This window comes from Pezoporus occidentalis, unplaced genomic scaffold, assembly GCF_034315485.1.
Source record: "Pezoporus occidentalis ecotype Australia unplaced genomic scaffold, CSIRO_AGI_Poc_V1 ctg141, whole genome shotgun sequence".
NCBI lineage: Eukaryota > Metazoa > Chordata > Aves > Psittaciformes > Psittacidae > Pezoporus > Pezoporus occidentalis.
The window spans coordinates 1,212,324-1,284,412 of record NW_026913220.1 but is presented as its reverse complement, the minus strand read 5'-3'; the positions used below and the strand labels follow the sequence as shown (position 1 = coordinate 1,284,412).

The 72,089-nt window shown below is 40.8% G+C and overlaps 1 long non-coding RNA gene across 1 annotated transcript; it reads left to right on the top strand.

Moving 5' to 3' along the window:
* Positions 1–15,597: 15,597 nt before the first annotated feature.
* On the top strand, positions 15,598–42,736 carry LOC134159152 (uncharacterized). The gene is made up of 3 exons (XR_009963053.1): positions 15,598–15,696; positions 39,915–39,973; positions 42,487–42,736. It is a non-coding gene; the product is annotated as an uncharacterized LOC134159152 (long non-coding RNA).
* The last annotated feature ends 29,353 nt before the right edge of the window (positions 42,737–72,089 follow it).

Sequence of the window (72,089 nt, the reverse complement as noted above, 5' to 3'; positions counted from 1 at the left end):
GGACTTCCAAACAGGACACTACTCCAAATTATCATCTACTTATTTCTAGCTTTGCCTGCTGGGCAATGTGATGAGTATAAGAAATTAAAGTTATAGTCTGGCTTCATTAGGCGCTACTTAAAATCTCCCCACTGTCTCAGTAACGGTAGATGCTATACTCACCATTGATAAGACTTCAGTACAAAGGACATAAAAAAAGCTAGGAGGATTAGCCAGGTTAATAAATGGTTAAAAGGGTGGTGTCACAGTCAGGGGTTTGGGTATCTTGAACACAGGACCCAAGTTTGTAGGCCAGGTCTAGTGGAGGCTGGTGGAGCTGGTCTGTAAAGAAAGGAAAGAGCAGTTTAGGTAGGAGGCTTGCCAGACTGGTCAAGGAGGCTTTAAACTAGATGTGTTGGGCGAGGGGAGCATCATTCCATCCCAACACACCCGGTCAGTTGCCAGAACCTATAATAAATGCTCGGAGCAATGGAGAGATATCCCAGCCGCTCCAGCCAATGAGCCGGCTTCAGTTGGAGCTCGGCTCAGATGCCTCTATACAAATGCCTGTAGCATGGGGAACAAACAAGAGAAATTAGAGATGTGGGCACGTCTATGGGGGTATGATATAATAGGCATCACAGAAACACAGTGGGATGGCTCCTATGACTGGAGTGTTGGAATGGCAGGTTACAGGCTCTTTAGAAAAGACAGGCCTGGCAGGCAGGGAGGGGGAGTTGCCCTTTATATTTTAGGAATAGGCTGGAGAGTATGGAACTCTGTCTGGGGACAGGTGAGCAGTCCACAGAGAGTTTGTGGGTCAGGGTTAAAGGGAATATAGCTATGGGAGACATTACTGTGGGGATCTGTTACAGACTGTCTGATCAAGGAGAACCTGTGGATGAAGCACTCCATAGACAGATAGGAAAAGCCTCATGCTCACAGGCCCTTGTTCTCATGGGTGACTTCAGCCACCCTGATATCTGTTGGAATGACGGTACGGGCCGGCACAAGCAATCCAGGAGGTTCCTTGATTGTGTGGAAGACAACTTCCTTCTGCAAGTAATAGAGGAGCCAACAAGGAGAGGTGCCGTGCTTGACCTTGTGCTCACCGACAGGGAAGGGCTCGTTGGAAACGTGATGCTCCAGGGCAGCCTTGGATGCAGCGATCATGAGATGCTCGGATTTGAGATCCTCAGGACAGTGAGAAGAGCGTGCAGCAAGCTCACTGCCCTGGACTTCAAAAGAGCAGACTTTGGCCTCTTCAGGAACCTGCTTCGGAAGGTTCCATGAGATATAGCCCCAGAGGGCAGGGGGGCCCAAGACTGTTGGTTGATATCGAAGGATCACCTGCTGCAAGCTCAGGAGTGTTGCATCCCAACGAGAAGGAAGTGCAGCAGGAGGGCCAGGAGACCTCCTTGGATGGATAAGGAGCTCCTGAGGAAAATTCAAATGAAAAAAGAGGCTTACAATAAGTGGAAGCAAGGACAGGTGGCAGGGGAAGAGTACAGCGATGTTGTCCGAGAAGCTAGCGACCAGGTGAGGAAAGCTAAGGCCCAGTTAGAATTAAACTTAACTAGAGGTATTAAAGATAACAGGAAGGGATTCTACAAGTACATAGCAAATGAAAAACAGACTAGGGAGAATGTAGGCCCCCTCAGGAAGCTCTCAGGAGAACTGGCTACACGGGATTTGAAGAAGGCTGAGGTTCTGAATGACTTCTTTGCCTCGGTCTTCACTGGCAAATGCTCTGACCGCACCACCCAAGTCTTGGAAGGCAGATGCAGGAACTGTGAGAATGAAGACCTTGAGCCCACTGTAGGAGAGGAACTGGTGTGAGACCATCTTAAAAATCTGAGATCATCTTGAGAACCTGAACGTGCACAAGTCCATGAGTCCTGTGAGATCCATCTGAGGGTCCTGAAGGAGCTAGCAAATGAAGTTGCAAAGCCACTGGCCATCATATTTGAGAAATCATGGCAGTCAGGTGAAGTTCCCTATGACTGGAAAAAGGGAAATATAACCCCCATTTTCAAGAAGAGGAAAATGGATGAGCCGGGGAAATACAGACCAGTCAGTCTCACCTCTGTGCCTGGCAAAATCTTGGAGCAGATTCTCTTGGAAGGCAAGCTAAGGCACATGAAAAACAACAAGGTGCTTGGTGACAGCCAGCATGGCTTCACTAAGAGGAAATCCTGCCTGACCAATTTGGTGGCCTTCTATGATGGGGCTACAGAACTGACGAACAGGGGTAGAGCAGTTGATGTCATCTACCTGGACTTGTGTAAAGCTTTCAACACTGTCCCACACGACATCCTTGTCTCTAAATTGGAGAGACATCAATTTCATGGATGGACCACTCGGTGGATAAAGAATTGTCTGGATGGCAGCACAGAAAGTGTTGTGGTCAATGGCTCAATGTCCAGCTGGAGACCAGTAACGAGGGGTGTCCCTCAGGGATCGGTGTTGGGACCGGTCTTGTTGAACATCTTTGTCAGTGACATGGACAGTGGGATTGAGTGCGCCCTCAACAAGTTTGCCGATGACACCAAGCTCTGTGGTTCGGTTGATACGCTGAAGGGAAGGAATGCCATCCAGAGGGACCTTGACACGCTTGTGAAGTGGGCTGATGCCAACCTCATGAAGTTTAACCACGGCAAGTGCAACGTCCTACACCTGGGTCGGAGCAATCCCAGGCACAGCTACATGTTAGGCAGAGAAGAGATTCAGAGCAGCCCTGCGGAGCAGGAGTTGGGGGTGTTGGTTGATGATAAAATGAACATGAGCTGGCAGTGTGCGCTTGCAGCCCAGAAAGCCAACCGTATCCTGGGCTGCATCAAAAGGAGCGTGACCAGCAGGTCGAAGGAGGTGATCCTGCCCCTCTACTCTGCTCTTGTGAGACCTCACCCGCAGTATTGTGTGCAGTTCTGGTGTCCTCAACATAGAAAGGACATGGAACTGTTGGAACAAGTCCAGAGAAGAGCCACAAGGATGATCAGGGGACTGGAGCACCTCTCATATGAAGATAGGCTGAGAAAGCTGGGGCTGTTCAGCCTGGAGAAGAGAAGGATGCGTGGAGACCTCATAGCAGCCTTCCAGTATCTGAAGGGGGCCTGCAAGGATGTTGGAGAGGGACTCTTCATTAGGTACTGTAGTGATAGAACAAGGGGTAACGGGTTCAAACTTAAACAGGGGAAGTTTAGATTGGATGTAAGGAAGAAGTTCTTTCCTGTTAGGGTGGTGATGTACTGGAATGGGTTGCCCAGGGAGGCTGTGAATGCTCCATCCTTGGCAGTGTTCAAGGCCATGTTGGACGAGGCCTTGGGTGATCTGATTTAGCGTAAGGTGTCCCTGCCCACGGCAGGGAGCTTGGAACTAGATGACCTTAAGGTCCTTTCCAATCCTAACGATTCTATGATTCTATTCTATGACATCTCCATTTCAGACACATACAGTCTTCAGTCAATAAATTTCCTTGGGTTATCTTGAAAAATGTCCATGTTAGTATATTTTTGTCATTACTGCTTTCAAGAAAAAAAAAATCCTTCTGTTTCTTTCATGGTACAACTTATCTCTAAAGAAACATTGCTCTGGAAGGGAAATAATTTTCAACAGATAAGCACTCTCAAAAGTATTTATTAGCTATCAACTCGGATAAACCTACGTGTAAAGGGTCAGAAATCCCACTTCCCACCTTGTTTGTTTATGGGTTCCCCGGCATATTAATTATACTTCATTTGGCTTTGCCCCAGAGACTCCTGAATAACGGGGGCAGAGGCTGCAAGGCTAAATTGCAGTGGCTTATATTTTATTCTCCTGAGAGCATCTTTAATTAATGTGACGCTTATTCTCAGGCAAACATGTCAACTTCTCCATTTTGCAGATGAGAGAACTGATGGAGATACTGTTTGTTGACTTTATGTAAATAGACCCTTGTAGTTGTGAGGTTAGACATGGGATTTGTGTGGTTAAATATAAAGAGGCACTGGCAAAGTGGTGAGCTGCTAAACATGACCCAGTTCAGCTTCATTTATCTCTTTGCAAAGCCTCATCATGACAAAGTGGTTTTTGTGAATGCTGTGACAAAGGGAGCTGGAAAAATTGCTGAAGCTTGCCTGAGAGGAACAGTTTGAAATGACTTTTGAGATTTTTATATTAGATTTTGTCTTGTTTTTGATAAAACAGTTTGGGCACACGGATTTCCCACCCCCCACCCCTTCAGCCCTCCACCCATTTTTACATTTCTCAGAGTCAGAAAAATGTTTCACTGACCATCAGTGTTGATACAAGCTTGCAAACATAACATAATGGCATATCTTCAAGCTTGCAAACATAAAAAAATGGCGTATCTTCAAGACAAATGTATTTGAACAAAATATATACGAGTAATTGAAAAATGGAGAAAGAAGGGGGACAGTAGGTTTTCCAGGGAGCTTTTAGGAAGCCTGCTAAGAGAAATCTGTGGCAGAATTCCCTGACATGGGTGGCTTTTAAGAGTTCAGAGAAAGCTTTTGTTTAGTACTGCTTTCTGTAAAGCTAATACAAATTCATTACCCTTCTTTTGTTCTTCTTTTAGGCCAGGGGTTCAGAAACTCTCCCTAAAATTATGTTCTATGTTGTGTGGCTGATGCTTAACCTGATTTTCAAGTGATATCCAATGGACAATGCCGGCAGGAATACCTGTTGTGTGTTGTATGCCTGGAAAGTCGAATGCTCTGTTCTTGTATTTACAAATGGGGAGGGCTTTTTAATTGTAAAGGAAAATTTGAAAATTTGCCCTTAAGGACCCTATTCCAAAAGAGAATTTGAAATCTGAAAATTGGACTGGAAAAAGCTTTAGTGCAGCTGTTCAGCAAAAGCTAAGTGGACTGTGTTGTATGAATGGTAGAGACTTGAGGGCCTACTGAGAGAATAAATCTAAAACTATAGTCAGCACCATCCTCTAGAGGTGGGTAGAGGTAATGTAGAAGGTCAGATAGTTTAAACAGGTAACATTGCTTCTTAAACCTTCTCAAAAGTACTTTTTGGTTTATGCAGTGGCTGTGGCTTAGTTGCTTCATGGCAAGAAAGCAAGGACTGTGCATAATTACTGACTGAAGGTATAAGTGCTTACCACTCAGCCCTGCCAGCATGCAAGACCATTAGCAATTCCTTGCCTTCCTGTAACCGCCTACAGTACATAATGATACTCACTTTACACTCTTCTACATCTGAGGAACCAACCTGCTGCCAACTACGTGATTCTTCCATTACTTTTGTGAGAGAACCTAGAGTTTGGGAGCTGTCATCTTAAAAAACCCACTATGGGGATAGGATTAGTGTGGGATGCCAACTTTTAGTGTTATAATGCATTAATTTGTCTTGTGTTGTGACAACATAGGTCTCTCAAAAGCATGTCAAGATTTTGGCTGTGCCCTAATTGTGGATTTTGAAAACATCATCCTCATGTTTTGGACAACTTTAAGTATGTGGCAAAGGAGAAGGTAACTTGTTTTGTTCAGAGTTTTTTTTCTCTTGAGTGCAGGCATGCTTAGTGTACATGGCCTCTTGAAAAATGAAGCAGGTCTGGTAAAAAACCTCTCCTGGTAAAATAAAAGTAATATGACAAGAGTGAGGCACACAGTGGTGAAGAGCACAGGAGTGCAGAGCTTCCCATGCACCACTGTTCCCTGTCCCCCCCTGAGACCTCATCCCAAGCCCTGCTGTTGAGGTACCCTCTTGCCTGGCTCCATGGACAGCAAGAATGGCCATCTTTCTTTTTCATGGAAAACCACTCTCCTGGCTTTGCTGCCCAGCTTCTTTTCTTCCTGGGAGGAAGGAGGATTTGGAGTCTTTCAAGCTGCTGAACAGACATTGTCACTGCTGTTCAGAGAGATGACATGTGGGATGAGGCTGGGGGAAGGCAGAAAAGCTGTGCCATTGAACCTGGGATAGCCCTAACAGGCAAGACATGCATATGCTCTGTGGTGCCATTCAACAATGGTCTGATGCTGTTATTTAATGACATTACCACTGACTCACTACAATTGCCATTGCCTGATTGACTGTACTTTTTTTTTTTTTTTTAGATATTATTCTAAAATTATGTGCATTTTCTTCTTAGGTTTTTGCTCTATTCATACAAATGATTCCTCACATATGAATGCCACCGTACACAATACAGGGTACAGAGTGGTTATGTGCATTGTGCTCTGATAGTGCAGTAACCCAACACAGTCCGAGGGTTGGATCTCTCCAGGGGAGATTTAGACTTTACATTAGGAAAAAATTATTCATTGAAAGGGTAGTCAGTTGTAGGAACAGACTTCCCAAGGAAGTGGTGAAATCACTTTCCCTATTTCTGGTGGAAATGTTACATCCAGTGTATCCTGGTACTACCTTCAGTCTGTTTGTGCTTGTGTTACACCTGTGACTCCTCCCATGGGCTAAGACGTATACATGTCTTTCTGGATCACCTCCAACAAAAGGCCTTTACCTTGCAGCAAAATGCTGTCACTGATCCCATGTGCATGACTCTCCATTTTTAACTATCGCATTTCATCCTGTTTTATAATTTTCAGAGCTCTTTCTGTATGACATCCTGGTTATCACCTGCATTGGCAACACCTTCTGGATCTGCCACCATCCCAGCATACCTCACTGCATCAACTTATGACATCAACAGGTTGTCTCCACAGTCCTAAGTTTTGTAAAGGATCATTAAAGTTTCAAACAAGAGTGGTGCCAAGGTCCTTAAGGAATTCCAGCATTGTCATTCTCCTTCAAACCTTCTTCCTTGCCATGTCTCCTCAAACAGCTGCTTTTGCAGTAGTAATTTTGTAGTAATTTTGTTACAAAGTAACAAATGCAGTAGTTTTGTTACAAATTAACAAATTCATTTTAGTTAATTTTCAAAATCTCCAGCTTCAGTGTTTTCCTGCATAGATCTATCCTGCGTGCTGCGGCTGTCTAGAAGAGATTTTGCAACACACACACACACGGACACACACATATATATATAAATCAGAAAATTAATAACTTATCAAAATATGTGTCATATATGCCATAATTTGTCAGTAAGCAAATAAAAAAAGTAATAAAATCAGTAAACATTTATTACTTGCACAAAGCTGCTCTAGAGGAACACTGCCTTACTTTGGAGACCTGGCCAAATCACATCAGAAGTACAAGTAAACATGAGTTTTCTCCTGCTTCTTCCATATTGTATTACGGGCACACACAACCTGACTTGGCAGAAATAGTATGTGTGGATCTAGAAACGCTCCCAGAACTAAATAAAGGGGTTTTCATTAATATGGTAGAAAATTTCCAAGAATACTTGATCACATAAAAATAGACTTGACTTGTCTGTGTTTGTCTTTTCTTTGTGTAGTATCATTGCAAGTATTCTAACAAACAAATTTATTGGCAGCAGTGCTAATGGGAAGAATGCATTCTAAACAAATTTGAGAACATTCACATGTAACACATTTTGGATGTGTAAACATGTATTCTTGCCATGAGTCTGAATCCAGCCTTATTTTAGCAATGTGCCTGCGTGCAACATCCAAAATAATCTCTTTAAACTTATGCTCACTGTGATAGGAAAACAGTAACATGGGTTTTGTGCACTGAAAATTAACTTTTGTATTAATAATATTGATTACACAACAGGGAAGCCAACGTGTATGTGGCGAGCGCTGCTTGTCAAGAATTATTTATGTAGATTCATGGCTCTGCTCCAGAAGTATTCTAGAAAAATAATATAAAAAAAAAAATTGCATAATGACAGCCTGGGAAAAAATATGGTAATTATAATAAAATAGACTGTCCACTGTAATTCTAAGTTAAGATTGATACGTTCAGTAGAGGAAAATTGTCTTGGGAAGAGAGTTCAGAATATATTTATGTCTGCACAAGCCAACTTTACTCTCCCTTCGTGACAAAGTAAGTCCAGAATATACAAAGAAAGTAAGTCCTTTCTTGCAATTTCTGATACTCTGTTTCTTAGAAGGTATCTCTGGTAAGTTCAGGCTCACCACAGCGCCATCATCAGCAAATATCAACTCTGCTGTCAGAATGGTGTTGGCACGAGTAATTATGTTCTCTGGAAGTGTTTTTTAGCAACTTGTGTTATGGAGCCCACGGTGTATCATCAGAAATCACTGTTTTGGGCTAGCAGTCAGAATAGAATGCTGCAATGCTGTTTTGTGTAAATTAGACGTGGTTCATCTTTTCTGTGGGTGCCAGTTCTATTTCTTCAGTTTAAGAAGAAACCTTGTACAGATATTTACATAGAATTTATTAAGAAAATTGCATCAGTTCCATGCTTATATTTAAACTACATTGACTGTTTTCTGGTGTATCAAATTACTGATCACAACATTTGTACAAATACATTCTGCAAGTGGTCTGCTAAAAAAGGAAAACAGAAATGCCTCTTCAAAACATCTGAAATAGCTGGGTATTTGCTAAGTAACAACAGATACATGGCTTGAAATTCTTTCGGCATCATGGGTTTGCAAATTTTTGCCCCCACTCTGTAGGACATGTAAAGGGCTGGGGGGGAGGAGGGAACATGTCTCCATTAAGAAGAATTAAGGTGGATTCCCTCTTTTTATGTTTTGCTGTTTTGCCTGTTCAGATGAATAGACTAATATTTTCATCAGTGTTAGCGTAACCTTGTCAATAAAGCAACAATACACGGTATGTCTTTATGCCAGGTTTTCACTCTATTATACAGTAAATGTAAGCCTGTAGTGTAGTCTAAGAACAATGCTGGCCATTGTTTGAAGCCTAGTCACTGTTCCAGTGGCATGATCCTTTCAATGTCATGGAGAGATGTCCAGAGCACACCCACTCTTCCTTAGGTGTTGGGAAGCATTTCTGCATTCATTTCTTGGTGGTTTTCTCATCTTCTATGTCATGACGCCCCACTGGGAGACACAGGAGACTTCACTGACTGGACAGGTGCTCTGCCCCTCTGGAGAGGGAACAGAACAGGGTGCTTTTGGGGTCACAGCATGTACACCCAAGCGCATGACGCTAACTCTGTGTTGTTGTGAAGTACACACAGCCACGTTAAAAGCAGATAAACTCTTTCATAAGGGTGGTATATTCTAGCACTACTTCAAAAAGAAGATAACAGTTATAAAATTCAAGCAGCTGAAGACCAGAAAAGCTGACTGGAAACAAGTGTGTATTTTTCTAATTCCACTTTGGAAATGCTGTCATTGCACACTGCTTAACAAAATATTCACTTGCTTGGAAATCACATTTCTTAGGACTAGTTTTGTGCTTCCAGCATTTCTTCATAGTCTTGCAGGACTGGAGGAGGTATGTGTGACCTCATCATTGTTTTGTTCCTGAGCATGTCATGCACACAAGTGCGTTCCCTACATTTCCAGCTTTGCCATTCATAGGTGTGGTAGGGCACCTGTGGTCCATTCTGTAGCCAGCCGCCATGATCCCCAGGAACAGTGCATGTGCCTCTTAAGCATGGGAAGCCCTTCGTCAGAGATCCACTGCCTCTAGCTCCAATGCCAGGAAATGCAACCTGGGTTTTTTTTGCTTCTTTGTTTGTTTTGTTTTGGTTTGGTTTGGTTTGGTTTGGTTTGGTTTTTGTTTGGTTTGGTTTGGTTTTTGTTCTTTTTGATGTTGAAACATTCCTTTTGTAAGAACTCTTTCAAGGATGGGCTTGTTTAAAGTTAACCTGTCCTCACTATCAGATCTCCCTTATGCATCAGCATCCTCATGCCACTTTGCATTCTGCAGTGCCTTTCTTTAGTGGCAGAGACTGAGAAAGGCTGAGAAAGTTGGGGCTTAGGCTGAGAAAGTTGGGGCTGTTCAGCCTGCAGGAGAGAAGGCTGTGTGCAGACCTCATAGCAGCCTTCCAGTATCTGAAGGGGGCCTATAGGGATGCTGGGGAGGGACTCTTCATTAGGGACTGTAGCGATAGGACAAAGGGTAATGGGCTCAAACCTAAACAGGGGAAGTTTAGATCGGATATAAGGAGGAAATTCTTTCCTATTAGGGTGGTGAGTCACTGGAATGGGTTGCCCAGGGAGGTTGTGAATGCTCCATCCCTGGCAGTGCTCAAGACCAGGTTGGAAAAGGCCTTGGGAGAGACGGTTTAGTGTGAGGTGTCCCTGCCCATGGCAGGGGGGTTTGGAACTTGATGATCTTAAGGTCCTTTCCAACCCTAACTGTTCTATGATTCTATGACTCTGTTGCTCCCTAGGGCATCGAGACTTGCTGTGTTCGATGCATACAGGTCTTCTGCATCTCTGCTGTGTCCTCTGACAATTTTCTCATTATTCTCTTGACACTGCTTTCTCTGCAATAGGCTGGGTTTCTCCAGATGGGTGAAGTTTTGCAGTTCAGCTATCTGGGGATTTTCCTCCAGGACTGCTTTCTCCTGGCTACAGCCTCATGGCCCAGCCTTGTGATAATGCGTTTCTTTCTGAACTTCTCAGAGCAAATCAAATGTCCTGCTCCAAACTTGCTCAGAGGGCGCTTCCCCGCTGCACAGCACTGGATGCTGACCCGCACCCTGTGTGGTTTCCTCCTTTGCCTTCACAGGCCCCATTCCTTCCTCCTGCCTTCCTCACCTCTACAGAATCCCATCCTGAAGTTGGTGAAGGCTGGTGGTAGGTGGCCCCTCTGCAGAAACCCCATCCCCACTGCTGCTTCCTGGTCTGCAGGATCTCCTTACTGTAAAGTCAACCTGGGAAACCCTGAGGGGCTCCTGGGGCAGAAGGTTTCCCACCAGTTCCCCCCTGGGTGGCTCCCATGACTGTCTGCACCAGCATGACAGGGAGTAGGCAGCTGACAGACCCCATGGGATGCTGGCCAGAGGGGGATCCCACAGGCAGCAGTTCTTCTGGTGTACAGAGCGTATAGCTCCACAGAAGGGAGTACCTACCCCCCAGAAATGGAGTGTCTTAAATTGCCAAGATGTTACAGATAACACCTGCAAGAGCAGATATTTGATTTTTATTCTTTGCTTGAGCTCAGTTTGGAGATGTTTGCTGTTGTTGCAGGGTGATTATCTTAACGATTTTGGTCACAATGTTCTGTTCTCCTTTTTCTCCCCTGCCTTTGAATGACATTCCTGAGCAAAATGAATTTCCTTTGTGCTGCTAGTGGTGACTGCATGTGCTTACATATTATTTACACCACTTTTACACCATTGCAAGACCCTTTATTTTGATGGGTTGTTGCCATTTAAGTCAGTTTAAGGTAGAGAAGAACTGAGCTGCTTTCTCTTCCTCCACCAAATCTCCAGATAATTACCAATCATAGTAAAATATCCCCTTGTGCTGATGTAAGTTATTGGTATAATAATTGATCGTAAAGAACATTTTAAATGACAGTGTAGGTCTGTTCATCCAGATGGTCTGCAAAGACAAAATTACTATGTTTGTACATATCTACTAAAAAGTACTCTTCAGTCAAACTAAAGGCATTTGAGAATAAACTACACATTAGGTCTGGGCTCTTTTAGTTACTCTGAGATCCAGCCCTGTTCAGCCATCCACCTCCCATTTTCCTGAGAACACATTTTTCCCTGCAAGCAGACTATAATGGCACATCAGTAAGCTTCTGAAACTTTGAGTTTTTAGGGAACTGGTTATTCAATAACAACATAATACCATAGATCTATATGAATTATCAAAAATAATTTCATGGATATATATTTTCTGTCCCCACCCTTTCTTTCTTGTGTCTTGTTATATATGCCTGGCATACAGACTATTCAGGGAAGAAGTACATCATTGCAGTTATGAGTAATGAATGTTACAGATATCCACCACTTGTTTAATTTGTGTCAAGAGTCAAGTATTCTTTATCTGTAGGTTTTGGTTTATCTGCACCTTTTGGGAGGTGCTTTATAATTTATTCATTAGGTTTATTTTTGGTTTATTGTACTGAAGTGCTTAAGGGTTTGTCTTTGAAAGTGTATCTTGTCAATGTTAGCTGCATTATTTAGACATACTCTGTTCATAGCTGAACTGAGCTGGTAGTGTCCATATGATAATCATGGAGTTAAATATTCTAGCTCCATAGAGTTAAATATTCTGTCTTGCACTAGCCCCTCAGTCAATATTTAAAGAGCCATTAATTCAAGCATTGGAATTGAAAGCCAGCTGGCATAGCAAACTTGACCCAGGGTTGTACCACGTTAGGCAATGATTGTCCTACATAACAAAACAAAGTAATATACATCCTGGAACATGCTTGTACAAAACAATATAGAAGAAAGAGAAGCACATCAGCAAAGCCTGGTGCTGTTCTGCATACGTACAGAGAGATAACCTGCTCTGAAAGAACTTCACCACAAGGTGAAGTGCAAGCTTCATTGCAAAGAGCTCAATTCACAGTTCTCCTTTCTCCCATTAACTGTCTGAGGCCACCATAGCAAAAGAGACACTGGGTGTACATCACACCCAAAGAACTGTCTCACAACAGTCTTTGCTTCTCTCAGCTCCAGTGTTTGAGGGTGAAGGAAGTCTTCCTTAATCTGTGCATTTCAGAATGCATAGCATTTGAAATAATTCAGTAATCAAGAGAGAAATAAAGAATACATGGTTTTAAAAAAAGCTTGTTAAGATAGCTATACTCTTGGATAAACATACATAAATTTGAGGAAATGGATATTTAACCTCACAAATGCATCAAAATACCTCTGACTTCATCTAACAGCTGCATTTAAAACCAGTTTTATACATTAAGCAAGGCAGTTTTATAAATTTAAGGGTTACGTATTCAGTTTAGGACAACTAATGCTGTTACTCATTTTTCAGACAAATTTGTGCACAGGAATTAGAGTTTCTCTGTTTCTGTGTACTCTATTTGCTGCACATAAACATGGGACAATTGCTCATGCATCTTGGTAGAGAGGACCAAAAAAACCACATGCAACTCATCAATCCCTGTCCCTGTCATGTGTTTTTTAGATGGTTTATTTCCAAATATAAAGATTCAGGTTTTATGCACACTGATAATTTCCTGTATTCATAATATAGACTTTCATACCTTGTATTTAGTAACTTTTACAAGAGTATCATCCTGAAAGGTCATAGTGGTTTTCATTCATTCAACAGAAACAGATCTGTTTAAAAGACTATTCCATTGAAGAAGGCTAAAGGAAAGCAAAAAACAATCCTATTTTATGTAATAGTAAGTGAAAACTCCGAACTCATTTTCAATCCATAGCTTCTTGGTTGCAATGGAAAGGTCAGGGCACTGACTGACTGTGTCGTAGCAGACTGGCTGAAAGCAGCATGCTTGCTTGATGCATGAGAGTGAGGAGTAGAAACCAGACATGTGGCAAAAGCAGCAGCGGATGGAGAGTGTGAGCAGAGAGATAAGCCAGCTCTAGTCACTTTGGGCTGCTCAGGTGGTAAACTTGGAAACTGTGAGCAAGGAAATAACTTGCTATTTCTTTCTGTGCACTGGATTCTTAAAGGATCACACCAGATAATTATCAGGTTTGTGTATGCTGTTTTCTGAGCAAATCACTGCCACCTGCTTCATCACTCAGACCAATACACATGCAGTGCATTTCAGAATAACTGATGTCCAAATAACTCTTTAAACCATGTGAAGATTTGCATGTGTAAGATACACAATAAAAAGCCTCTGAATGCTGAATCTAGGGTTTTGTAGAATAACAGGCTTCTTTTGTAGCTTTTATTTGGGATAATGAGTACCATTACAATCTAGTATTTATCTATATAGGATGCTGCCTATACACCTTTCATGAAACTTTATTCCCTATGGTTTTGCCAAGCCTTGGATTGGAATTTTAGGGCCTGCTAAATTCCCAATTGAAAGGATTGCCTTTTCCAAAGCAGAAGCCTTGCTGAATTTGGCTTCCTTTTGAGATAATTTCTAACTCAAAATGTTATTGCTGTTTCCAAGAATAAGATGGGGAAGTTTGTTTTTCCACCTAGATACTTAAATCAAAATATTACCAGTGTAGACAAGACCTTGCTTTGGAGGGGAGATCTGTTCCGTGAAAGAGAGGACCCCCTTCATGTCTGGAAACATATGGTGAAGTCTCCTCTAATTTTTTCCCAAGCTGAGCCACATGGTGAAGATAAGTTCAGATGATGGGTTTTTGAAAGAATTGCACTGGCTCTCCTGAAGCGTCATGGTGTGATTCTTACTACGGTTGGAAGGTATGGCCAGAGCAGGAAGGGTTTTTCTCTGCATGCTCTAAATGCTCCCTCTGGGGGTGCTGCCTTGGAGTAAGAGGAGGAAATTTCCTGATGGGGTAGTTGGGGTATGAGTCCTAGGAAATGAGGGAGATGGGAGTCAGCAGGAGTGGGGATGGCTTGTGTAATACGTTGCTCATAATGGAAGTTGATGAGCCTTGGTGAATCTTGATAAGACTACTAGAAAATTTTCCATTAACAGTATTTTGCCTGAGGATCTGGGTTTGGATAGTGATGTACCTGAAGATTATCAACCTTCAGTGAAAAATTCTTGATGTTTTTAGAGACAATCATCTGAACAGTGAAAAGTTATTCCAGCAAAGCCTGAAGAAGTTCAGTTAGGAAATATTATCCAGTGGTAACCATTCTAACTCTGTAATCTCTGTAATGCAGCTTTTGAAATATAATACATATCTAAACTTCTTTAAAAAAAACACCTTCGGGGACTGCTATGTAGGGTTCTTCACTTGGATGTTTGAAGGCAAGGAAGTATCAGTGTTCTGGGGATTCTTACCCAGATTTATCTCAAAATTTTGTTTTATTTTTCTCTCTATTCATTTCCCTGGGGAAAAAAGAAGAATTTAAGTGACTGAATATCACTTACCTCAAATGCACAGGGCCTTTAATGTGCATGTGTGCCTAACCTCAACAATAATATTTCATAACTCTGGGGTACTCTGTGTTTTACTGAATGTTGCACAAAACAACTATTTCCTAGGATGTTTTAAGATAACATGATTTTTCCCTTTTCCTCCTCAACAATAAACCCTGCAGCTCTACACGAAAGGCAGGGTCCCAAGGCTGAACCACAGCTGGTGCCTTACTTTCCCTATTCCTGCCCCATTGTCTTGGTGCTCTGGCACTCTGTCAGTGATGCCTGAGACAAACGATGCTCTTACCATATCCCAGCAACTTCATATAGATGGTGATGTCTGCCCAAGTGAAGATTAGATTTTTCTGCAGGCTTTTAAGAGTGAGAACAACTGTTTCCCAAGACTCCTACTGCAGTGGGATTACGCTGGAAGAAAGAAAAAGCACCAGCATACACAGATGGGTGTCAAATTGAGTTGTATTTCCTCTGGACCTGCAATGAGTGTACCAGTATCTGGCAGGATCCACACTTGCTGATGCTCCTGCCTGAATGTGTGTATTTGGGAGGACAGGCAGGAGTCAGCAATTAGGTGAGTTGAATGTGCCAGCCCTGAAACTTTGGCTACACTCAGGGAGCATGTTAAGTTGAAAGAAGATAGGAGAGTGTTTGAAAATAAACAACATGAGCCAGCAATCAATAACTGCCTGAAACATAAACCAACCATTAGTTCAGTCAGAATCAAGGTTCTTGGCTAATCTAGTACATGTAACTGGTCTCAAAATACGTAAAAGACTGCTGTAAGAACCCCAAGAGAACAGTCTGTTTTCACTGTCCAGGACAGTGCAGTACTGGAATGACTTGCTTGGGGAGTCTGTGGTGTCTTCATCATGGGAGGTTTTTTCAGAACAAGTTGGACAAACAACAGTGAGGAATACTCTATGTATATTTTGAACAGAGGGAGGGGAGGAATGGTGGTATGACCTTATCAGCACATTTCCAATGCCTTTTTTCTTTGACACTGTGATACTGTTATTGTGCTCTTATTCTTATTTGTTCTTCTCTTGCTACACTCCCATATGTGCCTTGCTTTTGTGTAAGGTCTGTTCAGCAGGGTTATTTATGCTGAGTGGGATATTTGCACTTTACTGCAACAATAGGACTAACATTTGGGCAGGTGCTTTCTGAACACCAAAACCCTCTTGAAATGTCAGTGAGCTGTTTCATATAATTTCAGGAGTATAATGCATGTATTGAATAACTTGTTCCTAGGTAGGGTAGTTCTGCCTAACGACAGACTGCAGGGAAAGGTTGAACAGCATAGCCATTTCTGTCTGTTCTAGTTTTGTCCTCTGGATCTGGTTGTTTGGAGGAAAGCAAATGCAGGTCCTGTGCCATGAACACAGCAGTGATAATGTATGTGCATGTGTGTTTAAAATTTCTATCCAGCACACAGTGAAATTCAGAGATTGTATAGCAACTGCCATGTTCACCTTAGAAGTAAGGTACCCTCTTTTTCCTGCAGACACTTGATTTCTGATTTATGATATATTGTCAGTGATATAGTTGCCATGATTTGTCCATCTCTGGTATGGCCAGAATGACCACACACCTCATTTAAGTGTTTTACTAATTCTTCTAGATTTTGCAGTTGTTCGGTGGTGAAATTCCAAAGTACTGGACGGGCCCACTGACCTAGATACTTGCCCATACTATCCCACACACCCTGCCACTCATGGCTGTCCAGCCTCGGGGAAAACCTCTTGGTCCTCCTACATCATCGTTTGACCCCAGACAAGACCCAAACCTGACTCTCCTTAACTTTTTAAATCAGATGACATGGTCGTGGGCAAAACACACTCTGTATGCGTGCCAATATGGTGATCCCCATCACAATCAGCAAACAAGTCTCAACGGCATTAAAAGCCCATTCAAAAACTTCAAAACTCTCAAATGACGCCGTAAACGTTCGGGGGGTGGGGGGGTGGGGGGAGAGAGACTGGAAGGATAAAAGAATGTTTCCTTCACAGGCTGACCACTCAAGAAGGCGAAAAAAGATGTGCAATTGCTAAGCTCTTCTATTATATGCCTCCCAAAGTATAAAGGTAGTGACCACACTGGGAACATAAGCCAGATCAGTTTCATGATCAATGATTCTATTGTATTACAAGTCATTACCATAAAGTACAATGAGACAAGAACCTTAGCCCAAGCCCCACACTTGAAAAACACTAATACAGCAAATACCGGATGGGAGTAAGATACGATATACTGAAACTGTGAGATTAAGAGGAACAACTTTGAGAGCCAATAAATCAGCATTGTGATGAGTGACTATTAATCCGGACAGATCTGTTGTTGTGTCAACCCTTCGTGCCCCACGTGGGGCGCCAAAAAGAACTGTCATGGTTTAAACCCAGTCAGGAAGCTCGTTCACTCATTCCCCCTTCCAAGCACTGACTGATAAGAGAAAATAATAAGGGAAGGGAATACAATACCACTCGCCAAAAAACAAGTCCGACCCAGAAAACCCTGTGTCTTTCTGGGCTTCCCCTCCTCCCTGGCAGAGCATGAGGCTCGGAAAAGTCCTTGGCCAGACCAAACATTTGAGCACTATCAGCTCTGTTCCCAGGCCAAAAGGCACTGCACTAGCTACTAAGAAGGAGAAAAATGACTGCTACTGCTGAACCCACCACAGACACATAGCAGTATCATAACAAGCTACAGAACGGGTCCATAAAGTTCCTCAAGAGCAGTGAGCAGCTCCTTTTATTCCAATCAGTGAGAGTATTCACATGATTATAGTTAGACATATGCCTAAGTGTTTTACTGGAGGTAGGCACAGGTAAAAATAATTGTACAATATTTTCAACTTGACAACAACTTGAATCAGCACCAGTTTACTTAATAAAAATGCTTAATAAAAAATAAGTGTGGAGCAAAGTAGCTTTGGTAGCACGCATCACAGCAGTACTTGTGTTGCAATTCTGCTATTGCAACAGGTGTTCTAGTTTGTTAAGACCAAGGGATCAATAACTAAATTTACAGAAAAGCCAGCTGCTTAGTGGTTAGTGGTTGTTTTAATACGTCGAGTACTACTGCTTTTGCCAAAACCGATCCTCTGAAACAGTATCTTCTAAAGCATACCAGTAACAGCCGCCTTCTTCTGCAGTCTCAAACTAAAAGATAAAATTAAGCTGCAAAGAGTATTCTGACACATTGATCTCACTGAAACATCTCTTACTCCCAAGGAATAGTAAGCCACTAAGCTCTGTAGAATCAAATATTTTCCTATTAGCTCATCCACTGCAAGTTATTCAGTCAATACATGCATGGAAAATCAGCAATTGTCCAGGATGCTCTCTATCCCATTTTTAATTCCTCTATAATTTAAAACACATGACATATACAACACATGCACAACATCTTTGACAGCAGTTATCGACCTTGCTGACAGCAGGCTGGTTTTGCAATTCATACCATAGTGCCAGTCCAGAGCACAGAACAGATTAACAATAATGTTCTTCAGAGGTAGTTAAGGAATTCTTAGGACTGCGTCAATGTAAGTATGTGTAGATGTATTTCTGCCTATATTTGAAGAAAACCATGCTGTGGATTACCTATATTTTTTAAATTTACAATGAATGAATATTTGTTTTTTAAATTATATGGCAACTGTAAGAGGAACACATGGTAAGAGTTATCCAGGAATTTCATTTAGAAAATAAATAGATGCAATACATATCAGAGATGAATTCTGTGATATTTTGGTAAACAAAAGTGTAGCTATATTTAATTGCGTAGACAGCCCATTCACAATGCTTGTCTCAAAGGGGACCTGCACTCTGCTGCCACGTAGCTCCAGTGGGGAAGCAGACAGGCAGTAAACCCAATTCTTTGCTGCTTTTATCTGCCTGAATAGCCTGAGCTCAGCTGGGGCAGAGCCGCGCTGGGGCTACCTGGTGCTCCTGCAGAGCCCCAGCAGCCTTTCCAGGGTGTTATGTTTGCAGCATGTGAACTCCACAATGTGCCCAACAACAACAGCTTGAGTTGAATGAAATGCAAAAGTGGGCAAGGGTGGAATTGGTGAAAAATGAATTTTAAAATTTCTTCCAATAAAAGCTATTAAATGGCCTTAAAAACCCCTATAGTGTGGCAAGTGTCACTTTTGGACTTGAATGTAAGGCACAGTTGCACTGCTACTTGAGTTACCATTATGAAAAGACAACTAGGATGTGACCCATGCATAGTACAGTTGAGTTCAGATTCTGAAAAGTTTATATTTTTGCCTGACAAATTCCTTCACAGGTATTTAAAGGTTCTTTTACTGAGTATTAAGAACAGACCTGTAGCTGTTTTCTGAGAAAAAACTCTTAGAGAAGAAAAATTCTGTCTGAAATACCTTCTCTTTGATTCCTTCATGCAGTTCAGCTACGTACTACTGTTAGATTGCAGTTCCATAGAGTTCTCAGCAGTAAAATAATGACCTTTACTTGCTCCAGTCACAGTGACATTTTGCACTCAATAACATAGTCATCATCTTGATGTGTCATTGAATTCAATGAGTGCATGCTCAGAAATAGATTATTTTTTTTTTTTATTACCAAAGATGAATAAACCTGTCTTATTTGAAAAGCAGTTATATACTTTTTTTTTTTTTCCCCACAGTAATGTGCTACAGACATTTCTGTGTGATTTACTCATTTCACTGCAGGGAAGATAAATTACATGCACTTTGGCTGCATTTCACCAAACGTTAGATTATGAAAGATGCTGTTATAGGAGCAATTTAAAGGTTGAATGACAATTGGACAATAAAGAATTGTTTGATATTTAAATTTCCAGCAAGAGGCTCAGGTGAATGCAGAGACTGGAACCATCTTAATATATTTGCATTCCCAACAGTCAGTTCTTAAGTTCAGGGTTATTCTATTCCATTTCAGTGTCTGATGTCAAACACGTAAGCTAAGCCCAGGTGCACTACCCTGAACTCCTTTCCCTTTTGTGAGATGAGCATGCTATTGGCAGAAGCTGTAATGGAACAAAAGCACTCCGAACATGGCAAGCATCAAGTCAAAGTGAAGAACAACAAAACTGACAGTTAAAGGAGACCTTGAGCAGTTTAGGTTGTCTATGGAAGTCATTCAGGACTAGACACAATCCACCTCCTCCAAACATAAAATAAAAAACATTGCTTCAACTGTCCTACTTCATGTTTTCTCCGTTAACTATTCCCTCTCTTGAAGCCTCTTCCATGTGCAAGGGCAGTGCAGCTTTACACCTCCTGCTCAGACCAATTCTGTTTGAGAACAGCACATCATGGGTGCTCCATGCTGGAGTCACCTGGGGAGCCAAAGCTTTATACTATCCACCCATCTCCTCCCAGCAACCTATGGCCAACCTTGTATTTTTCCAATGTCACTCTCCTTTTAATACAGCTGTAAGACTATATTAATGTTCTGTAGCCAGGAGGAAGAAAACATTATTCCTGAATATTCCTGAAGTCCTTTGTAACAACTGGTAAAGCTGTAAACAGGTTACAGTGTTTGTTTCCCCTTGCTATCCTGCTTCAGTCAGAGCCAAGACTGCCCCCTTTCCTGCTGCTGGCTCTGTGATGAGGATGGCTTCCTTGCAAGTAGCATTCCCTCTTTGCTAATTATTAGCCTGAAAGGCCTTCTCTTCAAGAGCATTTACCATAGCCTGTTTAAATTTTCTGCTGCTGTTTTTGTCCACTGTATGTGTTCCTCTGATATTATTTTGAACTGGAGAAGACTCCTCAATTAGCCTGCCTGAGAAGGGAGCCATGACCAGCTATGGCAGCTGTCATGCAACACTTTTCAGACTGGGATTTCCCCTTCCCTTCAGTGACTGTAAGGTGAAATGACTATTGCAAAGAGCTGAGAGCATCTTTGTGGGGTGGCAAGCTCAAAAGGCATTCTCTGGCAGGGGGACCAGTCCTAGTGGAAACTTGATGACCTGAATTCCCAAAGACATCCTTTTCCTTGGGAATACGGTAAGGAAAATTAACTCAGACAAGTGCTCAGTTATAAGTCAAAAGACAAATTGAGAAACCCCTAGGACTGGGCATATGAGATGACTCACTGTGAGAGGGTGTACCCTCTATCTAGATGACTCAGCCCTTGGAGTGCCGGAAGACCCTAGAACTAGTTTCATCTGAATATCTTTGGAGCAGCAGTCATGATGGTGATGATACACTGATGACATCTGTCAGTTTGGAAGTGCAGCTCCTGCAGAGGTGCCCAGCTGACGCATGTCACTCATGCTCTGCAGTGTCAGAACTGGTGTGTCATTTCTTCCTGCCCTCATGCTGTGCCCCCTCTCAAATTATCCTTGTTCCTCTGTACGGTTCTTCCTGTATACAATGACTTCTGCTTTTGTCTCCTGTTTTAGACAATCAAGCCAAAGCAGCATGAGCAGCAGGCTTAGCTAACTGCTTGTGAAAAGTTGCCACAATTCATGCTTGGGCCATGAAGGAAATTTCTGGACATCTCTATGAACTTTATCCATTCATTTATGGATTTTATGACTGGAATGTTTGTCAGGAATGAGGAGGCTGTGTGCTTAGAAACACCAGCCCTGCTTAAGGGAATGTAGCACTCCTTCTTGCATTTCTGCTGGTAACAATGCCAGCTCTACCTAGTGCTCACAGGCATCAGCAGTCTTGGCAGATGAGGGACATCCGCAATGCAGAAATGCTTATCCTGGGGTACAGCTGTGTCATCATGAAGCTGGAATGTACAGTATATGCTTTCCATGAGCATAGCTCTGAGCGCAGAAATGTGTGTACTATCAACAGCACCTGCCCCTCTATGGAGTGGTTCAGCTGTTGTGATAACTGATGAGTTAAATTTAAGGTTTGCACATGCTTGATTCTATTTAATACCTACCAAGGGGACTTTACAGCGAAGAAAACAAACAAACACACAAACAAACAAACAAAAAAAAAACCCCACCAAAACAAACAAAAAAACACAAGGCAAAAACCAGCTTTGGGATCTACATGTATGCATAATTTTAAAATATTTTTTCCTCTTTTTTGTTTATACTTAGCTGGCTCTGAAGTCACAGTCTTTAAAGTAAAAATCCTGGTGTATTATGTATGGTTCCCTTTATTATAATACATAATGTGGACAAAAATAAAACTGTGAGTTTTACACAATGCTATTAGTAGTATTCCCCTTAGCATTTCCTGCCTTGTTATCAGACCTATTACCATAATCACATTTTTCAAGATATTCAAAATTGCTAGGGAGCAGGTTCAATCTTGTTGAAAGTTAAGGAATCCAATACAACAGTTTTTACTAGATTAATTTCTTCATTATTTCCTAAGAGTATAAAAATTGTTACGACCACATCTTTGGAAAGATATTCAAAACATCAGAAGCATATGCTAAATGTGGTTTGTTAATCATTCAGGGAATTGAGATACTGCATATAAGAAACATGCTTTTATCTTGAATCTGTGCCAAAAAGCCTTCTTCAGATTCTTCTCCTGCTCTGGCAAAGCATAGCAAATCATCCCACTGCAGACATTTTGGGAGTATTTGAGTACTGGCAGCAAAACCAGAAGACTTGAAGAAACCTTAGAGGCACAGTACCATTATTATTTTATAAATTACAATCTCCTTAGTTGAGTATACGACTGTGTGTAATGCTACTGCTTGCCAGTAAGATATACCTGGGCATTAGTAATGCAGTATAGTCATCTTTTGTACTAAAATTAAACATAAAGTCATGGTGTTATATTTTCATGCATCCCTCTGTATAGTGTTATTGGAAGTGAGATTCTTTTTCATGTGTCTGTAGGTTCATTCAGGTCCACTGATATATTCCAGGAGTCTTTTTACGCACAGACAAATTTTGCATTATAATCTATCCTTATATCTAATGAGATGTAAAGCCCAGAAAATTAGTAACTGAAATAGACCAATTTCGCAAGTCAAGCTAGAAAAACTCTTGGTCTCTCGTAAATTGAATTTCTAGGGAGGGAATATTTAATTCCAAAAGCTAAAACAGGGAAGGATACAGACAGGCAGACATACCTGTCTGCTATCTTATGAAAACAAATGTTCACAAGGACCTAAACACTGCCTCAGGTCTGTAGTAAATAAGCAATGATAAGGATGGTACCATTCTGCCTAGCTAGTGTACCAGAGCAGGTATTGTATATCAACAGCCTGGCAGGGTCAAAGGCAAGTCAGAGTAGCAGGAATTTAGCACTTCAAAAAGCTCACGGCTCCAAAAGGCCATGGTGTGTGTCAGGAGTGTGTTATGATGGATTCTGAGCAAGGAGGGGGACGGTGGCATCCTCCCATGTATGTTAGGACCATTCTCTGCTTGGTGTGATGTGATGTGATACTATTTGTACTGTGATAATACTCGCCTGGTTCACAGACCTTTTCCTTTTTGAGCTGACTAACCAAATGTCTTATTTTTTGCTTGGTTTAGGGAGATTTAAGATGTCCTATTATTTCAATGCTTTGTAAATCTCACATTTTCTAATGAATTTAGATGTTTACAGATGATGTCGTTTGGTTTGCTGTAATTAAATATCTACATTGTTTTATGGTTTGTACAAACTGACTGCCCTCCCAGCATAATTGCTTAGCACTCAGTAGAGCAATTTATGTCTTAACACAAGATACACAGTATGTTACAGTAGTATTTCCATTAATGCGCAGGGGAATTCTTGCTGGCATGAGTGCAGCTGGGTGGTTATCAGAATTCGTGGGTATAGCTGTGGCTCTGCACATTATACTCTGGATTTCTGAAAGTGAGGCTTTGGTAGGAAATTTTAAGTTACCTGCTTTGTTGTTTAGATTCTTTGAATTACTTAGATGTATTACAATTGCATTTGAAAGAGAGAGAGAGGCTTTATATAAGTTTGATGGCTGGTGGGTACTTGACAACAGGCTATGGTATATCAGGGTTCAGTGTGAGGTTTCCAAAGAACTGTTTTCAGCCATGTATTACTAATGCTTTTGTAGCCATCATAAGGAAATGATTTAAGACAGACAAGTGTGAATGGAAGGAGAGCTGAGCGCCAGCTACTCAGTTACACTAAACCCAATCTTGTTGCTATAAAACCTTTTTTGCTTTTAAAAATCTTGTTTGCAATCACAAGTTTCATGAATTTGATTTTACTAATATTGCACAGGATCTAAAACCAGGTTAAGTAATTTAAATAATGTTAATATTGATGCTTAAATGAGATATTGACAAGTTTCTCAGCTCAGTTATTTTTATGTATTTTACTGCTCGAAATGACATGAAAGTACTATGCTTGTCTTCAGCAGTTAAAGACAATGGTCGTTAAAGGTGTTAGCTGTCAGCTAGAATTCAGCGCTTGGTGTCAGATAAATGTTGATAGCGAAGTTTCCGTTTCTGTTGCCTTTTTTGCTTCCTCTCTCTCCCGGAGCATGGTGTTCCCACATACCACTCTCATTTTTCTCTTTCACAGTCTTCAGAATTGTACTGCACGTACCAGACACTACAGATATAGAAAACTAAACCTTTGATCAGTCACATTAACCCATGCAATTTCATGCATCTTCATATGAGAAAGTAAACAGGTCCCTGGACACAGCTGAGAACTTCCACAGGAGCTCTGCTGAAAATGCAAAGCAAGGAAAACATGGCTTAGCATTAAATAGCAATGCCTCTAGACTGTTGACTGCAGCATAACCTCTTGTTTGGTTCTGCCGTGTGTCTGGGCCAGCAAGTGAGGGAACACACTTGGCACTTTTCTTGGGAAAGAGGATCTCAGTTCCTGGCAGGGGAGGAGGCACAATGCTCCCCCTGAGTCATTTCGGAAAAGTGCCAGCAAGCACAGCCTATTCCCTAGGGGTAGGTACTACCATCCCTACTAGGCCTCCCCTCTGCAGCATGTAAGCAACTAGCCACAGTGAAATACACTCTACCCTAAAGCTATACATCTGGAAGAAGACAGACAAGAGCAGGACTAAAAAAGCCCACTGCAAATTTATTACTGTGTAAATGTCAGGATTCAGGATTTCCTGGAATCTTCATCCAAGTACAGCTCTGTTTTAGTAGAAAAAGTGGTCTGAACTGTGCAGCTTGGTTACTGTATTGCTATGCTACAGGGTGTTATACTGTAGAAGAAAAAGATAGTAATAGAATGGAAAAAAGGAAGAAGATGAAACCCCCCTCCAGACAAATAAACTGTAAAGCCCCTAGGAAACTTAAATCGGACAAGAACTCTCACTGGATTCAATATAAATCTTCTCTCAGCTAGAAAGCAGGCAAAAAATATCAGAGAGCAGTGAAGCAAAAAGAAATTCCCCCAGTAAAATTTAACTACATAAGAAATCAGTACCACATTTTTCCTTTTTATCTATAAAAGGCAATTTTTCATGTTGTCAGGTTTTAATTCCTAATGTATTTTTTGCTTAATGATGCTGAGGTTGGGATTCTTTGCCCCAAAATGCAGAGAGTGTGAGAGACGGGTGTTTAGTCAAGGCAACATTAACTCAGTCTTGTCAAAAAGAGGTATATTGAATTTCAGTTTATTGTTTCACTTGGGATGTGGAGCTTGACAGAGGAAACCTTTCACCTCATGCGACCTAGATAGGATGTGGATAGTCCTTGCATTGTCACCCATTTAGAGAAACAGTTTTTATAAAAGCAGTCCAGAGACCATATTTACCTGCTGTAGCTGCTCTGAGAATTTTGCTGTTCCTTGTGAATAGAAGTTAATGTTATTTGTCCTTATAATATCTCTCAGGTGACTCTTAATTCATGTGGATGAGGCTTTCCTTTGGTTAGCAAAGTAAATTTGGCTTAAAATAGGAGCACAGAACTATTACTATGGAAAAAAGAAAAAAAAAAACAAACTCAAAACAGCAGTTCTAAAAAAGGTTCTCTAACTGAAGAAAGATTATGCTGGCGGCTGTATAATTGCAAAAGTAAACTTGGTCTGTGCCTGAAAAAGAAATAATTAACAATTAAGCCAGTATCTGTAATATAAACAAAAATAGCAAGACTGCTTTGAAGAACTCTATCTTTTGCAAGAGTTATAAACATCCCCTATTGGTGAACAGTCTAACACTGTAAAATTGCAACTAGTTTTCCATAAACTTTTTACTGATTGTCTTGAAGGATTTGCATATTTAATATCTATAGCTGTAAGAGCCAATCTGAAAGTATTCTATACAAACTGAAGGCTAGACTTCCAGATAATTTTTTTTCTGAAAGGCAGTGGTAAAAATAATAGCACAATATAAGATAGCATGAAATTACAAAATTATGACCTGTAATCAGGCTTGTGCACTTGTGAGAACTGATAGCCATGACAGGCTTTAGTACAGGTTTTGACACCGTCTCACACAACATCCCAAAGGCAAGCTAAAGAGTTATGACCGACACAGAACTTCAGATAAGTGCAGAAGTACTTGAGCAATCATAACCAAACTTTTTTTTGGAGGGAGAGAAAACAACTGCTGAATTTAAGGAAGGATTACAAGGGATTTCAGAGATCCGTGTCAGCTCTGCTTCTGCTAAGGATTTCATGTATGATTTAGTGATGAAGTGGGGTATTCATTCAGTAGTTTTTATGGGGTTGCAATCTGGGAGGTCCGCACATGCATACTCTCTAGTTTTGTACTCTGAATATCAAGAACTTATGAACTAATGCAGAAATCTAATCAAGAGAAACACAAATAATTTTAAAAGTATGAAAACCAGAAAATGAATGACATGTTTGTATTAGTTTAGTCTGGACAGGAGATTGATATTAAACTTCAAATACGCAGGGGATATTTAGGTTAGAAAAAAACTTTTAAGTGGAAGGTTAAAATATGAAAGATGAAACCTTTCGTATTCAGTGAAGACCCATTGTAGGTCTTTGAGGAACATGTCAGATAAACACCAATCTGGAATAACTTTAATATAGCTGGTGTTGCTGTAAGCAAAAGACTTCTGATGTTCCATTTCTTATAATTTTTTGAAAACAATGATTTTATTTTTTTAATAATTTTTATGAAGAGTGATCTTCAGGAAGGAAACCTTTATTTTTTTGGTATTTTGTAGACGTGTTTGCATTCTTGTTTGCAGTGACTGGGACTTGACTCAGACAAATGCATAGACCCCTAAGTACTGTGAGTAGCTGGTGAAAGTTGTGTGCAAAAACAGGAGGCCCACTGGAGTCGGTGGTCCCTCCTGTAACATCAGGGCTGGAAAGCTGATGCACTCCCATCTCATGTAATGGTATCATTGCTGACAATTTAATTTTTTTGGTCCCTTCTGAAAACTGCAATTAAGCCATAGGACCTAACTAGGCATGAATCCTACTGGGCCAACAACAATGACTTGCATGTTAGTATAAGATAACAGATGCAGGCATGATGACACAGCCAGCTAGAAGAGATTAGAGAGCACATGAGATCCTGTATGTGTGTTTAAACTTTTCCAGGACCAGATGTACCCCGCATGTGTGTAAATAAAAGTGTCCTTAGCCGTTTTATGCTTAGTTTTCGAAGTACGTGCAGTGAGGTAACAGTAACTGTAAGTGATGGCTATCTCTTACTTTCTGTAAGAAAAGTGCGTATGTATACATGTCTATAAAAAAATCTATCATGCATCAGCCTATGCACAGTACCCATCATCAGCATGACTGCTGCAGACTTCAGAGTTCTGAAGTCTCTGCCTACACATCACTTCATGGACATCTCTAAAAAATCACCTTATTCTCAGCAGCAATGTGTAACTCTACAGAAATATGCTATATATTAACAACCTTCTCAATTTTCAGAGCCACCTACATTTCAATTAAGAACTCATAAAAGACTACATTAAAGCCCTTTCTTGTCCATGATAGTCAACATATTTTGACCAGATTTACTTTTCATCTTTTAAGAAGATTACTCTGTAGTCACAAGTATAACAAATTTACAGTTAAGTACATGACAGTTTCAGTTTTTATGTCTGTCACTGTGGCTAACACAGCAGATCATTGTATTTGATTTAAAATGCTTAAAACTCTAAATACAGCAAGTAAAGCTAGTACATAAGTACAGATTGCTTCTAGTAAGTATTAAACAAGGTGTTAGAACATTTTTAAATGCTTAAATAACATTTGGAATGCTATATTTAGATAACAGCATAGTTGAAAAGCGCAAAGAGAACATGATCTTTACTTCAGCTTTCCTCCTGTGCTTATTTTTCACAGACTGCAGTACACAGAAACCACACGCATAGTATTTGCATGGAGAATGGCACAGGCTGCCCAGTGACAAATACAGAAGAGCAGCGTTGTCTGAGTGGCACTACATTTGGCCCAGTATACTCACCCAGGGGATAAGCGAAGCGTTTTTTGAGGCAGAGAAGTCCCCAGCTGGCTTCCAGGCCTGGGCAGATATGAAGCGATGCTGAAAGCACCCTCACAAAACAATGTCCCTCTTTTTCTCCCCAGGTCTCTGCCATCCTTTATCCTGTCCCAGATGTCCTTTCACAGCTGCCCAGTCCCACCTGATTCACGTTTGTAATACCCTCAATTTAAAAAATAGTAATTAAAATGAAGCCCCTTTTACCCATATTACCCTCAGCCTTTACACTGCTCCATCTGCCCATTCCCGGACCCCTTCTTGTTTTTAAAAGACTCATTAGCATGTGATCTTGCCTTTGCCAGGATTCCCCAGTGCCATCTGCTTCCCTCCTAGATGATCAGTCCCACCCAGATCACTGTTTACCATACTCAAAAATCCAATACATTTTCTAAGCATTGATTCTCAAGGATTCTTTTGTGATTCTCTACCAAAGTCAACTCCTATCAGCCTCTTCCCATATTGCCATGGCCATAGAAATAACACTGGTCCTTAGACAGTCTAATGTATTCCCAGATCTCCGGTGCCTTTGTGGCAACAGCATATCAGTGTCCCTCAGGCTGTGCAACCACATGCTGTACAATCATTTGTGTAAGGCATTTAGCTTCCCTTGCAGTGACCAATGACTAAAGCAACACTGTCCCAAACTCAACATTCTCTTTGTGGAAAAAATGTGTTCCAACATAAAAGTACTAAGTTCATGTTATGTTGCTTGGAAGAGTTTTCAAAACTTACATTTTCCCTGTTGGTCTCCCCAGTAGCTTTCATGCATGTTATATTTATAAAAAGGAGCAGTAAGCAGTGTAATGCTGAAAATTCCATTTCAGAAAATAACAGTAGTATTTCCACTTTATTGAGAATGCTACCTGAACCACTTTGTCTGCAAGCAGTTATATATATATATCTTCTTTAAGGTTCGTAAAGAATTAGTGTAACAACAGGAAGTACCTAAAGTTGCCCCACTTGCTCAAAAACCTCAACAAATTTCTATCATAAAGAAAAACAAAACAAAAAGAAGAAGAAGAACAACAACAATAAAATTATCAGTGTTTTGCACTGGTTTGGACAGCAGATTTTTCAAAATAAGTAAGACTGCAATGTTTCAAAAGTAAAGAATCAGATAAAAAAAGAGCCCATCCTCATCGCACAGCTTCTCCAATGTACTTTGAACACATACATTCCATGGATAACCAGATTATAGGCACAAATAACATAGGCACATATTAAAAATTTTGATTCCAGTTTTCAAACTGAATATAAACTTAAAAGAGTTATTTTAGCAGTAAGAGAAATAAATACTAAAGTAGAATCATAGAATCATAGAATAGTTAGGGTCGGAAAAGACCTTAAGATCATCTGCTTCCAAACCCCATGCCATGGGCAGGGACATCTCACGCAAAACCATCTCACTCAAGGCTCTGTCCAACCTGGCCTTGAACACTGCCAAGGATGGAGCATTCACAGCCTCCCTGGGCAACCCATTCCAGTACATCACCACACACAGTAAAGAACCTCTTCCTTATATACAATCTAAACTTCCCCTGTTTAAGTTTGAACCCATTACCCTTGTCCTACCACTACAGTACTTAATGAAGAGTCCCTCTCCAGCATCCCTATAGGCCCCCTTCAGATACTGGAAGGCTGCTATGAGGTCTCCACGCAGCCTTCTCTTCTCCAGGCTGAACAGCCCCAACTTTCTCAGCCTGTCTTCATACGGAAGGTGCTCCAGTCCCCTGATCATCCTCGTGGCTCTTCTCTGGACTTGTTCCAACAGTTCCATGTCCCTTTTATGTGGAGGACACCAGAACTGCACACAATACTCCAGGTGAGGACTCACAAGAGCAGAGTAGAGGGCAGGATCACCTCCTTTGACCTGCTGGTCACGCTCCTTTTGATGCAGCCCAGGATACGGTTGGCTTTCTGGGCTGCAAGCGCACACTGCCGGCCCATGTTCATTTTCTCATCGACCAATGGGCTGCTTTGAATCTCTTCTCTGTCCAACCTGTAGCTCTGCCTGGGATTGCTCCGACCCAGGTGTAGGACCTTGCACTTGGCATGGTTAAACTTCATGAGGTTGGCATCAGCCCACCTCACAAGCGTGTCAAGGTCCCTCTGGATGGCATTCCTTCCCTCCAGCGTATCAACCGAACCACACAGCTTGGTGTCATCAGCAAACTTGCTGAGGGTGCACTCAATCCCACTGTCCATGTCACCGACAAAGATGTTGAACAAGACCGGTCCCAACACCGACCCCTGCAGGACACCACTTGTTACTGGTCTCCAGCTGGACATTGAGCCATTGACCACAACTCTTTGCATGCGGCCATCCAGCCAGCTCTTTATCCACTGACTGCTCCATCCATCAAATTGATGTCTCTCCAATTTAGAGACAAGGATGTCGTGTGGGACAGTGTTGAAAGCTTTACACAAGTCCAGGTAGATGACATCAACTGCTCTACCCCTGTCCCTCACCTTCGCGGCCTCATTATAGAAGCCCACTAAGTTGGTCAGGCAGGATTTCCCCTTAGTGAAGCCATGCTGGCTGTCACCAAGCACCTTGTTGTTTTTCATGTGCCTTAGCATGCCTTCCAGGAGAAGCTGCTCCATGATTTTGCCAGGCACAGAGGTGAGACTGACTAGTCTGTAGTTCCCCGGGTCATCCATTTTCCCCTTCTTTAAATACTAAGAGTAAACACTGAGGTTAAAATATAAGTCTGAGTGACCACATAAATATTTCTTGAGATTGATATGTGAAGTTTGCTTAGCAATTAATTTCGACTCACTGAGCAGTTTTTTTCTCACCTTGCTTTTAATTCTGATATCTGATCATTGATAACATGCATATACTTTGCAGCTTTCTGTGATGTAAGTGTGTCTACCTCAAAGATTCACTAATAAGTGATAGACTTCTACAGTTCCTTTTTAGGTCTTTTAGGTGTTCACTAAAGAACAAAACTTCTTATTTTGGTTAGTTCTCTCTTCTGGTACTTTGTCTACACAACGAACATTTAGATTGTGACTATGATTCAATTTCATCCAATTCATGGGCTAGCCATAACGATCTCTTAACTTAGTTGTTATTCCCAGTCACATCATGTTCCACATCTGTAAAAGCTCACTATACTGTATCTTCTCTTTGGGCAAACTTTAATTGGTAGTACAACTGCAAAAGTGAAAAGTTCATGTAGGAAACCTTGTGGTATATCCCCAGATCAATGGTCACTGCTTCCTCTTCATTTGTGCTGAACTGTGCTATGCTGCTGGCATGCACTTTTCTGCTAGTATGATCTGATTTGTTAGCTTATTGCAATGAAAAGTTTTGGATTCTAATTGTGCATTTTCTTCTCTAGACTAACTAGTCATTGTCATCACTATCACCATCAACATCTTCATCATTAATATTTTTCTCCCATATGAGCTGAAGCAATTGCCCTTGTCTTAGACTGAGCCACTGTAGTCAGTGTCACATGGGTCATGTTCATGAATGCTGCCACCTACTATGGTATCAGGGTTGTTCTGAAAACCACAAGTTGAAGCTTGCATACTAGCACATCAGTTTGAAAGTTTTTGTTACAAGACTAAAGGAAGGTGTAGGCTGGAGTATAAAGCAAGTCACTAAAAAGGGATTTAAGAATTGCTTGTATGTAAGCAATTTCTAGCAAGTGTTATCTATCTCAGCTTCACCTGACTACTTCATATTTATGTTAAATACCAGCTTGACTGTTAAAAATTTTAGAGTTGCCTTTCCCTGCTATGACAGACTAAAATATTTTTATTATTATTTTTCAGACATTTGTAGGTAATGATGCTACACAAAAAGATCTTTTGAAGAAGTATGAAGCTATAACCATAGCAACATGGTTAATCACAAACCCTTAGTCTTATAATGCTGGGTCTGTGTAACCTATGCTGAACACACATTACCAGTGCAAAGTAGTTTTTTCAGGGTGAAAAGAAGAGGAAGTTAGGTAATTAATTGAAACAAAAGTGAACTCTTTTGAAAAGACAGTGAACTGTCTTTCAGAGGATATGAAGTACAATGAGAGGTAGCAATTGCGTAAAACCCTGATGTGCTTGCCAGCTCCCCACTATGGTGACTAACTGTACCACAATTTATTGTGCAGCCTTGAGCACGAAGGGTAAGCTGAATTCATCACCTTCCCAGTGCTGTCATAATCATTCTTTGGTGTTTCAAAGCAAGGGAAGAAAGTGATTCATTGGGAAGCTGCTCAGTATACTGTGGGAGTACATAAATACCTCCTTTGACCACAGAGGCAGTATTATCAAAGTTTATAAAAACATCAATAATACAGATGTACTTAATAAAGGAAAAACAGTTGGGAAACTATGCATGCTCAGTTGTTGCTCAAACAGAAAACATACAATATTTAAGTGCAATGGGGCACATTGTGTGCTAGTGGACAGTGTATTTTGTGATAAACCCTTCTGAATGCTTTTTAAGAGACATTCTGTTGAATGGTAGACTTATCTATTTTCAGAAAGAAAAAAAGAAGACACTTCAAACAAAGTTTTAGTGTGAGTATCATCATGATATTTTATAATTCCATGTTCATCTGAATGTTTATTGAATGTGCTTGAAAATCCCTGGACCCGATATAATGGAGACTGGAGTCTCTGTGTTCACCCACCAAAGGTGCATGAGAGGTTGACATTTCATGCTGTTGCAGGTTGCCTTGTTACTACTCTTTGGTTTCTCCCAGCAAGACCCTTTCTGATAAGAGTTATATAGTTAAATATAGCAGTTCCTGCTCATCTGAATTGTGTTGACGTTGGTGAGCAAAAGCAGGTAAACTAGAGCTGTTATTGTATGAGGGTTATTTTCTAGGAAAGGAGAAGATGTTGATAATGCTGAGAACAAGCCTCCTCCAGTGTAGCTGCCAACCTGTTTCCTGGTCAGCCTCACTTGTGAAAAGCTGGTTTTTAGGCTTGTGCTCTTGTAGGTTTTTAAATATTTGTTCATATGTAATACAAATATTAAAATTGATATAAGCAAATAGAATAGATATCCCCTTTCCTTACTCTGAATGTATGACTTAATAAAAATGTAGTCCTTGCATTTGGGGAACGCAGAATCAATATGAGATTAAATAAGAGAGACAAACTCCAAGGAGGCAGAAGAAGGACGGTTGAAGCCTACATATGGTTTCATGCTCAGCTCATTTTTCTGAAGAAGGATTATACTGTATCCTTTCACAGCCATACCATCCTGCACACCTGAGGCTATGACTGTGTAAGGCACATGTCCCAGTGCAATTTTATGTGCATTTGTGACAGACTAGTCTTGAACAAAAGCTCAGTAATTTCTGGGAGTGTTGGTACAAATGTACATTATTGAAATTTGACCAGCTGTTTTTGCACAGTGTGGGGTGATCAGAAGAGAATATATGGTAGAAATCAAAATGGTAAGAGTCTGGCCATTCTTATCTACAATTAAAACCTAAGGATAATAAATAACCTGACTGGAGGAGAAGTCTGACTATGTGTGAACACTCTTTGCTCATAATGTAGGAAAAAAAATCATTATTAATGAAGCTATATTGTGTGTATCTCACTGCGACACTGCCTATCAATGCTGCTTAGTATCAGCTGTGATAAAGGTGGGATTTTTTTTTTCAGGTTGTTTAAATGCATATAGTATTTTCTTACCCTGCTTTCCAAACAACAGTCTGTCACTAATTTAGTGTGTGAAGCTTTTCCTAAGTCAAGCAATGTAAATATAATGTGATTTTTTTTTTCAGCAATTCTCTTCTAAACCCACTCAGAGATATTGTTAAGGCACTGTAAATATACCTATGTGTGAGGTAGTTCTCTACTTGGAAAATTTCAGGCACTCTGATAACTGTATATATGCAACTGGGAAACAGTGCAGAGCAAACAACTAGCATACTGCAAATTCACTCCCCTACCTCACTGCTTCTCTGCACAGACTTCAAGCAGCAGAATGCAAGCAATCAGTGCAACTAAGTATCTGTAGCTTAATGACTTACTGCTTGTTCCCATCATCATGCACATACCAGCTGTGAATCAAAACATTTTCACCTTGATTTTAAAGAGGAAGATTGAATCAATTATATTGTAATCAACCTGCTCAATTATTAAATTAGGAGCTAAACTACGCTTGGGTGTACACCTACCATACATGTTCCTAATTTATTACTTAGCAAAGTTGGCTTCTGAGTCCTATCTTATTGACAGGCCATGTCTATACCAGAATTTTCTTCGCTGTAGCTCTCCAGACTGCTGCAGGATAGTCTGATTTTCGTCATTCTTATTACCATGAGTAAGACCAAGCAGCAGAGAGATGGATATCCAGAGACGTACATACACAGTAGTTTCCATTGCTGCAATAAGTGGTGACATTGCAACAATGTTGAGTATGGATGTAATGTTAGCAAGGGCAGTGAAAGCTCAAGTAAGAAGCAAGAATTTATCACAATCAGCAAGTCATTTGAGCTAGTCTGAGTTGAGCCTTAAATACTTGAACCCAAAGAAGACAAAGTGCCTAAATCACTACCCCAGGTCTTTCCACAAAATTAGCCACAAGCACAGTCCTTGCACTTAGAGAGAAAAAGGCTGGTTGAGGAAAGAGAAGTCCTGGTTTCTGCAAAGGCATGGTTGGCAGCAATCGGGTCAAAATCCACAGATTTTCAAAAAGACACTTGGTGTCTTTTCTTAAAAATAATCCAGAAATACAGTATTTTATACATATTTAGGCTTCTCAACATCAGTCAAATGCTAGTTAAAAGCAAATAAAATTTCAGGGCATTTGTTCTCCCAGGCTGACCAGAGGTAAAATATATAGTTTGGTCAGCTGACTAACTCAGAGTCTTACTGAAGATGAAAAAGAAGTAGCAAACCCAAACAACAATTATGTGCTTCTTGTTTTGCCTCATCTATGGTTGGAAGCGAAAGGAGTATTGAGATGAGAAGATGTTTATTTAATTATTTATTTAAAAGCTTAAGGACTTTGTCACCAGATGCTCTGTGCTGCCTTTGAGCTGACCTTTGTGTTCCCTGGCTTGGAATTGCTTAGCCTCATGTGGGGGAAGTCAGTTCGCATGTTTTCTGATTGTAATATATAATCTGTGTGGATCTTTCCCACAGTAATACAGGAGTCAGAAGTATTAAGAAACCATTCAAACAGGAAAACTTGCTTAGAAAAGCATAGTATTTGCATAATCATAAAGTAATCAAGTTCACATCCATTAAATAAAAAGTTCTGTTTCTTATTAATGTGACCAATTTGAAACCAATAGCAGCTCTTTGATGGCTTCAATGAGGTATTGCTGTTTTCCAGGGTGTACAAGTCATTATCTGATCACATGTGGAAACATGGCTGCATTCGCCGTCCCATGCCAATTGTAAAGCCTGTCATTAAAAGCATCAGCGTGTAGCTGGGGTTTCCACTAGACCCATATGAAAGGGCAGAAAGCAGCAAGCTCCTGGGAAAAACAAAAAACTTGGCAGGCTTGCCTGAGATAATTGTTGTTTTTATGGTTTTCCTGGTCTAGCCTGAAGCAGGAAGAAACAGAAACATGAAAAAGTGCGTATCTACTCTATTTCCAACCTAGTTTCATAATCTCAAGAAGTTTGGATAAGTTTCAAAGAATCAAGAGAAAGTTCATATGCTTATCTCAACAGCACCTCAGACGCTTTTAAGGATGACCCAGCAGAATGACTCCTGTTGAATTCAGGCTAGCTTTTGAAAGATGAGTGCTGGAGAGATTTTGGAGCTCAAGGAAAACACCATTCAGGAGCATTGTGTAGAGCTGTTACTCCTTACCTGAAAAAGGAGTTTGAGTACTATAACATACCTTCTATTTGCGTTCCACATAAATATTAGTTAGAATTTATATACTAATATCTTCAAAGCACTTTTTAAGCATTAGCTGTTTTTTCCTTTTAATGCATATCATTAAAAAAATAATAAAAATCTGGCACATTATCCAGCCTGCCTGTTACCTGTGAGAATTAGGCTGTATATGGACAGGCTGAAAAAAAAACCCAAAGAAGTAGGGTTTGTCCTTGTAATAGAGTGTACACCTGGCATGCACAGACAATCCACGTGTGATGTGCCAGTGAGAAATCCTCAGCAAAAATGAGTCTCTTAACTGATGCTGTTGACTTACAAAATAGGGCTGCAGTCCAGCAAGCAGTGGGACTCATGATTGTACTGCATAAGATGGAGCTCCTTGTTTGCATAGTATTACAGTTGGAGTCATGTATTTGCAGGATTAGCAGCCAAATACCATTGTTGCAGAGTGAGAAATTAGCATAAACGGGAAACCAGTAGCTGTTAAAATAGTCTTGAAATAAAGCCTCATGGTCTCACTCAGTTTTCCAGGCTTGACATTTATTAAAGCACAGTAAACATTTGCAGGGATAAAGGAGAGAGTGAGCAATTTGACTTTCCCGCTTTTATGACAGAAATGATCGGATGAAAATTCTGCCTCATTCACAAAAATAAAAATAAAAAATTCAGAGTTGACTTGTTTTTGTTTTTGTTTTATAATTAGTGCAAGTAGCCAACCCCCATAAACACTATGAAGGGCAAATATATTGTTCTTAAAGAATACCCAAGCATTTTGAAAAAAAACTAATTTCTTAAAAACAGCCTCCTGCTTGTCTTAGGAAGTGCTATTGCCCATGCCCATTGTACAGAACAAAGGTGTGGCTGCAGCAAGGACAGACTGGGGTGTGGTATCTGGAGACCAAGCTGGGCAGCTGTGATGGTCAGTGGGGTGCTGATACACAGATCCAGCATCAGGAGCTGGAGGCCCGTTAGTCCGAGAAGCTTTCTCAATAGGCACAAGGTTAGGGACTCTATCAGGGGATACCTTTGCACAATATCGAAGTCCAAGCATTCAGGTCATGTGTAACTTGGATTTGGCACCTTGTAAGAGTGTCAGGTGTCTGAGGAAGAAATCTCACCAAAGGATAGCTCCCCACTTCTTTCTTCATCCATCAGGGATGCCAAGACTCACCAACTTGGTTTTAATAAGTAAAAATGTTCAGTTATTGACTGAAGTTTCCTGTACTACTGGTGTAAGTTCGTAGGTCCTCCCTGTGACACTGTTTTCATGGATGTCACCTAGCTGTAGATGCCTTTGTTCAAGCTGTATGGGAACTGGGCATCTGATATTTTAAGCCAGCAAACAAACACTGTGCTTCTTGCCTTCCTCAGATACCTAATCCACTGCTCTTAACTTTCCTGACAGTGAAGGCATACAGCTAGTGAAATTAGCCATAGAATCTCGTTTTGTCCTGCAAATGAACAAAAAGCCCACGAAACACTTATTGAAAACAAAGAGGAAGGCAAAGCTATTTGGCATCAAACCACAGCAAGGACCATGTTCGACTGCCTGAGTTCACAGCATGGAGCTGGAGCTGTAGAGCTTGAATGGCAGAAATATTAAACTGCTGGCCCCATCTGTAGCTGCCATTGGAACAGAATAGCCAGTTCATGACAAGGAAGGGCTGAAGTTTTTCCCTTAGTTCTGAAGAAAGACCACAGGCTGAATGCCTTGAGTAAAGGCTTTTTGAAAGTCCAGATTGGCAAAATTTCATCTTCTGTGAGAAATCAGTGGGATTTGCTGTGCAGTGTTGCTGCATGAGTTTTTCTAGGAAAGTTAAAAGAAATGAGCTCAAAGGAAAAGAGCTACAGATAAAAGAGACACTTTACTTCTAACATCAAGCCATTTTCCTGTGGAATGTTGCGCAGAATTTCCACTTTTAGGCTATTTATTATGAAACGTGTCCCCTTTATATTTTGTTTTTTTTTCAGTTTTAGCTGAGAAGGTGTCGACTGTGATTAAGATTTGCTCTTTGGAGTTTATTTTTTAACTTTCAGTTCAGTAAATTGCAGCTTGCTGATTTTCAGGTTTGCTTTTGAAGTCTATTCTAGATTGTGTAAGTCCTGATAGCAGAAATGGCTTCAGCTCTGATCCATGTACATCACTAGATACTGTGGCTTTCCCCGTAGTCACCATCACTTGGTGACTATTTCATGCTCATATTTCCGTTGATTGTCCCCTCATGTGTATCAGTCAAAAAATTACTGAATTGAATTTATATTGGAAAAATCATGTCTCCTGACTGCATGCACAACTTTTAACATGCTGGCACCCTGAATCAAGGGGCCCACATTGTGCTTCAGTGTTATATGTGTGAAATAATGGGTATATGGGATATACCATGTGTATTTACTCTTTAAATGCTGTTTGTGAGGAATTAGGAGATGTAAGATTACATCTTCTGAATCAGTCTGTGCTACTTGATTGATCTTCAAATGTATGGGGAAAATCAGCTTAATAAAGAACCTGCCGAATAAGAATGGGTTTTGGTTTTTTTTTTTTGTTCACTTACTTTGATCTCACTGCCCTATAGAGCAGGGGAAGTAAGACCTGTCTGATAAATCCAGTTCCCAACAGCTTTCTTGAATCTTCTGAAGTTGTTAGCTTAAAGCAAGGCTTCTTGCAGTGTTTCATGCAACTTAGATGTTTTACAGATTATGAATAAATTTGCTGGTTTAAAAACTTTCCAAACGCTTGTGTAGAGTCAGACATATTCTCTTAATTTGAGCTGTGATAAAAAATGTCTATTATGCTATTAGAAAAACACAACTTGTTCTAAAAATAGTCTCAATTTTTAGAAAGGTGTTTTGGCAACTTGCAAGCTAATAATTCATGATTCAGAGGAAGCAGAGAGTAAAAGAGACAAAAACAAGGAAAGCGTGTGTATCTTCAGCTCTCACAAAAGTAAGGTCTCATAATGATGCAATTTTTATAATGATACAGCTATTTGCCATAGGTAGTATGAGCATTTATGCGGCCTTTGCTTGCTTTTTTTTCAATATTACCAACTTTTTGAGTCAATTGCACAGAAATCTGGTCCTGAGTGAGTTTTGAACTCTTTTAATGAGTCTGTGAGGTTCCCATTACTCAAATGAAGTAGTATAACTCCAGTGTGCATCTAGAGATGCAGGTGAAAACTGAAGGTTCTAAACACCTCACTGTACTGCACTCTTATTACCGCCACATCTTCCTCCCCAGTCTGGCCAGTTTTAAAACCATGTTTTCCTTTTTTGCATATAAACTTTAGGTATGGATATTTAAATAGAGCCGCTGCTGTCTGGTGGGATTAACTTTCTCTGTGACTTTTGATGGAGCATTATGGATATTGGAAAGCAGAAAATACTGTGGAGCAGATCATAATTTTCTGTGTGAGACTCAGCCCTTTATAACAGTTCAGCTTTAGCCTTTAACAGCCATAAGACAAAGCCGCTTCCCTGAGAGACCGTGCAGTTTGTTGCCTGCTTCCCTGTAGGTGGACCCTCATGGAGAGGCAGCAGCATTCTTAGAAAGAGCCATAGACTGGTAATGGCTTCTCCTCTGCTCTCCCTTAGCCCCTACACAACTTTGATGAATTGTAGGGTATTTTCTAAACCGTGCAGTAACTTCAACAGAACTAGTTACAGCTAGCTAGTTCTTTTGGGTTCTGTAATTTTTCTCTTAAAAAGTCATTTAGTTCTCAACAAACTGAGTTCTTCTGAAAACACTGAACTGTGCTTCTGGTACATTGAGGAGTATAGATAATGCCCAGGTGGGCAGCAGGCTTTCTGTTTCTTTTAATACAGGCCTGGTGTTTTGGTCATATAATTGAACCATTAATTAAAATCAATGATAGCCTCCTGCATTCTATTCTGTTAGTTTACTGCAAGCAGGAAGCAGATTCTGACCTGAAATTCTCTTATTTGTGTTTCAGTTTGCCACTGCTCTCTCAGCGATGTACTGATGAGTCACGATGACTTACACTGAGCCTCTGTAAGTGCTTTCATTCTCTTATTTCTCCTCCTTAACTCTTCTTGCCTTAAAATCCTCAGCAAATGTCATTAGTGCAGTATTCTGTCTTCTTAGCTAATTAGGTAGTGCTGATCCTCTGGGAAGAGAGAAGGCTGGAACAGCCGACTAATTACCCTGAAAGTACATGGAGGGGAGAGCTGGGAACACCCAGATTGCTCACAAAATTACAGGGTACAAGTCACCAGGTGGAAAAGGATGAAGACAACAGGAACAAGCCAGAAGTGAAGTCAGCAGCATCACTTTGCTGCTCTCCCCCATAGCCCCTTAGTCATGCTGCTGAGTGGTGAGAGCAGCGGTGAGAGAGACACATGTGGGAGCATCCCTTGTTTTTAATCAATGGAACAGGGCAAAGATATAATGAGAAGGAATGTCTGGTCTGAATGTAGCTACTGTAATCTGTGAAAGAAGCAGAAAAACAGGGAGAAGAGTCTCTTCAGTTTTGCTCAAAATGACATTTGTGTTGCAATTCTTTCTGGAGCTGTAACAAGTTGATAGCACTGAGCAATTAAGAGACCTTGCTGTGAGAAAAACACAGTTGACATTCAGCCTGAATGGTTAGGTTACAGACTGGAGATGTGGGAAGTGGGTGCTCTGCCTATTTTCAGAGGTAGAACTGCTCAGCACCAAGCTCTCATAAATTTGAGGCCAGTACTTTGTGCATAATCTCTCTTTCTCCCTGATTTGCTCCATGAGTCTTCACAAGGCAGGGTAGGGGCAACAAATATTTGTGAATTTTTGCTATGAGACATATCGGTTGGCTTAATTGTGGGATGCTTCTGTACACTGTTTCAGCCGTGTTTAAGCAACAAGGTGGCTGCTTGTATACATATAATCAGATAATCATAGAATAGTTGGGGTTGGAAGGGACCTTAAGATCATCTAGTTCATATGTGACTGCAATATATTTGTGTATCAGCAGTGCTTGGGGATTTCAGCAGTACATCCTCCTGTTTATTTAGGCCTCTGTGGAGATGGAATGATAAAGTTGTGTTTTGGTATGTATGCATTTGTTGAGTTCAGCTCAGAGACGAAGCTGTGATGGGAAGCCAGCATTACTATACCGCTGACCCCATGTGCACAACATGACTTCAGGCTCCTAGAATTACCAGGTTACTTTCCAAAGTGGAGTAAGTTTCTGGGGTAGAACTGATATTTTGCCTGTGCTTCAGGGGAAGGAAAAGAGTAACCCTTACGATACAGGGGTACTATTAAAGACGTAAATGCCTTGAGTCCCATTTTGCTTGCATTCTGGTGCTGCGAAATCAATTCTTTGTGCTCCCAAGGTCTTTCCACAAATGCAAGACATTCTTCTTAGAAGTACTGGATTTTCCCTGTGTCACAAGACAGCAGGGTATTTTTACATCTTAAGAGTTTTAGAATAAATCAAAATTCCAGTAAAAATACACATTCAACAGGTTTCAGTAGGTCCTTCACTTAAAATGCACGAGGTCATGGCTTTCCACTCAGTCCAACTCCCCAGTGCTTTCTGCAGTGATTGACTTCTCTGTTTTTAGTATTTACAGTCTATCTGTGGACCCTTTTACTTAACCCAAAAATATGTAGAACCCACTCATATGTCTAGCAGTCCTCTCCACATTTGTAACCCCGGCAGTACAAGGAAAGCTCTTCCTTTCTTTCTTAACTGCATTACCTTGGAACAATTTTAGTGTGTCAGGTCTTCCCTCCCTCTCTCCCTTACTCTCTACCTTCCTCCCTCCCTCCCTTTGTTTTACACAACTCAGCCTGATGTTTTGCACAATGAATAGTTCTGCATTTTATTTTAATGTGAAAGTTTCATGGGTTCAGTACAGCATTTTTTTTTTCTGTTTTGTCTAACTTATAAAATTTCTGATTCTGCATTGTAAATTTGTTACACTGACTTCAAGTTGTATGATCGAGTTCAGCTTCAGTAGAAAAAAACCTTTTTCACTCCTCTCATGAGAAGAGAAACAGGTGAAACTAGTGTAAAAATGAGCTTGCAGGTGGAAAACAGAGCAATTACTCTAACTCATTTTAACTTTAAGAGGAAGTAGAATAATCCTCATAACCCTGATGCTATCAAGTAGCTGTGCAGACAGTACTTTACCCCAAGACAAGTTCACAGGGACAAAAGTTTTCCTTAGCATTCAGAGAATGCTCTTTAATTTGCATTAGTCATAAAAAAAGAGGTACTGGTCCAGCCCAAAGGTCAAGTTAGACAAGCATTAGTCTCTGAGAGCTGTGAAAGGTGCTTGTGTGTGTGCATATGTCTGCATGAGTACATGTAAAATTATGCTGTCTTTATTGCAGCATGAAGTTTCCTTTTTATTTTTGAAGGTTTTTGTTCCCTTTTGTGAAGAGCTAAGACACCATTATTTTTTTAGATCATAATTCATAGAGTGAGCAATGGGAAAAGAGAGAGACAAGGAGGTATGTGCTATTATCAAAAACATCTGTGGACCCAGGCTTTTTTGTGGCACTTTGTTTGTTCCTAGGACCCTGGAAGAAGGAGGAGAGGGATGCTACTTGAAGACAGTGCTGGTGACTGAAGGAGGTGCTCAGGCACCCCTCTTTATGCATGCTAGTACTGAAAAAAAGTGGTATGTGTTTCTCAAGCAATTAGGTGAGCAGTGGCTCTTCTGTTCCCTGAACAAATGGTGAAATGTATTTTGCAAAGATTCTAACTTTTATGTAGTTGGAGATTTAAAAGGATCTCTTCCCTTTTTGAGTATTTATATATGAAAACTCTTGCTAATCTGATTTAAAAAAAAAAAATCTTTTATTTTTTTTTTTTCTTGACTTATTTGGAAAGGCAGTCTCAGAAAATCATTTAACTTCTTAGAAATATTTCTCTGTAATGCCACCTGATTTCTTTGTCAACCTAACTAAACACAATGCAGATTTTTACCACATATATGTTGATATATACAAATATTTTCTGTTACTATATAAAAATTTTAACATGAAACATCTCAATTAATGCAAAACCACTCTATCTGTGCATTGCCAGCCGTGCACTGTGTCCTTAACATCTGCTAGGCTCCATTTAAGTTATTATTGTCCATATGGTATGGCCATGAAAGAATGACAGATCAGTGATGTTACTGCCTGCAATAGCTGCTGATGCTTGCAAACTGTTCACTCAATGAAAGCAAGAGATAAATGATTATTCAGAATCATGCTACTGAGAACAAATCTCTTCACTGAGCACTAAGTTAGTTAATTTTCTGGTGTATTAATTATGAAGCTTTGCCTGTGGTGCTCTGCTGCAAGTCAGTGCAAGCTGTCTTATACAGTAGCAGGCAAGAACTTAGCAAGGAAAGAAGCTAATTATAAATAAGTGTAAAAATCTGGGTTTTGACATGGAGAGATGCCGCAGTTACAAAACTGACGCCAAACTGCTGAATAAAGCTGTGCTAGGACTACAAGTCTTGACAACATGAAAGCAGAGGAGATGTTATGTTAATTTCTGATGTCCTAGAACCTGTGCAAGACAATTCAACAGGGACATTATCTTTCCCCTTAGTTCTTGGTCTTGAAAATACTTACAGGATTTCCTTAGATAATAATTTACTATGTAAGTGAAGTATTTTCCTTTAAGTATATTCCTTTCTAGGTTTATTGATGTATCTTTCTCTCTTTTGTAGTTATTAGATCAGGAATTTTTAGAAGCAAAAGTCACAACTCCTTCTCAGTCTGTCAAAACCCCTTCCTTATTTTACAGAAGGGACGTGGCTTTTTTTAGCAGAACAATTTTCTTAAGTGCAATGAGAAATTTCTGGTCAAAGCCAAAGAGACTGAAAGATCTCCTTTACCATGGCAATGTGGGGCTGTTAGAACAAAGGCCTGAGGTTTTGGCTAGACAGAGTAGCCTTCTGCACATCAGTGTTCTCTGTCCCTGTATCTGCCCATGAGAGGACTGAATATTTTGATCTTGGTTACTTTTGCTTTCCAGAAGGTTTTGTCTCCATCCCAATGAAGAATGAGAACATTAGAAAAAAAGGGGAAAAAAAACCCCAACAGAACAAACCAAAAACCAAAGCCCTAAATACCATTCTTCATTATTTTTTGCAAAACAGGCAGAGAAGGGCCATTTCTACCTGGAAATTGAGAACTACAAAAGTATGTGGAGTACATCCTTGAAGACATTTCTCAACTGTATTGAACAAAACTTTACTTCAGTTGAAATTTTAGTGCACTGGTTAAATATAATGAAACTATAATCCAATTTCTATTTTTTTACCATCTTTTTAACAATCTCTCTGTTGCGTTATCCACAGAAAAAGAAATTTTTTTTTTGCCTGAATCATTACAAATAGCTTAGTAATCTGAGCGAAGCATTTCCTTCAATGTATGTTAATTCACATACACCACTGTTAAATGTCATCTGCCATCATGCTGTCTGTATACCTCACTTCTGAAGTTCTAGCCAATTTTCCATAACTCTGTTTAAAAAAAGCAACTTCTGTATCAGTAAACTCTGACACTTCCTATTGAATGATCCCACAAATGTGAAAAACTTCTTAGTGCTAGCCTGACATGGTTTTACCACCCTGACTGTAGTGCAGGTGTTCCTCTCATGTCTTATCTAAGGGTTATTCTGAAAATGACCTTTCTGACAATCAATCAACTGTGCTAAGGTGGATAATTGCTTAGCAATACATTGACAAAACAATCACTTTGATCAGAGTTATGCTGGTAGATTACACTATGGGTGTTCATGCTACAGTCGTCACTTCTTATGAACAGTATTTTGAATACCTTCTCTAAGGCCATTTACAAACCCATCACAAGGAGCAGAGGCTGCCTACCAGGAAAGTCTCCGTGTGTCCTACCCACAATCTTGGCAGCAGGCTAGAAGGACGTATCCAGCTGCATCTGAGCATGGGGAGTGCCTGGACTTTTAGAGGTCCCCTGGATGCAAGGAGACCTCTGAGCCTTCGGGTCAGGGCTGAGCTTGAAGGTGCAGAGAGGACCCTGCCAGCTGGTGGGAAAAGCAAAGGGACTCTGGAAGGCTGGTAAGCTCCCAGCCTAGCCCCTGTCTGCACTCCATGTCACTATGCCTCAAAGTCCCCATTGCTGCTGCAGAAGAATTTGGCTTTCCAGGGGCTCAGAGACTCTGTGTGTGCAGTGGGAGCACACTGGCACGGTTTTGGCAACCTGGGCAGTCTGATGCAACAACTGATTGTGTTGGTCATACCAAGACACAGCTTACAGCAGGTTTTCAGCATCCTCTGTTTCAACCTATTTATTATCCTTACTGTCATGCAAAAATCCTCCTGCAGCTGCAGAGCATGCATCTGCAAGGAATGAGATGGCTGTCTGGAGATGGGACACCCAGGCTGCCAAAATTGTCTTTGGTCCATGCCACTTTGTCTGGCACTGGCAGCACCATATTTCTTCACCAGAAACAGTCGTTGTCCCCAGCTCCAGTATCACTGCCTGTGTTGTGCTAGGAGCCCAAGGACCTTCTCCCAGGTTCACAGCATCGTGTTGCTCTTGCCTTGGGCAGCATCCCTGATGTTCTTCATTGCTGTAGGCCTGGCAACTTAGCTGTGCCCATCAGAGGAGTTGTGAAAAGTAATCATAAAACTTAGCTTAGGTGTATTGAAGATGAGAATTACAAATTTCAAACTAGCCTCCCGATTTACATGCATCAGCGTATCTTGTTATGTGTCAGCATATGAGAATGGGAAAAAAAAGCTTAAAATCTATGCCCTGAACTCACCAGATTGTACAGGTTTATTCTTCAGGCGATAGACAGTGGCATAGGATGTGCAGGAGGTTGGGACAGAGTAACTCAAAAGGATTGGATAATACAAGATATCATGGTGAAAAGATTTAACAGATCTACAGATCCAAAGCCCAGAAGCAATTCCAAACCTGATGCTAGAAGCTGGCTTTCCACTACAGAAAATAAAAAATTGATCTGACTTACATATAACCTACATGTAAGTCAATTTAAATATAAAATATGGGAAATTGTTCAGTTTTCCCCTCTCAGAGTTCAAACCACCTGGGAATAACAAGTTCATTTATTGTATGTTTCTATCTATTGTTAGGGATTGCTTCATGATAAATATTTTATTAACCAGCAGAGCTAGCAAAGTGCCTGCAGACAATTAGGTAACAGATCTCTCTAATAACATTAATAGTTTATTGTCCTTGCTGTTGCAAACGCTTTTAAAAAATTGAAATAACCAATACCCAAAATTTAAACTGATGTATTATGTTTTGGATAAAAGGAAATGGAGATGAACATTCCCAGATTAGTTTATTTTTGTTTTGTTTTTGTTTTTCACAAACTCAAGGAGTTGTGTTTTTGCAAGACCACACCATGCCTTAGTTGAACATGTTTTGTCTTGAATCAGATATACAAGCATGCATGGAAAGCTAGTGTTTCAGCCAGTGATCACTTGCATAGTGGCCTGTGGTAATTTTGCAAGTACTTAGCAATGACCATAATGATTTCAACATTCTAATTATTCTTTGGGACAGTAGCCAATAAACAGTGTAAAGTGCTGAACAAAGGAGAACAGTTTTTTTACTCTTGAGGAGCCTGTATTCAAGACTAATAGGCACAGAAAGTTAAGCAACGCCTCCAAAAGCAAAACAGTTTGCAGGAAACTGTATGCAGTCCTGTTCTTCTTCCAAGGCCTGTTGCAGTCTGTGTAGAGTCCCCTGCTGGTTGCTGGCTTGCAGAGCTGATCAGAAGTGGTACTTCCATCCCACAGGAATGTTGGCTGTTTCAATTCTTTTTACTCTGAGACCAAAAAATGTTGAAAAGAGCAGCTTCCCCCCTTCTCCTCCTCCCACATTTAAAGTTCTCAACCTTTTTTTGCTACCTCAAAAAGACGATTAGTACCTAGCGGTTGTCTTCTGTTTCCAAATTTTGAATGATGCCTCCTAACAAATTCCTAATCATCTTCAAGCCACACTAAATATGAATAGAAAGAGACTGAGATGCAGTAAGGGATGAAGATGGCAATTCTGGGGCAGCTGGTCATAGTTCAGGAGGCCAAAGTAGAACCTAAGGCTGAAGAGCTGAGAGTTTGGTTTGGATTAAGGAAATTGAGCGGAGCTGTGCATGGATCATACAAGCTAAGGAGCAGTAAAGAACTGTCTGGCGTGAAGGAAAGAGTTAAGAAGAGGACAGTGAGCATCTGGACTAAGCTAAGAGTGACATTCAGCCACTCTACATGTGTACTTTCATGCTTCTTCTCAGACATTCAAAATTCTCAAATGCAGAGGGTTTTTAAAATGAGAAATGTAACAGCCCTTGATGCAAGAAAGCAGTTTTCCCTTCAGTACAAAGGACAAGAGAAAATATGCGTCTATTGGTTTTGACACAAAATGTGGCTATTTTCTTAACCGGGGTCCAGGAAGCACAGACAGTGCAGAGCTGCTAGTCAGCACCTCCTGCAGAGCAACTTCAGCAAGAGCTATCAACGGTTATCTTTGCTCTGCATCTCTCCTTCCACCTGCCTGTGAGCTCATCCTTTACCAGAGAGTCTTACAGATTTGGTATTTAAAGGGAAAAAAAAGAGAGACCTGCATTTCATGGGGGATTTCAAGTGAGAATACCTATGTCTGCATCACCAGCCCTGAATTCCTGCATGTGGTGTGCAGAGTGTGGACTAGCACATGTTAAGTGATAGCAAGCCTCAGAGCAGACTACAGCTAGCACTCGGGGGAGATTTAATTTATTGTTCAGTGGAATGAATGCTATTGTGCAGCGACAGCTGGTGCACTGAATGACACACAGTGACTGCTTGACTGACTCACAACAATAATACCCAGAGAGGTTTGCACATTAGGCTGTCTCGGGGGAATGCAGAAAGGAGGCATCTGAGGAAAGCAGGTTCCACTGTCTGTGTCAGCTTGGGCCTGGCTCATGAACCACTTGTTTGTGGTGCTGAGCCACCAGGTACATTTTGAAAAAGTGAAATGTCCATGTGCTGGGGTGGAGCAGATTTTCCCCCTAGTTTTAGTTCTGTTTTATTGCACTGTCACTTCCTCTCATAGTTCAAACTACAGAACCAGTGAATATAAACAGGCAAAATTAGTGCGTGCTTCAGGCTGCAAGAGAGTCAGCTTGCTTATGCTTGAAATGCCTTTAAACAGAGATTGGTTTTGCCACCTAAGTGCTAGTATCTAGAACATTTGTGTATCATGTCACAAAGGCCACAATTGTTTTCTGTGCAAATTGTAAAGGGCTTAATCCTGGACATATGTTTTCCTGATACATAACTATTTTATATACCAGTGTAATGGCAAGTCAAACCTGGTATCTGAATAGACCCAGCTAAGTTTATTTCTAAAGGGAGAGAGCTAAATCAGGGCAAAACTCTGAGTGTGAGCTGCAAGTTGCATTGCTTTTCTTCTGTGTGGATGTAGGTAGAGTATTTGTAGTATGTTTCAAAGCAAAATTGATAAAACTATCCCCATGTCCTCATTTTGCGTAAATAGCTTTACTTTTGTGCAGCTAAACAGGCATATATATGTCTGATATAGAGAGATGAACGGGACTGGGTAATGAATATTGCTCAGAAATGGTCAAACAACTGGGGCCTTAAAAGCACGTGATAGCAAAGGAGGGGTGGGCTTATAAAGCTTCGGAGATAGGACCTTCATCTAGGGAAGTGTTGCACCTGAATGACTGGCAATGCCATTTTCACCTTTCTGCTGCATTAATCCATGGGGCAAAAGCAATTTGTGTGTTCAGATCCGCAATGGAGCATCATCCCACCTCTGATTCATGACTCCTGTGGAAAGATAAAAGCTCAGGAAGCTGTGCTGCAGCCAGTACAAGTGGAGCTTACCATCATATTGACACCAGTAGAAAGTATATGTGTGTGGCTGTAGCCCTGTACTACAGTCCTCCTTCTCTCCCATTGGCTGAGTGAGTATGCATTTTTGCTTCCTGCACACTGGATTGAATAGGAATGATGGAGAATGATCTGCAAAAAGACAGCAGCCCATGAGTTGGACAGTGAAGCTTCATTTTTATCAGTATTAAGTAACTGCTGGGAACCGTAGAGGGGAGGTGGAGGGGTGGGCAGGGCAATCTAGAGCACCTGAATAAAGTGGGTCACATATTTGGTTGAAGTATTTGCTTTCAAATAATGTTAGACATTTTGAGGAGTTCACATGAACACCAATCATCTTAGATGCCTTTGGTGGCTGCAAAAGGGTTGCCTCACTTTATGGTCTGATTTAGCATCTAGGAAAGTTTGACATCTCAAACAAGCAGCAGTATTTCCACTGTTCAGTGTCAGAAGGATACTATTTTTTTTCAGTTAGTAGAAGAGCTTGGTTCCTAAGAGGGATGGCACCTTGCTGCTTGCATACACCAAGAAAAGTTGTGGCATTCTTTTAAGTAGCCAAGGAAACCATCCTCAAAATGAACAGGAATAATTCAGGGCCTCTCCTCTGTGTTTGCCAGCTGCACTTTGCTTTCTTAAAGAAAATTCTTTCCTATTTCCTCTGTTTTGGACTTTCATTTTACAAAACACACAGACTTTGTATATGTGGCAGTTACAAACCCAAACAGAATTTACTGAATTTACAGAAATTTTTTCATTGTCGAATCAACAATGCTAAGGAGTCAGTCAAGAAGAGCTGTCACAGAAGCTTCACCATGACAAATGTGGCATAACTTCTAATGGGGTGGTGATTTTACTTTCATTCACATTAGTATAATTGGCAGGAAAAGTTTGCCTAGTGTGTAAAGAAAGTTAATCTTTTGACTTTTGCATAGCTTTATTATTCTGCAAACATGGGATGTCAGCTCTTCTGATAAGGAGCAATGAGCATTTAGCTCATGCATAGATTTCTCCTGATGAACTGTAAATTTTGGTAGCATAATTTTCTATCTATTCCAGGTATTGCTGGGAGAAAATGATTAAGTTCCCAGAAAATTATCTGTTTATACCACACTTCTCTCTGCTTCTTATTTTTGAGTGAATATTGAAATGCCTTCAGGAGAAGAATACTTTTTGCCCAGTTAACTCCAGACTGATCAGCATCATGCAGACATCTGAGAAAAATGGTTTTAATGAGCTTGGGTCTTCCATCTGAGATGCTTTCTTCTCCTCCACCTTCTGTTTTTTTAAGTCTTTCAGGTGCAATATGTAACTGAATAGCATGACCACAATGCAGAGAAATAGTAGGGAACTAAAGTAGGGAAAGGTAAACAAATGTATATGAACATCTAGCTGAAAATATTCCAGAGGGCAGTGTACAATAGTTTATGTTATGATTTGTATTATTGGTTATTGACAGTTTGACAGATTATATATATCTACACATTTTAAGGTGGCAATCAGTAAAAAATTATTATAAAATCAGTTGGCAACCCTCTCACTCCAACTTGTGGCTGCAGCTACTTCTGCAGTATATCACATTTACCAAGATCATGGTTTGTGAGCCAAATTGAGAGAACTAAGTCTGGTAGAAGCAAAATCTATTGCTACAGAAACATATTTTTACCTCGAACCTGTTCAAAATCTGCAGAGAGAAAGAGTTGCTCTTTAAAATTGCCCTTTAAGATTAGTGTGCACATATATATCCATCCACCTTATTGACTGGTGACTCAGGCATGCTTTATGTTCAAGCTGAAAGAAAAATGATTGAGATGGGCTCTTCATCACATATGTTCACTTGTCTTTAAGTTCCTTTGCAACGTATATGTTGAAGCAAAGATGCTTTTTGAGAAGAAATTTTTTTTGCAAAATTTAATTTCAGTCACCATTTCATAGAATCAAAGAAAACTTGAAAGTAAGGAAATTTCAATGTGCTGGTTAGTTGTGACATTTGTAATTCAACCTTCAGACTAATATATAGAAATTGTTTAATCAATTGATACGAAGAAAAAATCAGGACTTCATGAGAATTCTTTAAGCACTGTGAGTCATTTAGTCATGAAAGATGTACCGTAAATGATGTTCTGAACATTTTTCACAGAAAGGAAAGCTGCAGGACAAATTGAGCATTCTGAATAATTTCCTCATTTCTATTCTGTACTGATAGCTGATCAAGTGTACTTTATTGGTTTTTACTTGTTCTTGAATTTCTGAGTATTATCTCTGTATGTGTGTCTTCCTTCTCCACCCGCCTCCCAAGCATATTTCTGTGTTGCCCCCAGCCACACTACAGTTGCCCTGCTCCGTAAGCGGCTTGAGGTTCGACTGCGGTAGAGTGTCTCCACCTTCTGGCTCCTTTCTCCGGCAGCAAGGCAAGGAGCACAGCCCTTCTCTGCCTGCACCCTATGGGGTAGGTGGGGATCCGGTAGCTGTGCTGGGGAATAGCAGTGCAGCTGAATAAGTCAGGGACCTTTCTATCTACTTGCCCTCATGAAGCACCCCACAGAATCCTGGGTGTGCCTGTCTCTGTGAAACATTTGGTTCATAAAAGGGTGGTATTTTAGAATGGACATACATTCCTCAATGGTAGGGACGGAAATGAGTGCTATGTCTCCTAACATGAACATTTACTAATGTTTAGAATTTTCTGTTCAAAATGTTTGACGAAATGAAAACAAAGGGTCTCAGAGGCCCCTGTGGCCGCAGCTTTTTGGTTTCAGGTCCCCTGCCATTGCTGTTTCGTGACTGCTTCATCCCCTTGCCTCCATCTTTTACCCCTTAACATTTACTTCTACCCTAGGGAGAAGACTTTCAAGGATTTGCTCATACAGGAGTGTGCCCCATGGCTTTTCTGTTTACATTTACATTGTATTCCTAGACTTTAGGTTTGTTTAATACTATATCTAAGGTATGAAGGTGGTCTGCCTTGGCTCTTGCTGAAGGCTTTTGCATCCTATGCTGAAGGGCTCAGCTTGTGGAAAGCTGTGGAAGTTTGAGCTAGGAACATCACTGGCAGTGGCTTTTATTGCTATCAAGAGGAAAAAGAGTTACTAACATAGAGCTTAGCTATGACAGGCACTATGAGTTCGCATTTGATAAGTTTAGTAGTCTACTACCCACACTGCAAGAAGGGATTAAATCCAGTGACTAGAGTGAGAAGAGGCACGTAAGGTTGTGAGATAAGCTTTTTGGGTATTTATGTTAGTAGGATACAGGTATTACCTTTGGTGAATTAAATGACATCCTACTTTCTGTGTCCCATTTTATATTTAAATCTTGGAAGATATGAAAGCATTTCTATAAGGCTGGACAGACGTTGGAACTTCATTGGGCCTCTACACGCTGTCACAGTACTGCTGTACAATCATAATATGTCAGTCTTTTCCTAAGTGATTTAACAGTGAAAAAAACACTTTTATCCAGATGTAAAATAAATTGGTGGTGACTGAAATTTCCTAGGTATTCTGTGTAACAGCACACTGCATCTCACTGCTGTTGGTTTCTTTCAGCTTCCTTGGTCTCTGCCACTGACAGGCACTGTTTCAGAAATTTAGATCATAGAACCATAGAATCATAGAATAGTTAGGGTTGGAAAGGACCTTAAGATCACCTAGTTCCAACCCCCTGCCATGGGCAGGGACACCTCACACTAAACCATGTCACCCAAGACTCCATTCAACCTGGCCTTGGACACTGCCAGGGATGCAGCATTCATAACTTTCTTGGGCAAAGAATATGTCATCCCTTTTTAGTTGTCTAAGTAAATATAAGATGATTTGGGGTGGGCAAAAACATCAAAGGGATTATGACTGAGGAAAAGCTAGCTTGCGTGCCCTGTCATTAGCAAGCTGGAAATTGTCATGGTTCACTAGTACTATATATTTGCCATTTTTTGTTCAGTCCTGGATTTCTGGTGTTAATAAGGGCAGAAAGAATATATATGAAAAATTAACTGTGAGATACTCAGATTTAAATATTTCATTCACTTATGATTAAAAATACAGTTAATAAGCATACATGTTTATAGGACTACTCCAAGCTGTATCGCTAAGCTCATGTAGGAATCTCTCACCCATTCAGCATATGTTCCTGAAAAGCTGACAAGTTGTTCCTTTCCCAGGGAAGGAACTGATTTTAAATGAAATAATCCCCTAGACTGCATAAGTAATAGAGATGAATACATCCAGTAGAAATAGGTAAGAATTATGAGGGGGTTTTATACATAAAAAATAGTCAGCTTTTAGAGCAACAATAACAGTTTTACAGATGTGAGAATCATAGAATCGTTAGGGTTGGAAAGGACCTTAAGGTCATCCAGTTCCAACCCCACTGCCATGGGCAGGGACACCTCACACTAAACCATCTCTCCCAAGGCTTCGTCCAACCTGGCCTTGAACACCGCCAAGGATGGAGCATTCACAGCCTCCCTGGGCAACCCATTCCAGTGCCTCACCACCCCAACAGGAAAGAATTTCTTCCTTATATCCAATCTAAACTTCCCCTGTTTAAGTTTGAACCCATTACGCCTTGTTCTATCACTACAGTACCTAATGAAGAGTCCCTCCCGAACACCCTTGCAGGCCCCCTTCAGACACTGGAAGGCTGCTAGGAGGTGTCCACGCAGCCTTCTCTTCTCCAGGCTGAACAGCCCCAACTTTCTCAGCCTATCTTCATAAGAGAGGCGCTCCAGCCCCTGATCATCCTCGTGGCCCTTCTCTGGACTTGTTCCAACAGTTCCATGTCCTTTTTATGTTGAGGACACCAGAACTGTACATGGTGCTCGAAGTGAGGTCTCACAAGAGCAGAGTAGAGGGGCAGGATCACCTCCTTCGACCTGCTGGTCACGCTCCTTTTGATGCAGCCCAGGATACGGTTGGCTTTCTGGGCTGCAAGCACACACTGAAGCAGGCTCATGTTAAGTTTGTCTTCGACCAACACCCCCAAGTCCCTCTCCGCAGGGCTGCTCTGAATCTCTTCTCTGCCTAACATGTAGCTGTGCCTGGGATTGCCCAGACTGAGGTACAGGACCTTGTACTTGTTATGGTTAAACTTCATGAGGTTGGCATCAGGCCACCTCACAAGCGTGTCAAGGTCCCTCTGGATGGCATTCCTTCCCTCCAGTGTATCAACCAAACCACAGAGCTTGGTGTCATCAGCAAACATGCTGAGGGCGCACTCAATCCCACTGTCCATGTCACCAACAAAGAAGTTAAACAAGACCGGTCCCAACACTGATCTCTAAAGGACACCACTTGTTACTGGTCTCCAGCCGGACACTGAGCCATTGACAACAACTCTTTGCATTCAGCCATCCAGCCAGTTCCTTATCCACTGAATGGTCCATCCATCAAATTGATGTCTCTCCAATCTAGAGAAAAGGATGTCATATGGGACAGTGTTGAACGCTTTGCACAAGTCCAGGTAGATGACATCAACTGCTCTACCCCTGTTCGTCAGTTCTGTAGCCCCATCATAGAAGGCCACCAAATTGGTCAGGCAGGATTTCCCCTTAGTGAAGCCATGCTGGCTGTCACCAAGCACCTTGTTGATTTTCATGTGCCTTAGCATGCCTTCCAGGAGAATCTGCTCCAAGATTTTGCCAGGCACAGAGGTGAGACTGACTGGTCTGTAATTCCCCGGGTCATCCATTTTCCCCTTCTTGAAAATGGGGGTTATATTTCCCTTTTTCCAGTCATTGGGAACTTCACCTGACTGCCATGATTTCTCAAATATGATGGCCAGCGGCTTCACAACTTCATTTGCCAGCTCCTTCAGGACCTGCAGATGGATCTCATCAGGATCCATGGACTTGTGCACGTTCAGGTTCTCAAGATGATCTCGAACCAGATCCTCTCCTACAGTGGGCGCAAGGTCTTCATTCTCACAGTCCCTGTGTCTGCCTTCCAAGGCTTGGGTGGTTTGGTCAGAGCATTTGCCAGTGAAGACTGAGGCAAAGAAGTCATTCAGAACCTCAGCCTTCTGCAAATCCCGTGTAGCCAGATCTCCCGAGAGCTTCTGAAGAGGGCCCACATTGTCCCTAGTCTGTCTTTTATTTCTAATGTACCTATAGAATCCCTTTCTTTTATCTTTCACATCCCTAGGCACGTTTAATTCTAACTGGGCCTTAGCTTTCCTAACCTGGTCCCTAGCTTCCCAGACAACATCCCTGTATTCTTCCCAGGCCACCTGTCCTTGCTTGCACCTTTTATAAGCCTCTTTTTTCCCTTGAAGTTTCCTCAGGAGCTCCTTATCCATCCAAGCAGGTCTCCTGGCCCTGCTGCTGCACTTTCTTCTAGTGGGGATGCAGCAGTCCTGAGCTTATAGTAGGAGATACTTGAATATCAACCAACAGTCTTGGTCCCCCCTGCCCTCTAGGGCTATATCCCATGGAACCTTACTAAGCAGGTTCCTGAAGAGGCCAAAGTCTGCTGTCTTGAAGTCCAGGGCAGTGAGCTTGCTTCGTGCTCTTCTTACTATCCTGAGGATCTCAAATTCGACCATCTCGTGATCGCTGCATCCAAGCCTACCCTGGAGCATCACATTCCCAACGAGCCCTTCCCTGTTGGTAAGCACAAGGTCAAGCATGGCACCTCTCCTTGTTGGCTCCTCTATTACTTGCAGAAGGAAGTTGTCTTCCACACAATCGAGGAACCTCCTGGATTGCTTGTTCCGGGCCGCACCATTGCTCCAACAAATGTCAGGGTGGTTGAAGTCACCCATGAGAACAAGGGCTTGCGAGCTGAGGCTGTTCCTGACTGTCTGTAGAGTGCTTCATCCACAGATTCCTCTTGGTCAGGTGGTCTGTAACAGATCCTCACAGTAATGTCCCCCTTGCTGTTCTCCCTAAGTAAGTCACTGTAACTGAATACTCTTTATTTATCCGTCTGAACTGAAAGCAAACAGTATGAAAGAAATCAGCTCTCATTGAGTATGCACAGGGGAAAATGCATTAAAAAAAAATTACATTTTATTAGCAGTATTTTCAGCCCATATTATAGCAAAAGAACAAAACGCAGGTTAATATTTGCCCTTTTCTGCCATCTAGTGGCAAAGAGCTGGTAATGGGAGCCATGGTTGTGGATTTATTGCTAGGTTTAGACTCTGGGATTAAAATAAATCTCTTCTATGGGGAATTTTGTGGTTAACCAGTACTTCAGCACGATTTTCTTCGAATATTTGATCTAAAAAGAATGTTTGTTGATTGGTTTGTTTGTTTGTTTGTTTTCCATCTGAGGATCTAAAGTGTATGACAAGTGGGGTCACCACTCTGATCCAAGAGAAGAGAGGTGGGGAAAGAGGGGTTGCAATTCTCTGAGATACTGAGCATCTCTGAATAATCCGGTTTTGGTAGTCCTCAACACTTCACAGAGGGTGTCCTCTGGATTTACTTAGGCTTACTGTGTGCCTTACATGATATCTGGGATGTTATCTTTCAGAAACTCTCCAAACTGGAAACCCAGAGGACTATATATATATATGCATCTGAACACCTAAAGCTGCTTTGTCTCAACAAAGACAGCCAAATGAGTAGGAACTCCTGAACATGGGGTCCCATTAGTTCCTTGAATATTGTTACACTGTAACCCTAGTCTCTATTCTGCAGAGCTACAAATTTGGGAAGGTGGTGAGTGAAAGAAGTTAAAACCTTCCTGTCCAGCTTCAGTCTTGTATCCTGCTCCTGGAACATTCTTTATCAGTTGTATCATGATATGCTTCATGTCCTACAGATTAAAAGGGATATTCTTGTTGCCTCGTAATAGTGTTATTATACAGAAGTATAACAATATCTGCAAGAAACTAGAATGTGAAATCTATGTACAATCTTGACTAACAGAGGTAAAGAGAGACAGCACTTTAGCGGGGATGTAGAATTTGGTAGTATTCATTAAAGCAGGAACTTGTATGGCACAAGAAGCATCACTGAACTTTTTTTTCTTTATTGCATTTACTGAATTGTTACTGTTTTCCTGTGAGAACCTTACAGTCAGAAACAACCAGGACTTGGATATAGCTTTTCCTGTCAGATGGTGACTGTTCTTCGTAAAAAAAAAAGTAATTTCTTCTATGTATCCTAATAGAAGTACTTGCATGACATATTTCAATCTGACCTTCTAACATGTCATGACAAGCTGTCTGCTATTCCTTATTCCTAACATGTCTTAAGAAATTCAGGCCTCTGATAAGCAGTCTTACTCTGCTGTATCAGTATCTTTAAGGGTTGATGGCTGTATCAGTATCTTTAAGGGTTGAACCCTGTTACTGCTGTTTACTTCAGGTTACCTGTTGCAGTTTGAATCAAATGTTTTCCCAAGTCACAGACCACACTATTTAGCTTGAGAATGACAAGTGATGAGGAGAAAGGGGTAGCTAGAAAGAAATAAAATATCTTGGCATGTAACTGATAACAATATAGCATCTTGGTGCACGTTGTGCATGAAATTTCTGTTGCAAATGATCTGAGGTATAAATCCCTTGGGAAAAAGATGATGTTATGTATGCAGAAAAGATGAGACCATAACCAAGATCTTCATATGCCTGAAAAAATACATGTAGGAAAGGAAAGGATGTTTGTTCACAAAGGAAAAAAAAAGGTACCATTTTTAATAATGCATCTTACGCTATGTTTGCCTGGTGCTTAGGGTATAACTGAAGGCCATTTTAGGAGACCTTAGCAAACTTTTTTCTACAGTTGGATAAAAATGAGGCAGTGCATGGGAGGGAGGATTTCACCAGCAATTATGAATCCCATCTACCAAACTCAAAATGTAAAAGGTTTATCATTAGTCATTTGGTTGATAAGAACTTTCTTATCAATCTGAATGCATTGTTGTTTACAGAAAATCTTTCCTAGTAATAGAAAAGCAGCAGAGCTTGAGTCTGCCTCAGATGGCTTCCAGAAAACATTCATTCTCTTTCTCTGTTTCCAGAAGCTGTAATAACTGCATCAGTGCTCTAGGAGGATCACTATTTCTCAGCTGACAGTACCTCAGCAGTGATTTTTTTCTTAGGCTACCTTCTGAAATATTGCTGACCAAAGAGTGTGTGATTCAGCTTCCCCGAAAAAAAAAAAAAAAGGCATCTTCCCAGCAGTAGCTGCATTTCTAGATAATACCAGGCACTACAGCACTGTTTTGAGAACATGAAGTCAGGAAACACAGTGCTTGCTCGCAGAGTATTTTCCAGCCACCTTGTTTTCATACCTCTCTATTCTGCCTCCACTGTAGGTTAGCTATATGACATCTTTATCCATACTTCCAGACAAGCCTTATTAAAGCGTACAGAATGTCCTTGTTTCAATTGACTGAAAAGTTCATGAGAGTTAGATGAAAAAAAGGGTTGATCTTGATCTGCACTCTGCCAGATACTCTGGCTGTGTGGAAGGAATCAGAAGTAATACATAGCTTCTGTATAAAAATGTCTGGAAGGGAAAACAGTAATTATGATGAAGACTAGAGAGACACAAAGAGGACTTTATGAAATCAGGAAAGGAAGAGCTTGAGACCCATGTACAAGTTTCAGCTTGTGTATGAAAGAGCTTGAAGTCCTAATCAATTCATTATAACTTGTTTAAAAACTTTTCTGCTCGCAATATTTTCTGACAAAACCCTAGGAAATTGGCTGAAACAGACATTCTGCAGGAGATACTAATTGGAAAGTCTATGGAGGTGAAATCAATTAAAATGCGCAAGTCAGTATTTTGATGTTCACCTGCACTTTCATGCTTTGTTAAAAACCGAAACTCTTTGAAAAAAACCCTGATAACATTACCTTCTCAAGTGAAGAATAGAGAGAAATTGGCAAGCAGTACTGCACATGGCTTTTCCATCCACAGCTGCAGCTGGTGACTAAAAAGGCTGAGACATGGCAGGTTGATTACCCTTTCTAGATATTAAGTAGCTTCAACAAGCTGTGGGTAACCTCATAGAAGAGGATTCCAAAAGTTTGAAGATAGATGTTTAATTCAATTAATTATCAGAGATTAATTTAGAAGTAACCTCTCAAAATAGGATCTTTTCTGCTATAATATAAAAGATTCCCCCCCCCCCTTCTTCCCTTACTTCAGTGGATCAAGGAGCTCTTTTGCCATCTTGTATATTCTAAATCTGTTCAGTTGTTTCTTTTCCATCCTCTTGGAGCTTTGCTAAGAACTATAAACATCAGCCTCCATTTCTTTGAGAAATACAGAGCAGATGGTAGGCTTGGTACGGTGTTTCCTTACAGTTTCTTTAACAGTACTGCCCTGGGAACAGCAGTACCTTGTTTCTGAACATCAGTTTTGATGAGTTGTTCTAATCTATGGCTACACCTTTGGCAGCATAAAATCTGTGTGTGATTTTGTTCTTTGCCACTGTTCTTACTGTAGTTAGGTCATTTCAATGTATCAATGATGTTGTTTTGTTAACTGTTAAATTTATCAAAGGAAAGAGGATGTGGGGAGCTGTACCTTTCCATGACTCAAGCAAGGTTCTTGACAGAGCTGATGTTACAGGTAACATGGTGCTATGGTTCAGGCACTAAGTGGCTCCTGCCGGACTCTGAGGTTCCAGATGACTTCTGAGCACATCCTGTGCTGCTGTGAAGTGTTCCACAATGTTTGCATTCCTCTTTTCTCAGTAGCTAACCCTCACCACAGAGCTTCTCATATTCTACACGTTATTCCTGTGAGATAATAGCACTCTTGCTGAGATGCACTGCCTGCATGTCACACAGTAAAATAGAGAAGGTGAAGAGCATAATGCAGAAGTCTTGGGCTGGTCTGAGTTTTCTACTGTTTTGTGGGGGGTCAGCACTGAAGCCCTGGTTGTACACTCTGCTACCTCTCACATATTCACCTGTGTTATTGTGTTTTCTTGTTGCTTGATAAAACCTTTTTGATGCCTTTAGATATAATTCATGCTGCCTAGTGATATTCCCAAAGAGTCAGGATTTTAATGTGCTAATTTTTTAGGGCTTTTTAGGATGATTCAGAAAAAGCATCCAAACCTAATGGGTTCCTGAAGAAATATATATTTTGTTCCTACTAGTTTACTGCAAAAATGCCACTCTGGTTACTTGGCTTCTTCATGAAGAATACGCAGAAAAAATGGTACTTTTATAGTAAGTTGTTTCTATTTCTAGTGGCTCTTCTGGACCTGACACCAAGAAAGGAAGAGAATGAGTAGGTTGCTTAGTATTGTAACATCCACATCTGGCACAGCTTTTAATACCATTTTCATATCAAGCAAGCTCTTGCATGGCAAATAAGCTGAGGTCTGCCCTGGCTGTCAGCCTCTCGGGACTTCTGATTTTCTGTAGACATCAAGTTCTGCCACCATTCAGAGCAGAAATTTTGTCTTTCATCTCTTTATACCTTTGCACCCAAATTCATTTCCAGCTTTGGATAAAAATTGAAATGAGAAGGTCAAACTCACAAGACTGTATAGGCACGGGACTAGCATTGATTCAGTAGGGTATAGAAGGCGAAGTACCCCTGTTCCTCCAGTTTTAAATGACAGGTGGGTGTTCTGTTTGGGGGATGTGAACAATGGTTGCATGTAACATTTTTTTAGCAAGAAAGTCTAAATGTATCACACTGAAAAGAATGGAAACAGATGACAAGTAAAGCTCTTACTAAAAAGTAATTGCATTCACTGTGCTTACAAAAGTCCTCTCTGGACCACTTCTGATAGCTTCTAGTATTTCACTGGTGGTTAAAATTCTGGTTTTATGTTTGTATTGTTTGGGTGCTGGCTTGGGAAGATTGGTTGAGATCTGAGAACAGAAAGTCATGTTTGTATCATTGGAAATACTTTCATAAATAAAGACGTTCAACCATCAGATGTTGAATTTCCTTAAGAGAGTATATCTCTTTGCATATGGACAGCATTCTGCAGGCAAAGGACATCCTCCTCTGGAGAATTAAATACTCTGCATTATTAAAAAAAAGCATGTGCTTCTAAAGGCGAATCTTTAAGGTAGCTGTGATCACATTCAAAGAACACCTACACCTCCTGACAAGATTTGGCTATTACTGCATGTGCTGTAAAGAAACTCCAAAAGGTACCTTTTAAATGGTGTTGGTTACACATCTATCTTGCAGTAGGGCATTTCAGTATATTATTTTGTGCTGTTAAGATCTAGGTGCCCTATGCATGTCCATGGACTTGGCCTTTCTGCGTTTTTTTTACATCTATTCTTATTTTAAATATATCTTAGTGAAATACAAGTGCCTTATATGAATCATTAAAAAATCTCAATTATTTATTTATTAATGATGACATATTTGTATAGTTGGGTATTTATTAAAGAAACAACTTTCAAAGTGAATTAAAAAGTATAAAATTGATGCCTGAACATCAGATTGTATATTCAGGCAGTATTAATAATTTCAAGATAACTGTTACAATGCTTTTAGAGACATTTTTGGTGTGTGTGTTTGTTTTTTTTTTTGTTGGGGTTTTCTTATTACTATTATTAACTATTTTATAGAATTCTGTTGAAATTTTTCTTTCCAGTGATTAATTTCTTATTTTCTTGCACCAAAACTTCAGTTCAGGTAAGCCCTTACCAGTATCTATTCCGTATTCAAAAGAGATACTGAACTGGAATTGCAATTAATTGAATTAATTAATTTTCAGGAAAAGTACCACACAAACTTTCTCATGCCTTTTGGTTTGTGAGACTTCAGTAACATCTCAAATTGCCAGATTTTAAGAATTATTCTTTTCAGTGTTGGATTCTTTGTTAACCCACAACATTATTTGGCTTATTAGCTGTTGCAGTTAATTCTTCTCAGTACTACACTGAGAATGGTGAACTTGCTTCATGAAGGGCTTTGTATGAATCAAATACTTACTTGAAAAGCTTTATCACATTCTATCAAATCCTGGATAATCTCCCATTATTCAACTTACTGTCATTCACTTGCTCAAGATCTCACGCTGCAGAATAAGATGACAGTTACCTGAACTTTGTATGTCCATACTTGTATCTGCAGCATGTTCTTTGCTGAGTGAGCAGGGACAGCTAATTGCACATATAAAATCTTTTCTCTGTGTGCAAGTACACTATACACCCATTCAGGAGATTTAGTGGTGACGATGTACAAGTGAATAAATACGATGTTATGTTTAGAGTCAAGGCCTCCTTGACACCTAGTCAAGACCCTGAGGGTGCTAATGGCTTTGTCCCAAGCATAAGCCAGGGGCAAGGCCCCAGCTGAATTCCCTCTCCAGGCTCCTGGGAGACCTTTCCAACTCCTGAGGCTACACAGGTATTCTGCCTGAACCTGCAGGTGTGCATGGGACAGCAGTCCTGCTGCAGTTGGGTTATGCTAGTTTTGGTGCTGGAGCTGGGCTGGAAGGAGGATGCTGGATGGAATGTGTGGGCACCAGGAGCTGCTGTGGGGAACCCCAGGGAGCGGTTTCTTAAGCGGCTGTACTGATGAGGTGTCTGTCACAAAGATGATCAGAGGGCTGGAGCACCTCTCATATGAACACAGGCTGAGACAGCTGGGCTTGTTCAGCCTGGAGAAAAGAAGGCCCAGGAGAGACCTTAGAGCAGCTCCCAGTGCCTAAAAGGGGCCTACAAGAAATCTGGAGAGGGACTTTTTACAAAGGCATGCAGTGACAGGACAAAGGGCTTTAAATTGAAGGAGAGCAGATTTAGGCTAGACATTCTGTACTGTGAGGGTGGTGAGACACTGGGGCAGGTTGCCCAAAGAAGCTGTGTTCTGCCACATCCCTGTCAGTGTTCAGGGCCAGGCTGGACAGGGCTTTGATCAACCTGGTCTAATGGAAAGTGCCCCTGCACATGGGAGGGGATTGCAACTGGATGATCTTTAAGGTCACCCCTTAAGGTCACCCAAACCGTTCCGATTCTATGATTGTTTCAAGCTTGTTTTCATTTTTCCTGGGTGTCAGCACAGGACCCGACTGTACGGAGGCTCACACCTGCGCCTGGGTTGGAGGTGACTATGGGGTGTGTTTCACATGAAATGTGCCGCATGGTTTCATCATGAAATGCATCTAAGACTGCCTGACATCAAGGCCACAATCCATTAAAAGGACAGCCTCAGGCAGGCTCCTACTTCTGCTCTTGGCAAGTCTCAAGTTCGACATCAGTTGGTGACTTTTTTTTTCTGTTTTTTTTTGGGGGGGCTTGAACTCCAGTTCCCCAGGAATCTGGGCAGAGTCCTGCCAGCAGGGATGCTCTTCTTCCCCTTGGTTACCCTGTTGCTCAAGCAGATGAGGCGTTTTGCTCACTTCAGCCAGTTGACAGCATAAATATGATTTTGTATGCCTGCACATTGCCTCTCCTTGTTAAATTACCAGTCTGCTCACAGTGTATGTACAGACTATTGGCTGCCACACTGGAGAATAGTCTGCTCTTTTCCCTGCTCACATTATGGCTGGAAGTGAAACCTCTTATTAAATGAGAGATGCAGGTGAGGATTTATCTCACCCTTGGGAGCTGTTTTTTTTTTAAATCTGCTCTGTAAAAAGGATCAAAATAGTTCTTCATGTACTTCAGTTTAGAAGGTGGCAGTATATTGCCACTGGTATATGGAAAGCACAGTTGAATTGAACAAGCATTATAGCCTGAATTATCAACACAGTGTGTCTGATTTGGGGATATTTAAAAGTGATGATGAGACCATGAAGGTGTTGCAAGTAGCATGCTATACTGTGTTGCTTGAGTGGGAGCAAAAAATTACTTGTTTCATCAAACTGGTAGAGACCTTGGGTTTTGGATCCCTATTTACACATATATTTACATTTATAGACTCGTTAAGCTAAGGCTGGGCTTCATGCAGATTTCAGCACTTTTTGTGTTTTGTTTTATTTGTTTGGTTTTTTTTTTGTTTGTTTTTTGTTTTTTGTTTTGTTTGATTGTTTTTTTAATATGGCCATTACTTCCCTCTTTTCTGTACTCCAATCTGAGAAAATTTATATACATGTTTTCAGTGCTGTAGGGTCATTGCACAAAGAGTGGCCATTAAAGGAATATTAAACAGTTTAAGAGGCAAAAGGTGCAAAGTCTTGAGGCTTTTCTTCTTATGACTTATGTCACAGCAAGCATGATGAGGAACTAAGCTACTGTGTGAAACAGTAATTTTCATTTTAACCATATCTCAGTTTAGGTGTCTGCTGTAACCATAGGAGTTGTATACGGTAACTACAGCATTTTTGGTAATATTCACCTTGCAGTAAACATGGGTGGAGCTTTCAGTGATAGATGGGACAGACAGGTAGGCAGGGAAAGCACTCTGCTATTGTAACTTCCCTGCCAGTTCCTCAGGCTGGATAGGAAACCTGCTGTCTTGGGTTGGCACAGCAAGGTCTTGGTAGCACCGTGGCTATAGGGGTGGCTTCTGTGAGAAGCTAGACTCTTCCCCTGTGTCCAAGAGAGCCAATACCAGCCAGCTCCAAGATGGATCTGCAGCTGGCCCATGGTACAGACCATGCTGAGGCAGGCTGTGTCCCTGGTGGCCCTGGAGGCCCATGGTGGAGCATATTCCACCTGCAGCCCATGAAGGACCCCACACTGGAGCAGGGGGATGCCCAAAGGTTGCTGTGACCTGGTGGAAGCCTGCACTGGAACAGGCTCCTGGCAGGATCTGTGGCCCCATGGAGAGAGGGTTTGCTGCAGGACTTGTGACCCCATGGGAAACCAACACTGGAGAAGTCGGTTTCTGAAGGATGCACCCCATGGAAGGGAGCCATGCTGGAGCAGTCTGTTCATGAAGGATGCACCCCATGGAAGGGACCCACATTGGAGCAGGTTGTGAAGAGCTGCAGCCCATGGGAAGGACCCATGCTGGCGAAGTTCATGGAGGACTGCCTCCCATGTGAGGGATCCCACTCTGTAGCAGGGAAAGAGTGTGAGGAGTCCTCCCCTGAGGAGGAAGGAGCATCAGAGACAACTTGAGATGGATGGACCACAGCCCCCATTCCCATCCCCTTGTGCTACTGGTGGGGAGGAGGTAGAGAAATGGAGAGTGAAGTTGAGCCCAGGAAGATGGGAAGGATGGCGGGAAGTTGTTTTTAAGATTTAGTTTATTTCTCATTATACCTCCCTGATTTGATTGTTAATAAATTAAACTAATTTCTACAAGTTGAGTCTGTTTAGCCCAGGACGGTAATTGGTGAGTGATCTCACCTTGTGCTTATCTTGATCATGTGCCTTTTGTTATGTTTTCTCTCCTGTCCAGCTTAGGAGGGAAGTGATAGAGCAGCTTTGGTGGGTGCTTGGTGTCCAGTCAGGGTCAACCCACCACACATGAAAATGTGCCAGCCTGTGTGAGACATTGTATCGTGAACTTTGTGGAAATACTATTACAAGTAACCACCATTATTATGTGATGGTTCTTAGATTCTGGGACTGACACTTTTACCAATTTTTTTTAGCATATTTTAATTTAAAAATGCAGAATAGGACAGCAGGTGTCACTACAGTAGCAGCAAAAGCAAGAAGAGTAAAATTACCTTTCGACCACTATTTTTTTTTACTCTTTATATTTTTCACCAGAGAAAAAGATCAAGGGCAGAACAATGATTGTCCTGGTCTCCTGACTGTCAGTTTATCAGGAATCATCTCAGCCTATGTCAGAATTTAGATGCATGAAGAGGATTTGGGATTTTTTAACACTGAGAGATAAAAGATAAAATTGTTTTCCATGGAGACTAGCAAAGAAGCAGGAAGAGATACTACTTTTTGGAAGTACCCTTTTGTACTTCCCAATTTTTATTTAAACCTGGGAATTTTTTGTGAAATTAAAATGGAAACACTGTGAAACTGTCATTGTTCTGAATCATATTTTGAACAGAGTGCCTAAGGCTACTAACGGCTAGCTTTGTAATGAGACACCAAAACTAAGGTTGTGATAATCAAACTTACTGAGCTCCCTGGAGCTGCTCTGTCGTTAACACCTTGCCAGTGAGCCTCACTTTTAGACTCAGGCTTTCCACTTTTAGTATTCATTGAATGAAAAGCTGTGTCTGGTAAATGCCTGCTGCAGGGTACTGAATTCCACAGGCTGCTGCAGAAGAGACCATCTTCCTATAAAGGGAATTTTGAAATGGATTAGAAAATGTACTGATATAGAGACCAACCAGCAAAGGCAGAAAGTGAACAGATTAAACTTTAGATTTTAAATAGCAGTATCTTAAGGAGAGGTGAAATTAAGCTACATTTACTGTGAAGTCTTGAGTGTGTGAAAAGGGCAGAAATGAAAAATAGTGAATATTCCTCTATTTGATATCTGAGATAAAGGACAGGTCCCTCAAACTGAGTGGGAAGCGAACACTTTGGAAGTGAGAGCCGCCCTGCAGGATGACCTGGATAGGCTGGAAGATTGGGCTAACAAGAACCTTATGAAGTTGAATGCAGACAAGTTTAAGGTCTTGCACCTGGGTAAACACAATCCAAGAGTTCAGCACAGGTTGGGATCTGCCTGGCTGGGAAACAACTCCGTGGAAAGGGACCTGGGGGTCCTCATGGGCAGAAAACTCAGTATGAGTAAACAGTGTGCTGTTGTGGCAAACAAAGCCAATGGTTTGCTGGGTTGCATCAACAGGGCATCACCAGCAGAAACAAACATGCGTTATTCCAGACTACTCAGCACATCTTAGACCACACCTGCAATGCTCAGTTTTGGTTCCTGCTATACATAAAAGATGTGGACAGTCTGGAGGAGGTCCAGAGAAATGCCATAAAGATGACCCAAGGACTGAGAAGCCAGTGTGAAGAAAGGCTGAGAGAACTGGGTTTACTCAGCCTGGAGAAAAGAAGGCTTGGACATCTTATCACCACCTTCCAGTATTTAAGGGGAGTCTACAAAGAAGTCACATGGAAAAGCTGAGGAGTCATGGGTGCAAGTTACTGCTGGGGAGATTCTGACTGGTCACAGGAGGAAAGTTTTTCCCAGGAAGAGAACAGTCACTGGAGTAACCTCCACAGGGAAGTGGTGGATTCCACAGTGCTGGGCACTTGTAAGGTTCAGCTGCACAGGGTGCTGGGACACCTAATCTAGGTCATGCTTTGCCTAGGGAGGGTGGGACCCCCCAGATGATCTTTGAGGTCCCTTCCAACCTGGTGTTCTATGATTCTATGAGTCTTTCCGTCCTTGAGTTTCAAAACGTTCTCACTAACGATGAGCTGAGGAAAACCTCCTTTTTCTGAAGTCCAGACAGTAGGGTAATATGTCAATAAGGTATGCATCTTGTTTTGTAAAACAACTGCTCTCTTCTGAATACTCTGGAATGAGTGTCAGTCTGTTCCAGCATAACATTCCTCGTGCTCCTAGGAGGTATGCTTCTATGTGTGACTTGTTTTCATTGGTAATATCTGTATTTCCTGTGTGTTGTGTTTGCTCCAGTCATCCTGGAGGGACAGATAAATATTTTCCAGAATTATGTTATTATGAAGAGAGCGCGGAAAAAAAAAATTGTAAACAAACTAGAGCCCCATAAACCATTGTCTTGATTTGGCATAGATAAACCTGGAAATCGGAATTCATGTGAGATCTGAACCTACCTGTATCATTCCCTGAAGTTCAAAAGAAGCTCGGTTATGCCTTTTTAATAGTGTGTCTTCATGCTGCTGGAAAAGACCCAGGCTGAAACCTTGTAGGAGAGAGTGTTTTCACATGACTTTGAGCATGTCTGAGAGCATTTAGTAACTGTTGCATTAAAAGGGTTTACAATTTACCTAGTTGAGACAAATACAGTACCAGTTTTAAAAGCGGTCTGAAATGCTACAGTTAATGTGGCTTTAAGTGGTGGATTTCAAGTCACAATTTCAGTTCATTCTGATGCTGCAGAGTCTCTGCAGCAAAGGAAGAGAGCTGTCTGCTCACCCATGTCTGTATTATCTGTAGCATTGTTGATCACAGGGGCAGAAAGGAATGGAAAATAGTATACTGCTGAAAATATTTTAGATCTATTTGCTTTAAAACTAGCAATTAAATTAGAAACTGTTGGTTGCAAACGTTGAGCAAAATTTGCAGGTGCTATAGTTCCATTTGAATATAGGATTATGGACTTCAACAGAAAATATCACAATGCCGTATTTCTCTCACAATTTAACTTTCTGTGTACTACTTTTAAACTTTTGATGTTCATGTATCCTTAAAGCCTAGCTTTCCTTTCAACAGAGCTATCAACTTCAGATTCAGCTATAATGCAGCAAGTGTTTAAAAGGAACCTGATTTTAATCCAGACACACCTTGTGCTTTCATTATCAGGCAAGTTATTATAAGCTATTGCTTTCATTTTCTTGCTAAAGAGGTATTGTGTGGGCAGTAACTGTGTGTTTTCAACAGACAGCCTAACACTGCCTGGAATAAAACTTGACAGGAAAAAAAAAATCTGGTTTTCTAACAGTGACAACAACAAAATATGGGTTAAAACCAATAACTCTGACACTCTGTTCTGAATAGAGTGACTGTTTTGCCGAAAATGCATACACGGGGCGGGGGGGGGGGGGGGGGGGGGGTTGAATTTTAAAGGTCAAATAATTTTAAAATTTTAAAAATAATCCTTTAAAATAAGGGAAAAGACGTGGTGTTTTTCCATTTTTGTTGTCTCAAATGGTGCAGGAAGCACACTGGTTACAACCTATTAAACACAATTAATGAATTAATGAGCTCTGAGACTCGATCATTAGGATGACAGCTTGTGAAGGTGAACTTGGCCTAGGGAAAGAGGAAAGTGAGTGGTCCGTCTTAGTGTGAGTTTCGTGTCTGTGGGTAGAATTAGGACGCTAGAAGAGGCTCATTTGTTAGCTGGACTAGCTCAGGATGGCTCCAAGATGGAGAAGTTTTTTATTAAAGGAGCATCTCTGGACCTTGTTTCTCCAGGACAGAACAAACAGCCAAAGAGCTTTGATGAGGCAGCATTGCAATATGGAAATCTCTGGTCAGCTGAAACCCTGCAGGTAGTGACCTGACTCTCAGCAAACAGCTGCAGAGTGGGAGCAGGTGGAGGGATGCAACAGGGGAATGCCCAGATTCCCAGCACTGCTGGGATGTGACAAAGAGTGCAGGTGCGCATGAACTTCCACCACCCCTTACCTTTAAAAAGAATTATTTTGTCCTTTCCTGTTTGCTTTGCATCTGTAAGTTATGCAAAGCTAACAGGTGAAGTTCCTGCAGATCAATTTATTGGCATCTGAGCTGACATCCTATGAACTGAAGATCAGCTTGCAGAAACTGTGGTTTCAGATAATTCTGCAAAGTAAAAGAAGACTTCAAAGTGCATTTTGAGTGTAATAGAATGAAGACTTTTCTCTTGCTGTGGGAAGGGTTGAACATAGAGAGTTGTGTGAGCATGATGGGAACCAAGTGTTTGCCAGCAACTGTAAAAGGTTGCTTCAGTATCAACATCTGTGTAAGTGCTTCATGCACTATATGAGTGTAACAATAAACAAAACTGCTGTGAAACTACCCAAATCTTTATTTCTGGGTGACAGTTTGATACGTGTATCTTCAGGGCACAGTCTCAGTCTCTTCCTTGACTTAAAGTCTCCTTATACCCTTAGATTCTCCAAACAAATCTTATGTTATATCATTTCCCTTAACATGAGTTGTGTGTACCACATTGTTCATGGAGGGTACTGTATTATCTTGGTTTGTCATGATTTATCTTTTCTTCTCCACTCTTTCCTCCTTAAAATTCTATATAACATCACTGTGCAATCTACCAATTCCTTTAAAGCTGCAGAAACTTCCCCACTTTGACAACCACTTCATTGATACACGGTAATGTAAAGGAGAATTGTAGCCTTCCAGAAGACTGCACTAACTTCATCATTCAGGAAACAAATCTGTGATGATAATAGGAAAGAAGTGTATGCTCAGCTCCCTGGAAAAAGCAGAAGACAATCACAACTAATACTTGAACGGTGATAATTAATTGAAACCCTGTAGTGTGAAATGAGACTTCTGAAACTACTGTTTGTCCTGATTATCATGTGTAACGTGCTTGTTTCTTCTCAGTAGACCTGTAAACGCAAGACCTTCTTGCTTCAGCAAAAACATCATTGATTGAAGCTCTGTAAAAAACTGCAAAAATGAAGAAAAACTGTGGACCAAGTAGTCCTGAGACTTGTGCAAAGTCTGCACTTTTATCTGCATCAAAGCTTCTTGCTTCAAAGTTATTTCTAAATGACAGAGAATGAAATTTGAAATAGAAAATGAAGGGAAAGTAGTGGATAAGCCTAATGCAGTGAAGAGTGTCTGTTCTTCAGACTGTTTGGCTTCTGTGTTGCAACGGATGCAAGATGAGAAACAGGGAGTAGGGGGACTAAATGAAGCAATGATAGCAATGCATTTGATACGTCTGTTTGTGTTGTTAATCTGTTAGACTGTTGGCCACAGAATCCAGCCAGAGAAATGTTAGGAATGTTGTATTTGAGGAGCAGAAAAGGGAGAAAAATGGAGGAAAGGAGGAATACTTAAGGCGGAAAGATAAGCAGGCGTTTATAATAGACAGCAAGGTTACAAATGTCTTTCGTGTGACTTGATATCTGGGGTTTATTTAGTATATGATCTCCTATAAAGACATAGTTCTTACCTGAAATATTTTATAATATTAATAAAGTTTTATTCAGTGGGCTAAGTTGTTATGGTTTAACTACTGTATCTTCAGCTTCTGGAAGCTGCAGGATATTTACGTATATGTAAACAAGATCCTGCATTAATCAGGGTTGCCTAACTGACTGTCCAGCTTGCTAACTGCTTCTGTCAGCATAAGGCACAGTGTCTACAGCAACTACTTGTTAGATTTCCTAAATAATTCATAGACCTGTTGTGTAAGAAGTACAAGGGAAGTGATATTAAGTACTTTCTCTAATTACCTGACCTACTTCCAAAAACCACTAACAACCTTGGGTGACGAATACAGCTGGGATCAAGACAACCAGGATGCTGTTGATATTGCTCCTGTTTTTGCCTTCCTTTAGTTGCACGAAACCAAAAAAATTAGAGCGCTGCTGAAGTGGTCAGATAGGAAGTAATACTCTCATTTCCTATGCAAATAATATAGTTATGTGAAGAGCAGGTTTGTGCCAAAGTTAATTATAAAAATAAAAAATATGAAAAGAGTATCAATTTGAATTATTTTCTATTAAAAGGAGAAATATATAGAAATAGATTTTTAAAAATCAGTAGCATTTTAAAATTATATTTTCCAACCTCATCGTGTTTCTTAAATCTGAAGCATAGAAGTCTAAACAAAAGTGGAATTGTCAACCTTCTTTAAAAACATATACTACTTCTATGAAGTGCATTCTATTATTTTTTGAAGGAAATTCAGCGGCTGAATATCCTTCTTGATCCTTTGTACATGCGAGAGCTTTTTATAAGCTCACTTCTCGAGAAAACCCAATGACATCCTGTTAAGCTGTAGAAGCCAAGACTTAATTTAGGCTGAAAAGTCTGGGGAAAACATATAAAAATGAATTAGTTAAAGGTAAAGAATAAAAATTCAGGAGTGAGTGTTTTCTCATCTCTTTTACAAATCTAATTCTTCCAGAAAATTTGAGTTTTGAATGTAGGAAATGTATTTTGCAGTTCTCTATCACAAGTATTTCCATGCCCAGAGTAATTGGAAAAGCAGAATTACAGACTTCATAGAAACTCTGATGCTGGATAGTGGAGAATGAACTTTAAAATATTAAAAGAGACTGAATATTATATATAAAATATTATTATTATATATAAATATTTTATATATATTATTATATATAAAATATTATAGAGACTGAAGTTGAGGCCAGGAAGAAGGGAATGTTGATGGGTAATTTTAAGACATAGTTTATTTCTCATTATCTTACTCTGATTTGAATGTAATAAATTAAACTTATTTCCACAAGCCGAGTCTGTTTGCCCATGACAGTAATTGGTGAGAGATCTCTCCTCATCTTTATTTTGACCCATGGGCCTTTTTCTCTCCTGTCCAGCTGATGAAGGGAGTCACAGAGCAGCTTTGGTGTAGCCCTGGCATCCAGCCAGCATCAACCTACCACACTGTCCTTGGGTTTGACATATAAATGTGATGCAGTTACACCATAAAAAAAAATGCACCATTATTTGTTTTGGTTTAAATTTGGTCCTGCATGTAAATCTCTCCATATATGGTAACCTTTTTTGCTAACATTTGTGCTTAATTCCTTTACCACTGCTGCAGTTCTCCAGGAACAACCTTCAGCTGAAACTGAAAACTCAGTCTTATACAGCTATCACCTTCTTTATT